This window comes from Ruditapes philippinarum, unplaced genomic scaffold (assembly GCF_026571515.1).
Source record: "Ruditapes philippinarum isolate M1 unplaced genomic scaffold, ASM2657151v2 ctg4293_1_1_1_1, whole genome shotgun sequence".
Lineage (NCBI taxonomy): Eukaryota > Metazoa > Mollusca > Bivalvia > Venerida > Veneridae > Ruditapes > Ruditapes philippinarum.
In genome coordinates this window covers 136,457-208,545 of record NW_026857863.1, presented here as the reverse complement: position 1 = coordinate 208,545, position 72,089 = coordinate 136,457, and the positions used below count along the sequence as shown (strand labels likewise).

The following is a 72,089-nucleotide window of genomic DNA, read 5'->3' as shown; positions in this document are numbered from 1 at the left end:
ACGATATACCGGTATACCGGTATATTGCAATACAGTCTCGGGTCGATACGTACCGCGGTGCAGCTGCCCTGTATTGCGGTTTTTTCTTTAATATTTATGCCGAAATAACATGAATGTAGAAACTTCAATTTTGAATCAGTAAGCAACGATTTAAGACATCAAAAACAAAACATCAATGAAACATAAAAAGATTGCCGACACTAGTCGATCCCTGTGATGTATAAAGAAACGCCGCCGCGAACTTTTCCTGACGAAGCTCTTTGATCTTACCGCGCGAGAAGCAGAATCGTGTGACGTCATTTTCAGAGTGCGGCTTTGATCACGCTTTATTAAATTACACACAGTTACGCAATTTAAGTTAGGACTGATGAAAATTGTCGATTAACTGAAATAAAAAAATGGAAAAAGAAGATTTTTAACTAATTGAAAATGAGAAATCTAAAAGTAAAATATGGGTGGAATTCAACTTAAAAAAAAAATCTACAGGAAAAATTGAGGACGGCATAGCCGTTTGTAAAAAATGTAAGATGGATATTTGCTACAGCGGAGGGACCACAAATCTAAATACACATTTGACTCGACACCACAAAATCAATCTGCAACAAGGTGCATGCAAGTCTGGTACTAGTTTGATCGTGGCAACAGCGTCAACCGTAAAGCAGCCGACAATTATGAGTTCTTTTGGGCAGACTTCCAAATACAAGCCTACAAGTCAGCGGTATAAGGACATTACGCAAGCCGTCGGAAAATTCATTGTTAATGATCTTCGACCGTTTAGTGTTGTCTCAAATGATGGATTTAAGGATATGATCGTGTTTTAGACCCTAGATACGACCTACCGTCACGTACGTACTTTTCTGAAACTGTTATACCGAACATGTACAATGAACGCGTGGGGTATGTTAAGTCATGCTTGTGTTCTAAAAGAATAATAAGAAGAGTTGAAATATAGCTTACGTTTTACTGTTTTCTTTAATTATTTTAGTATACACTGTACCACAATACGTATCGCAATACAGGCTGTCTATATTGCAATATATCGCAATACGGGTTTGGCTGTATCGTTGCATCCCTAGTAAATACGGGTCAATGGCATATAACATTTAAATAGAATTATACTATACAATTGCAAATTGTATACTAAATATTAGAAACTAGTTATCAAAAATAATCATAATGATGATTAAATAGCCATTTATATTTGCAAAATTTCTACACAAGTTCTTCCTTTTGCAAACATTGAAAAAAAATTACTTTCGTATTATTAAATGAATAGAACTGGGGTCTTAACCAGGAATATGTATACGGTTAATTCCGTCTTCTTTAGTGTATTATAATGTACAAGTTTTACTTCTGATACATAGCCCGGGAGCAAATTATCTAGGAGATTCTGATTTCACCCCACCCACTCTCCTAAAACTCACTGGCAATGAGGTTCCTGTGCCTTTCATCCAGAACTCCATCAAATGCTCGCATAACCAAAACTTTATAACTTTTATCTGGTATTTGAGAGCTCTCTCCAGCAACTGCCAACCCATCTAAAACTGCTTGAGACAGTTCCATTTTATTTTACAAATTTTCGCCCACTTTCACTTGATTACAAACGCTTCGTAACACAGATGAACTTTTAAAATACCACCAAGTAAATTAAATACAGCAAAGAAAGGAAACGCACAATGTATCCTAATGCATTGAAATTAATTTTGAAGATCTCGTGAATAGCAATAGCAAGTCACATTTAAAAACCTTGCTTATTTTGATTTTGTAAAGAAATAATTACAACATGCAAATAATAATTATAATGCTGCATTGCTGCGTCATTAGTCCCATAGAAATTTTGTTGAAGCATGAATTCTGGTTATTATTGAGAATCTAATCATATCTTTATTATTTTATTTTATGGCAGGGTCTTTCAAATTTCTATTTGAAAGACACTGTTTATGGGTACAATATTATAAGAATCTTACAACGGCTGCCGGTACAGACCGGAATATCTAGCTCGAGGGTAACTGTTTACAGCGGTAACGAGGCTCTGCCGAGTTTCCGCTAAACAGTTACCCGAGAGCTAGATATTCACGTCTGTACCAACAGTCGGTGTTTGATTCTTTTTCTTGCATATTACATGTCAATTATTTTCGGAACAGAAATTATCAAAACTGATATTTTCATTACGCACTTTTTTCTTATAGTAGCGTATGAACATACAACTTCATTCATAACGGACAAATGACGTCATCCTAAGAACGCAATTCATTCATTAAAGGCGCGCGTCAATGACGTCATTTAACGCACGCGACTTGTCTTACATGGGGGGTGTAAGACAGAGTTTTCTAGCACCGGTGTAAACTGTAGATAATCCTGTCTGAGATGCAAGAATATAAGAATCTTACACCGGCTGCCAGTGCAGACCGGAATATCTAGCTAGAGGGTGACTGTTTACGGCGGTAACGAGGCTCTGCCGAGTTTCCGCCGTCAACAGTCACCCGAGAGCTAGATATTCCTGTCTGTACCGACAGCCGGTGTTTGATTCTTTTTCTTGCATATAACATATCAATTATTTTCAAACAGAAATTACAAAAACGAATATTCTCATAACGCACTTTTTACTTATAGTAGCGTATGAACTGACAAGTTCATTCATAACGGTTAAGTGACGTCATCCTAAGAACGCAATTCATTCATAAAAGGCTCGCGTCAATGACGTCATTTAAAACACGCGACTTGTCTTACATGGGGGGTGTAAGATAGAGTTTTCTAGCACCGGTGTAAACGGTAGATAATCCTATCTGATATGCAAGAAAATAAAAAATTGTCACTCATTCTCCTGTTTTTGTGTATATTTTTATGTATATTTTTCTGTGTTCCGGTTGTTACATGTTCACAATTTTGTATTTTATGTCATATTGTTCTTATGTAAAGATGATTTTTTTTAATTAAGCACATTGATCGAATAAATAATGATCGGAGTGGAATAAATAAAATGAATATTGAAAAAAAAAAAAAAACGGTGAAAAGCAAAAAAAATAATTTTACAGTAGATAAATATCGAACATAAAAGCACAATCAATTAATAAGCCTTAATTAAAGCCTACCCAGGGACTGACAATAGAATTTTAAAATGTGTTTCACGGAACATGCAAACTTTCCTTAATGATGGACAAACTTCTATTGTACCGTCGGTAATTGACGCATTTATCAGAGCCCAACAACAATAATTTTTCATTTTAAAGGTGTCGAAAATTAAACTTAATGAAACAAAAACGGATTATCATCAAAATTTTGCAAACTATTTCAATTGATGAATTTGATGTTATTTAACTGCGCCCAAACGCTATTTTTTCTCAACGTCTTGAGATGACAAAGATCGATATTCGTACTTTTTTACTATAGTCAACAAGGCGATTAATCTCTAAAAAGTAAACATACGAAGACAATTACTGTTTCTTGATTAAAATCCTCGCTTAAAGTTATAAAATAACATATGCATTTTCGACTTCCATCTAATTTTGAAATTGCCGTACGGCTAGACAATACAGTGTGTCCTGGCTAGTCGTACGTGACTCACGTACGGCTAGAACTTTTGGCTAGCGTACGGGCCCGTACGGCTAGCAACTTCCTATTGGGAGGGCGGGAGGGGGGATTCTTAACATTTTAAGCAAAGTGCAATAGACCGAATTGTACAATATGGAATAATGGCAGAAGAAATGGACAAATAACGTGGATATACTAAGTGACGGTTTGTTTAAAATATTTGCTGATATTTGTGTTGAAAATAATATAGTGAATGCAGAGCAGAAAACATAGCTGTGTATAATGGCCCGAATAAAAAAATATATTAGTTTTGTATGATGGTCCAAAAAAGAGAAGAATATATTTCATAGTAAGGAGACAGTTATTGAGGTATTTCTTATCTCAAATGCCACATTACCTGACAAACTTATCAAGGGCATTATAAAACCACACATGCACAACATAAAAACAATGTTTGCACATCATGTGACATCATACATGTCTATGGCACCAATAAACAAAATGATGTCAAGATAATTACTTCTACGCTTAATGTAGTTCATCAATGCTCTTCTATTAGTATGTTAGAATATCAATATTTCTTGCATTAGTTATAGTATAATAATGCATGCTTTATCATTAAAATGCTTTGTAATTACATTCTTTCTTATTATATGCTAGTTTGCTTGAACTGGAATCGTGCTTATATTCTACAACAATGCATTTAAAATAAATATTTATTTCCTTAATATAATACATATGAAACTTTTAAGGTTTTCACAAAAAAATCAGAATATGATTATATTGTAATCAAATTTTCTTACAATACTAGGTATTGAAATAGATTTAACACTTTCTGTAAACGAAACTTGTTTCTAGCTTTGTTACATCATTTGACAACATTGTTGATGATTTTCTAAAGATGGCATAACTTATTTAGCATCAGACTCAGAGCAGAAATCTCGCTCAGTGGTTATAAGTTTGAATCTAACCCAGGGTAATTTTTTTCAGATGCATATATCTCTCTGTTTTAATTTAAATGTTTAGAAGAAATTTTTTATTTTCTTTATGTTCATGCTCTAATAATTATGATGTATATTGGTTGTCAGTACTTACTGTTTTAGTGATTTTTTTTCAAATTGTTAGTAGTCTATGAACACATATGTCATCTTTATTTTCGCAAATGAACTAAGGAGAGATTAACTCTTTCACTTTCCTGTAACAAACACAAGTTTCTTTCACCATAATTATAGAAATAGAGTTATCAACGTCCCCCGCCTCAGGGAAGTTTTATATAAAACATGCAATGGTGCTACTTAAAAAGATTGAGGTATGGATCTCAGGATTTTCAGTCCAAAATTATGATCAATGCTATTTCTGCAAACACAACAATAAATTTATTAACCCATTAACAGATATATACGCCTTTCTACGCCTATTCACCCTCTTTTTTGTTGTCTCAAATGGTGACCGCTTTTTCAGCGCCGCCCATATCCGAAAATACATCAGGAGGTTGCCGGAAGGGAGATGTGCCCCCGTCTGTTTGGGGCTTTGAAGGGGGCGGGAGCCCCCTTATCGCCAAGAAAATTTTGGACTTGTCAGAGGCTTAAAATGACCCCAGGTTGATCATAAGGTAACATGTAACCAACGCTGAAAAGCCTTTGACTCTATCTCAATCCATTGAGAAGTTGCAGCACCTTGAAATCAATTTCAACCAAAAATAGTGATTTTTGGCAATTTTGAGATGTCCCCTCAATGCCATGGTAACAGGAAATTTAAGACTAAGCATGTTGATACAAAGGCAATGGTACAGTTAACATTTGTGCCAAGTTTGTATTGAAGCAGTTTTTATAGTTTTATAGCAACTTGAACTTGTAACGGGATACTTTTCAATGAAAACAGACATTTTTCACAAAATGCTCATGTGGTAATGGGTTAAAGAAATAAAATGAAACACAGAATTTAAAAAATTATCATATTAATCTTTGACCCCCAAGTGTGACCTTGACCTTGGAGGTAGGTGACCGGTTGTGGGCATGACACATTGTCTCATTATTGCCAACAACTGTGGTAAGTATTTACAAAATCCCTTCTAAGTTTGTTTGCCAACAAATATTGGCTAGCTTCCTTAACCCATTACGTTATATACCCGCCTTTTAACGCCTTTTTCACCCCGCCCCCCCCCTTTTTGTTGTCTCAAATGGTGAAAAAATGCCTTATTTAGGCCCCAACACTTGTTTTTGTTTAAGAAATGTTGTTAAAAAAGTGACCTCTTTTTCGGCGCGGCCCCCAACCAAAAGATACATCAGGGGGTTGCCAGAAGGGGGATGTGCCACATTCTGTTTGGGGGGTTGAAGGGGGCGGCAGTCCCCCTCATCGCCAAGAAAATTTTGGACTTGTGAGAGGCTATAAATGACCCCAGATCGATCATAAGGTAACGTGTAACCAACGCTGAAAAGCATTTGACTCTATCTCAATCCATTGAGAAGTTGCAGGACTTTGAAATCAATTTTGATGGAAAAAAATCAACGCAAAATAGTGATTTTTGGCAATTTTGAGATGTCCCCTCGTTGTCATGGTAACAGAAAATTTATTATGCTTGAGCATGTTGTTGCAAGGGCAATGGTCCAGTCAACATTTGTGCCAAGTTTGATTAGTGTTGAAGCAGTTTTTATAGTATTATAGCAATTTGAACTTGTAACGGGAGACTTTTCAATGAAAACAGCCATTTTTCACAAAATGCTCATGAAGTAATGGGTTAAGGGTAACAGTGTTGAAAAAAATAAATCAAAGTTATTTTGGTCTCAAAATTGACTGGTTAATACTAGAAATTTGCCTACAGGACAGGAGATGCTTGACATTCTATTGTTTTTTTTTTCAGATAACAGACTGACTGTGTGACAGCAGGAAGAATGGACAAGGGCAATTTATATCCACTTTATAAGTTGGGCAATGTAACTGTGTATATAATCATAAATGATTTACTGAAGAATAGTCAAAGATATGAAGATATAAACATATGTTACTTATCCTTTTAGACATTGTAAAGAATTTTATCATGATTCATCTAACAACCTGTTCAAAGTTTAACGAAAATCACATGTTCAAGTTTCAACAGTTATATAGGAATGATTTGCTCACAAACCTTTTGCTGGTAAGGTAACAACGGTACTTCATCAATCATTCTACAGCAAGATCTCAGCTGACTGAACAGGGTATATCTGTGATAAGAAAATGTGAGTTTGAAAAAATGATTCATGCATTCCAAAAATTAATGTAATAAAAATCATTCATATAACAAACAATTATTCATATCTGAAGCATGTAATTTATTCATGATTATTTGTCATCGTTAATGCAGCACAAATGATGATGCTGCTACAGACAAAATATTATAAGCCTGTTTATAAAAATTGTTCTGAAAGCCTGTACAACATTATTTATTTCTGGCCCAAATCTCTGATGTGCATAATTGTTTTTAAACAGTCATGCTGACAGATCCATTATTTTCAATGATATTGATAATTCTGTTGTTGAAGACCTTCTTAAGATTTTGGTCGCGAAGTCAGCGACCAAAATACGACGTAACTCTGACATCCAAAAACCGATGTCTATAAGAGGTTTCTTTTTGACGTTGTAATAACATCAGGTTCTGGGGTTAGATTCTACAGTTTATACAAAAAACTAGGTTAATTCACATGCCTAATCTATAAATCATTAACATACGCGTACTTGCTATGTATACTTTTTAAATGAAAGACAAAACAAGAATGGCATTAAACAATCGCTCAAACCATGGCTGTTATTAAAGTCGTGTTATTAAACCAGTGTATGGAAACAAACGATGTCCGCGTTTTTGGAAACTGGAAAAGTGTTAAAAACATAACTTTCCTTCACTGTTGTGATTTTGAAATTTGTTTTATAAAAGTTTGACTCTAAATATAAATATTGTCTCCACTGTTCACAACTAGTATTGGCAAAATAATGTAGTAGGTAATCAAAATATCTCTACGCTTCTCCAATCTACCTATGGTCAGTTTTGCTTTAAATTTCACAAACAAAATATTCTTTCAGAAACATATTCTTTAACACACTAAATGCTTTAATTTTTGACAGTCAGAATCATTGCTGATTTTCCTTATATCATATTCATGTATGAAATATAAGTAACTTTTCGTACCCTCTCATAATCGTTTCAGTGAATAACGACCGTTGTGCTGTCCGTTGGTGTAACAAACAATGTCTCAACAACAGCGACAAAACTTACTAATTAAAATAGGATTTTGAAAAGGGATCAGATGTTATGAACAGAACAGAACGGAACAGAACAGAATTTTTATTAACGTATACAATACATGTATCTTGTTAATACAACACCAAATTAAATACAATGTAATGCACTGGTGAGCAAAAATGTTTTGATAGTTTTACATTATCATCATTGAAATAACTTCAGAGTTGGTGCTTAAAGAACCAGCACGTTATGGCAACCGTATGTGATAATTACATAGATTTAAATATGACATACATCTAACATATGGCAGAGCATAACTTAGTTACAAACATATCACGTAAGGAACAAAAGGTTAGAATCTTGATGCATATACGATTTGAAATAATACCGTCTATCTTATAGTCTAAGAAACGCTTTTATTTCAAACATTTATCAAATTTATCAATATATATGATCAGTATATGTGCTGGGATTGACAAATACATATTTTATTTGGATTTTAAACACCCCAAGTGTCTGTGGTTTGAAGCATGTGTCTTGTCTAAACCAAAACTGCATTTAGGTCCGACAATTGTATTGATTTTCTCAAAGCGTTAAATTTTGTGAAACAATCCCCAAACCTACCTTTAAATTTAGTTTTGACGCTGAAGAGGTGATTTTTCCATGATAATGAAATGCTTGACTCAATAAAGTGATCTAGTTATATAAAGGTAGCCAACCATTTTTTTTGCAATATGACTTCAAAGGCAATTACTCTTTTCATTGAAAATTTTCTGCCGATCGCTAGCTGACATAGTTTTTAAATGCAAATATGTAAGTGAAAATTATCTTTGGGACTTCTGAAAATCAAATATTTCATTTTCTCAAGAAACCAAAGAGGTGTTAGTTTCTAAATTAGTTTTCCTACCGAAACACACCTTTTAAAAAATCACTGTAAGATATCTTTTCAGCTGGCTTATGAAAGTACGATTCATATGTAATACTTAAATGCATATGTAATAAATTGAGATAGAAATCATATGTGAAAAATTGAGGTATATCTCATATGTGATAAATTGAGGTATGTCTCATATGTGATAAATTGAGGTAGAACGAATATGTGATAAATTGAGGTATAACTCATATGTGATAAATTGAGGTAGAACTCATATGTGATAAATTGAGGTAGAACGAATATGTGATAAATTGAGGTATGTCTCATATGTGATAAATTGAGGTAGAACGAATATGTGATAAATTGAGGTATAGCTCATATGTGATTAATTGAGGTAAAACTCACATATGATAAATTGAGATAGAACTCATATGTGATCAATTGAGTTAAAACTAATATGTGATTAATTATAGTATAACTCATATCTGATAAATTGAGGTAGAAATCATAGGTAATATACTTGAGGTAATATACTATTCATAGGTGATTGGTAACACAAAAGACATTGAACATATATATTGTATAATGTTATTAAATCAGTATGTCATATCAAAACTACAAGGAAAAAAACATTCATTAGAATCGCACTTTTTGGAGACAGTTACATTTCTCGACCTTGTCAAAACGAAACATAACACATACATGTATGTTGTCTTTGATATTTTAGGTAATTACTTAGAAATTATAAATATCCTGATCTTGTCGAAACGAAACACAAGATCAACATATAGACATAAGAGAAATATTCTTTAAATGCTCGAAATAAAATGTTCACTAAACAGAAAATTCAACAATATTATTGTTTGTTTGTTTGGGTTTTACGTCACATCGACACAGTATAGGTCATAATTATGTCGACGTTCCAGCTTTACTGGTGGAGGAAGACCTCAGGTGCCCTTCCGTGCATTATTTCAGGCACGAATGAGCACCTGAGTAGAACCACCAACGTTCCGTAAGTTATCTAGATAGTTTCCTCATACGAAAGAATCCAAAGAACCCTGTCGGGATTCGAACCCACAGCAGTGAGGGGCAAGTACTTTGACTTGGCAACGGACGCCCCATATTTTTCTGGAGTAAATAGATGTATGAATGTTACAACTTGACACTATATTGTTATCCGACAGAAGAGTCATTGAGTAATTTTAGAAATCTAGCGTTTATGTAACCATACATATACATACGCATGTCCATCCCTCGGATGCATTAAAACAATATTATTACATGAAAATTGTAGACGCGGTTTTTCTGAGTCTGTTTATGAGGGATTATGAAACAAGAGAGCCAAAATGGCCCTAGATCGCTCACCTGACCCATCAAACATCGAGCAATGACTTAGACAAGCATCCTGACCAAGTTTGATGACAATTGAGTCAAAACTGTAAACTCTAAAGTGTTCACAATGTGTTTCCATATTTTGGCAGTTTACATTTCCTTTAGTTTTTGACCTCAGGTGACCCATATTCTAACTTGACCTAGAAATAATAATAAAAAAAAACACTTACAGACCAATTTCCAGGATTTTTGGATAACAACAGTAGCCACTAGAGAGTTAACAAGATTTTTTCCATTTTTAGCTCCTGTGACCGAGTTTTTCATCCATAATGACAAATGTTCAAACCCCTCTGAACAATTAACTAGAAAAGTATCCTGAACTTGTACGGTGCATATCCATATCGGTACCCTCTTTGCGAAATCTGCTCAAACGGTACCCTCTTTGAACATGCACAGGTCATTCTCTGCTAAAAACAAACAAGCGATGGATAACAACTCAGTAAAATTTCATTGTAATAAGGAAAGGAGGCATGACACGTAGAAAAGATGTATACCACGGAACACTAGAATGTTTTATTTATGGGATGATTTGTCATGTGCCCGATTTTCATGTACTGCAACTTCAAAATAAGCTACAAAAAATTGACATGTCTTGCCTCGCCCATCACCTCGACATATTTTTCGGGCTGAAATGAACCTATGGCTTGATTACATATGCATCATACATATTTAATATGTTCATATACATATCATCTTAGGACAAATAGCAGTATATTGTCAAAAATAAATGTAAAATTCATAAAAACACCCTACTTTCTGTTTTGCAGTGGCACGGGCTACCTCTCTTCATTTGAATTTTTATATCACAGGTACCCTTTCATGTTTAACACATAAGTACCCTCAAAGCACGACATATGCTTTTATGTGCGTTAATCGCTAAGTATGTAATATTTACATAAAAGTAAGAAATATTACATACATACTTAACGATTAACGCATATTCCTTTGAATTTGATTTAGAATAAAATATATTGGTTTGTTTACTGTGTTTTTCGTTTTGGCAAAAGTGTTGCACAGATAGGCTTTACTTTTACGATAATTGCACATTCCTGCGTTACTGGATATGCACGGTGATATAAATAAAATATTATATAATTGGAAATAGATATCAGGTATGAAAACGATATACACGTAGATCTATATGAATTACCTTTATGACAATATTTTCTAGAATTGTTGGCAGTATTCGAAGTATGATGCCTTACCTCAGACCGTCAGTCGTCTGTTCAGAATTTACGTCACTTTTGTCACGTCATAATTTGTCTTTTTAACAAGACACATATGCCCTTCTTCGTCCAAAAATCGAAATTTCAAAAAAAGAAAAAACAAAGAAAAAACAACAACAACAACAACAACAAAAAACAACAAAAAAAAAACGGTTCTTGTTCAGTAACGCAACTGTATAAAATTTACAGAAAAGAACTGAATATAATTACATTGTATGTAGAGTTTTCATAGGTTATCAGATTGGCCATTGTAAAATTAGTGAAACAACATAAAGGATTTTTCTGACATGGTATACGCGTCTAATTTTTAATAGATACAATGGAGGTCTGGAAACGAACTATCTACATTCGTAAACTTTTTTAATAAGTTAAAATTCAGATACATAAGTTCTGTTTGTCCATGCCTTCTCCTACACATTAAAAGTTCTATATTACCATGCATCTTCCTACAAATTATTTTACGTTGCTTTAATGAGCTATAAATTTTGTTAAAGTTAACATTAACTAAACTTTCACTTTCAATTAAGTCCGCGATCCCGTTTACTTATGGGCATGAAAATGGCGAAAAGCACACAAATAAACGGACTTATCCGGTATTATCAGTTATTTATGTGAAATGGATAAAAAGTTGATAAGTGTTCATGTGTTTTACATATTATTGAGATATTTATGTAATTAGTTTGGTTTTACAACGTATTTGAACTTTCGGTTCTTTTTCCGGAATTTAGTTTTCATTTGTTATTTCCAAAGATATTGATTCGGGTATTACATATCAACAAAATGTTGTCTTTTTAAAGCATCCTATTAAAATTTTGATTTTGATTAAAGTTGAATTACTCAAATTTTTCTTTGAGATAAAACAACATTCACAATAATAGAAATAAAAGAATAACATAACAGTAAAAATGAACTAAGACGAAAAAAGTGAGTACGAAATAAATTGTTTTTGTTTCTAGTTCCTTTACAGAATGGCCAGTTCAATAGCTTGGATGTCCGTTTCCCTTTGCGACAATAAAGGCAACAAAGATTAGCTAGTGCAATAGCTTTCTTTCTTGTTATTTTTTGTCTAAGACATATTGCCGTGAGATGCTCGCATGACATTCGCATTAATCGGTTCGGCAGTTTGTAATCTCTGTATGACATTTTAAAAAACGCATCATTTTCCGGAGGCATGCGTTATATAATCATAGTCATATCTTATTGCAGGTTGGCAAGTGCATTAGCTTGGTGGCTCTTGTTTGCCAAAAAATATCAAATGACACCGGAGTGACATAGGCTCAAGGCTGTTCAGCGATCTCTTGTGCACATATATAAACTTTTAAGGAGGAGCATGCCAAAATTCCGGAGTCCGTTGTTGCTTACACATTCGTTCGATTTCGTTGTGGATTGTCCCATGCAATAGTTTGTATGTTTCAAACATTTTTGTGTAGAATATTTTAAATATTTTCAGTGGAAATAATGATTTGGCTTGTTTGATCTGTTTACTGTATGTTATAATGTTTTTCTTAGCCATAGTTAACAGGAAAAAATGCTTGAAATTCATGAGCATGACAAAACCTTATTGAACTGTAAACGAGGCGTTTTCTAATTAGAATGTTTGTGGTTGTGCATACGATGTATAGAGCGTTTATGCACGTACTTCTTCGAAGAGTGCATAAAATTACTTAATCCTTTTAAATCAAGTGGCTAATCTATCAACTTCAATACATATATTTACAGAAAGAAAACAGAAAATTTGTTTTCTTTTCGTTCTCTCATTTACTAGTATTCAAGAGCTAACATGATTTTACAATTCAATGTATGGCAATTTACTTAGAAATTTATTGATTTTATTGATATATTTAGTACTGTATACTCAAACGTTGAGATTTTAGGCAAGTCTGGATAAAATAACTTTAATTATATAATTATCTAAGTACAAATTTATTTAAATCAGCAAAGATATCAGGAAGGCCAACTGCTAGACAGGATAAATAACAAATTTACATTTTTTCATGCTTCTAGCTAACTACTGAGAGACACATTTAAACACAAGTCAATCGTTCTAAAGTACAAATTTATTTTAGTTCAATTTAATACGGAACATGTGTGTGTAGAAACTAGGCTAATGTTACACTCACAACAGTTTTTATAAACTGGTTCAAGGTGAAATGAAATTTATAAACATTTTCATTACTTTATAATTCTGATTTCAACAAGGCTTATATAGAGGAATTAACTAATTCTAAAAATAAAATACAAACTTAATGAATATAATTAACAATAATGTAAACAATAGGATACGCAAAAACAATTTTTAGAATTAACAAGAATTAACAATAACGTAGTCAACAGGTCAATATAGACACTAACCTGGATTAATCCCCTATGTTATACCACCTTCTATCTTTTTATACAGTTATTTACTATAAAAATTTTATAACGGAATAAGGCTATATTGTAGCGACCCGTGATATATTATCTGTTTTTCCGCCACATTAAAATTAACACAGTTCAACTTTTTACATTTTGTATTTTTCTACCTTTTAAACAGTTTTTTACAGTTTTATATTTTTAATTATCCAAAATTTTAACATTATTTTTCTTCTCTTTTATTCTTATTACTTTTTAGATGTTACTTCTACAAAAGTTTCTTTTTCACTCTAAAAAATCAAGGCAACGCCCAAAGTAAATATCTTTAGAGCCGTGTGCAAATTACAACAAAAAGCTACATCCAAAAATGGGGTTTAGATTTCCTAAATTTAAACCAAAAAATTCCTGGTAAAAAAAACTTTTTTTTCGGGAAATTTTAAAACAAAGTAAAAAACTAAAGTTTAAATAAAAAACTTTTAAAGTAAAATCCCTTAAAAAATTTTCTGGGAAATTACGACACCCCCCCCAAAGGAAAAAATTTAAAAATTTTACATTTAAGGGGCAAATTGAAAATTTTTCCAAATTTTTTTAAAAAATTAAAATTTAAAAATTTTTTTAAAATTTCGGTTTTTCAACTGTTTTTTAAGTTGAATAGAAAATGTAAGAAAGATCAGGTGAAAAACTTTTAAATTTTTAAATTTATAAAAGTTTAAAGGTCAAGGAAAATTTAATAAAATAAAATGAATAAAATTTTCAAAACATATTATCTTTTGTCATTTCAAACGTTCAAAAATTTTTTTTAAAACCATAATAGAACTCTAGAAAATGTCACTTGTAAAGAGGGGCGTAAGAAAAGTCCCAAAAATTTTCAAGAAACAAAACATCCAGTTTTTTTTAATAAAACCCCAAACCCTTTTAAATTTAAACATCCCAATCATGTAAAAAATTTTTTTAACATAAAAAGCACAAAAAAGGTTTTTATAAAGAAAGAATATAGAAATTTAAAAACATTTTACATTTTAAGAAAGTTTAATTTAAAAAATTTTTGTCACTTTTTTTTATTTTTTCATTATACAAAACCTTTTTATAAAAACTTTTTTTTAGCTTTAGTTTTTACTGCAATTTTTCTTTTTGGTACTTTTCTTTGCCCCTAATACTGCTTTCGCCCTATTTTTTGAATTTTTTACCTTTTTTTTCGTTTTTTCTCCCCCCAAAGGCCCCCCCAATTGTTTTTCCCCCTCGCAAATTTTCCCCTTTAGAGAACACTTTGGCCATTTTTAAAATTTAAACCCTTTTAAAAAGGGTGCCCTATTTCCAAAAGACCCCTTGGACTCTTTTTAAATTAAAAAACAACTTTTGGTGAAACATAGATTTTAGCAAATGAAGACTTAAAAACTTTGGGTTTCTTTCAGAACAAGCAAAACCCTTATGAAAAAATTTCCCAAAGAATTGATAAAATTTTTGCCCCTTTTTTCCATATTTTAACTTTCTTTGGCAAATTTTAATAAACAGAAAACTTTAAATCAACACAACTTCAAAACCCCTTTTTGGGATAATGAAAAAATTTCCCCAGGTTTTAAATTTAATTTGGTTAAATTTTTAAAAATCCCCGTCAAAAATAACAAGGGTTTAAATTTAAGCAACTTTTTTACTTTTTTATACCTTTTGTAAGAATATCGTCAAAAAATTGTTAATTTTTTCCAAAAGGGCCTTTTTACTATCCAACTAATCGTTCCCAAAAACCCCAAGACCAGGTGCCCCTTTTAAACTATTAAAGTCCCAATTTTTATTCCCACAATTTGATCATAATTGACTTCAACTTTTTTATTGGGTTTTCTGCCCAAAATTATTCTAGGTATTTTAGCCAATTTGAAACGACTTCATTGTCACTAATTATTTCCTTTTGGACCCTCTCGTGTGCAATAAATCGACGCAATCAAAAAAAAATCTTCTTCACAATCCATTAAACGATTTCAGATTACCGCACGTTAACAAGGGCAAAACAAACAAATCCAAACCTTTTATTTCCCCATTAGTTTTTTATCAATAAGTGGCCCTAAGTAATTCTAACCCAGTTCCCGGAAAAGCGTAGCCCTGTCACACGGTCCTTCGGCAAAGGCGACATTTTGCGGCATTTTAAAATGACCCCCTTTTTTTTGCGACTTAAATTTAACCTTTTGAAACCCCCAACAAAAGGGGCCCCGACCCTTGGAATCCAATACTTTTCTAAATTCACTTAACCTTTGAAATAACCACTGGAAGCTGCTTTTTTTTGGACCCCTAAAAATTATAAACGAAAAGACCCTTTTCTGGCAGTAATATTATATTTTTCGCTGTTTCACAAGGGTTTATTTTTCAAGTCGCCTAAACAAGAAAGGGCCCTTTTTACTATTAAAATCAAGCGTTGTTTTATTTAAACTAAAACCCTTTTGAATGATTAAAAAATACATTTTTAACCCCTTTTTTTTCTAAAGGGAAAATCCATTTTTTTCGCACACCCCAAATTTTCATCTTTTTTATTAAACCCATTTTAAAATTTTTCACTTTTTCTAAACCCTTTTGATGAATTTGTGCATATAAACACCCCCGAAATTTTTTTTAAGCTTTAAATTTTTAAATTTGTTTACCCAAAAAACGGTAAAAAACAATATCAATTTTTTTTTTGTTTGTGAATTCATCAAAGATCTTTTTTCTTATTGAATACTTTCTTTCTGTACAGTCAGGCCCAAAATAAATTTCACTTTGTTTTTTTCAAAAGGGGTTGGGTTGAAGCCATTTAGGCCCAGCCCCCAAATAATTGCAATTTTTCTAGCTTTTTTGCTAAATTTCCCTCTTTTTCCCAATTCAGCTGGATTTTTTTTCGTAATTTAGAAACCAAATAAAGTCTTGATTTTTAAATTTCTTTTACCGTTTTTAAAACACTTAATCCTTTTTTTTTTAATTTCCATTTTAACCCCACTTTTGGACCTAAAACAAAAACCTTTCCTTTAAATTTAATTTTAAAACCCCTTTTGGTAACGTATTCCACATTTTTCCCCAAACAAACAACCAAAAATTTTCCCAAAGCGGGGTTTTGGATACCCTTTTTGGTTTGCTAATCGAATTTTTGAAAGTTTTTTTATTTTCTTGACGGGAAATTTTGGCCGAAAGATAAGCTTCTTGATCTCGTAAAAAAACACAAATATTTTTTACTCCTTTGTTTTTTTTGTTTTGGAAAGACATTCTTATTTTCACTGACTCATTTTTCCCTAATTTTTTAAAAACCCCCCTTTTTCCCTTTTAAAATTTTTTTTTCCCTTTTAAAAATTTTTTTTTCCCAATCCCATCAAGTTTCTTTTCCCAATTTTTTGAAAAATATCTTTCCCTGATTGAAACCCGGTTAAAAAACCCTAAGGGGATCAAATATTAAAATTGAAAATTTCTTTAAATCCTTTGGGGGAAAATTTTTGTTTCTTGCTAAACACTTTGAAGTCCCTAACCCAAGTGTCTTTTTTCCTTTCCCCAAAATTTTCCCAATCCCTTGCAAATTTCTAAAATTACTATTTCCCGAACGAATAAGTTTTTACTTTTTCGTATTTTTTTGCCCAAATTCCCCTCAAATTCCATTAAAGTTTCATTGAACTTGTTTCAACTATTGACAAAAAAGGGCCTTTCCTCCCCCTTCTTGTTTTGATAAATATCAACGAAAAATATATTTTCAGTTTTGATGTTTTTCCCGTTTCATAAAAGCAAGATACATTCTTGTAGCCCCTAAAAAAAGGGAAATATAACCCAAAAGGACTCTGCAAAGCCGAATTCTCCAACATTGATAGTCACTTTTCCCTTTTAATATTTTTTAACCATAAGAATCTTGTGACCACTCTAATCTTTGATTGTAAAAATCCTACTTAGGAATAGGTGCTTTTTTCAAATATCTCAACTAACTACAGATTGTAATCGAATCCTCAAAATAAATTTGCCATAAACCATTTAAATAATAACTTGTTCCCACGGTAAAGGCGTCAATTCAAACTTTATTTGGGTTGATTTTTGTCTTTCCGATGCATCATAAAAGCCCCTCAAATTTGAAGTTTTTTGATCTTCGGGAGTAAAAGCAATGGTTTGGCAGATAATGTTTAATATGTTTCTGAATATTACAATTTTTCGATTACAACCTTTTGTAACTGTCTTTTATAACGTTATCATACTTTCCATCCAAAATCATGTCGTTTGTGTATCTTGATTTACTGTTGATTTTAAGCCCTCCCGAAATGCAAGTCACGGTTGGTAGGTAGATCATTGTAATTTCTTGTTTCTTTCCCATGGACAATTTCACCAATAATAACCGGGTCCACAGAAGGTAATTTTTACAAAAATTTTTACAAAAACTTTTCTAAATTTTGGAATTTTAAACAGTTTGATTCCAAGTGCCCAAAATACCCTTAAATTTTCTAATTTCATGTTTTGGCAAAGCTTCATCTAGCGGGTAAAAAATTTTATTCAGAGCTTCCAAAAAGGGTAGAATAAACATTTAAAATAAAGGGGTAAATTTACTTTTAAATCTTATCTACTTTTTTGAAATTAAAACCATCCTAAACATGAGAAAAATTAAAAGTTCCAACGCATTTCAATTTTTTTCTGTTTTTAAAAAGTCCAAAAAAAACCATTTCCAATTAACCAATCAATTTCTGTCATTTTCACTTTCAGCGGGAAAAAACTCCCATTGGAAGGGGTTTTTAAATAAAATTTTTCTTTAATTTTCTTGACGTAAATTTTATATTTTTTCTACTGTTTTTCCTGAAATTGGTACAATTTTTGCAGTAATTATACATATATTTGTTCCATTGTCTTTTTAAATTTAACATGGTGGGTTTTGTTTGAAAGTGCTTTTGGATTTTTAACTCCAAAAAATTACAACCTTTTTTTGTTCTCCGAGATTTTAAGGTTTAATCTAAGTTCCAAGTCTTCGAAACATAATGTCCTGGACTTTCCAGAATACTTAAAATAATTTGACGTTTTCATTTTTTCCATTTTTATTTCGTATTTGTGTTTGTTGTTTTGCATCAAAAACTGTTTCATTTGATGAAAAGAAGGACCTGGGCTTTCAATATTTTTGGTAAGCAGGTTTCGTTCCTTTTTTGCCTTTCGACCCATTTGGACGTTTCATAAGAATTGAAACGGGAAAAATTTTTGCCGAACATAAACTTGCGTGAATTTACATGATTATTGTTGCAGAATAGCATTTATTTCTTGTTTTGGGCTTCCCTTGCTTGATGACCCGCCCTCAAACTTGGAAGCTGAATTTTTTAATAATTTTTTTTAGGGGAAAGATATTTAAAAATTCTTTACCCAATGAAAAATTGGGGAAGTAGGGGCTTTTTCAGGGGTTTAAAATTGGGAATCAGTTTTTCCCTTTTTGCTTAGTGGCGAAACCCAAGAGGGTTTTTTTTAATGAGAAAAACTTTGATTTTGTTCTTTTGCTTGTTCATCTATTTTTAATTAAAGGGAACCTTAACAAAACCCCTCTGAATAAACGTACTTTTTAAGACATTTTCGTTTTTGATTTTTGACTTTTTCATAGCTCTTTTTTTGAAACCAATAAGTCATTAAGTTTTGGGGCTCAAAGTTAAAAGGCCTTTTTTATAACATTTCGGCATTTCCAAGGAACAAACATTTTCCCGGGGTTTTGACCTACGAAAACTAAAAATTTTTCTTGAAAATACTTTAAATCTAATACTTTTAAATTTTAAAAATTTTGGGTTCATTTTCTATGAAACCCAAATTGCTGATTTTTTTGGGTAAATTAAATTAACTTTTTAGGAATTTCAAATTTTTCTTCAAAAAATTTCAAATTTTTTTTAAAAAAATATAAAATACTTTTTGGGAATTTTGTCATTCGTAAAGGGGGCAAAACCCGATTTAAAAACTTTGCGCCCCCAATATAACTTTTTTTTCAAGAAAAGGTAAATTTTTAAACTTTCTAAAATTTTTTTTTTTTGGAAAAAAGATTTTGGAAAAAATAAAAAATTTCACCCCTTTTTTTTTTTATCCCGAAAAAAGATATCTATTTTTTTTTGGTAGTTTTACTCTGGAAAAATTTTCGTACTGCCCTTTTTGAAAGTTCTTGCTAAATTCATTTGTGAAGAATCAATTCTTGCATATTTTAGTTTAGTTGTATTAACATATGGGTGTCTGTATCTTCCTGTGGTTTTTTCTTCTATTTTTTCTTTGCCATGGATACAAGCTTACTCAAAGAAATATTTCAAATTCTACATATATTGTCCATTGCACGGAACACAAACTGCCAGTCATCAAAATCGACAATCGTATCGATTTCATCGCTATCCCCATTGATAAACTAGTTTTTCACTTTGCTTCTCTACCTTTTCTCGATATATATTTTAATTTTGTCCATGAATTTGACGAAGCACTGTCGTATTTTTTCCGTTCAAATCAATATTCCTCAGATTCTCCGGTTAACAGTTCTGATGCTTTTTCAAGATGCCTTCTTTCAGTTTTATTTCCTAAAACGTGGCCATACGCCTTTAACATACCGCAAATTTAAATGTGAAGTCAATTCACCACTAATAGGTTCTGTGCTGTCAATTTGTTTTTCTGCCATTTTTTTTATCTAGACCTTTCTTTTACGCTAACTTTTTTTGAACAACCCTTTCGTTAATGAAGAGGCTGATTGCCGAATATATTTTTACTTAGGGCCTTTTTTTAACTCTTTTTAATTTCATATAATTGCCTTTTTCTTTTTTTTCTTTTTTTTCACCTTTGGCTACTTTGACCAACCCCTAATTTTTTTTCTCTCTCTCTCTTTTTTTCTTGCTATCTCATAATAACACACAAAACGATCATTATTTCCTCCCACAATTTTCTGGTAATTAAGTTTAAATGGGAATTTATCACGGCTGGTTCCAGTTAATGACATTCAAATTTCAAACGCCCCAATTAACAACTGATCCTAACCCGTTGTTTCAACTCTCATGATAACACTGGAATTTCATTCATGAATTCTACACCACTTTTATTACTGTATCTTTGTAGAAATATGATCTTGGAAAATCCCCAGTCTTTTTCGCCTGTTTTTTTTTTATAACATGCTGTTTAATTTCTTTGTTTGTAGTTTTTTTCGTAGTAGTTATTGTTATTTTATTACACTTCATTGTTTCTGTTTCTTTGATTTTTTGAAAAAACTATTTATGACTGTTTATGACTATCACGAATAATCTTTCCAATTTATTCAATTATATGTTTTTTTTCAGTCGTACTATAATAATTTTTGCTTAAACCCTTTTTTATATAATCCGTTTATTTACATTTTACTTTTACAGTAATCCAGAACAATTTTTTCCCCCCCTCTATCCTCTATCCGGGTTTTGTTTTCGCGGGGACCAATTAATGTACGACCCGTGATATATTATCTGTTTTTTCCGCCACATTAAAATAAACACAGTTCAACTTTTTCACAGTTTTTATATTTCTACCTTTTAAACAGTTTTTAACAGTTCTTTATTTTTAAATTATCCAAAATTTTAACATTATTTTTCTTCTCTTTTATTCTTATTACTTTATAGATGTTACTTCTACACAAGTTTCTTTTTCACTCTCAAAAAAATTAAGGCAACGCCCAAAGTAAATATCTTTAGAGCCGTGTGCAAATTACACCAAAAAGCTACATCCAAAAATGGTGATGAGATTTCCTCAATTAACCAATGAAATGTCCTGGTAAAAATAACTATTTTTCTGGATATTAACAAAATGTAAACATCTAAAGCTTGATAATAAAACTATTAAATGTTAGGACAATGCCCTGTAAAGAATTTCTCTCGCGATTAGCGACAATATAATATTGTATATACCCTTGTTTTAGACGCCGGGGTCAAACCTAGAATATAGCCATATGATTAAAATAAGATAAAAAATAGAATACTTAATGACATAATTAATAGAATTAACAATATTATAAACAAAAGTATATACAGTAATATATTAAATAGAATTAACAAGAGAATAACAAAGCATCTTATAGAAACATATCGATGTAGATCGCCACTGTACATTTTTACAAAATTCATTATATAATTATATACTCTGTTAACAATGAAAAACATGTAATGAAACTTTCTGTCTTACAGTTTTGTTTCAATACAATACCGAACATTATAATAGACATGTATATAATAATATCTACATCGCTACTCAGAAAAAGTATGTAGATAAGCTGATTTATAATGAAATATTTAAAATAAATTAACATTGATTATGTTTGTTGTTACACTGCCTCATAGTTTAATTTGGTAAGTTAAAATGCTACGTAACTGAACATTTTCAGAGCAGGACATGTATCTTTGTTTATTTTCATAGCAAGTCAAAAGTCAATGCAGCCATATTAACAGAGAGAAACACAAACAGTAATAAATATTTTCTGTTTCTTATGTTCTAAGTAGTCTTAATGATGTTCTCAAAGTCATAATTTTATTGCGATATTTTTTTGACAAAATACTGTTTTGTTTACTAATATATGCACTGTTCGTTATCTTGTGAATATGGTTTTTATGTCATCACGGGCTTATAAGCATTATATGATATGAAGAAAAATGTCCTTCACTATAACTTTGTCTCTGTCTGACAAAAGGCTTATAAACAACCAGAGTTCTGGGAAAAAATCATACAAGCTTGATAATTTCTTTGAATTTCTTATCACAGTATCTTAATTCCAGTAAAACATCCTGTTAGATTTCCAGGAATTCTAAACGGCAAACTATATAAAAGTGAATGTCTAAGAAACCTGATAAACAGTCGATGGAATAATCTGAGATGGACTGGATTAAATTGTGTTTGCTTGTTGGCAGCATTTTCGCTTCTAGCGAAGGGTTTGTAATTTTTTCCTCGACTTTCGAAAAAAATGTAAATTTTTACTCCAATAGCATTGTTTCTTCATAAATATTGATTTATCCCAATACTGTGTTGATAAAATTTGATTCATTATTGCATTAATTCTTACAATTTGGTATAATTACTGGCTTTTTCTACATTGAAATGTAATAAACATTGTCGAATATATTCAATATCGATGAACATCGGGATCATTTTCGCTTTGTATAAACATATCAAAAAATATATCTGAGAAAGTACATAATTTGTGATGACAAAATATGCAAACAATCCGAATATATCTGTTCACGGTCTCTTGATATAAATTACATCTACACGTCTCCAGACAACTGGGTAAATGATTAGTATAAATGTTAAAGAAATATGATAAGACCTCGATTAAAGTGATTTTTTTAATTTCTTTTCAAATGTCAACCCCGTTACTTACTTACGGAGTAAGGTTTATTTCTTTGTATTGAAAATTGTACTTGTTGCTATAGAACATGTTGTTTTAATTCAATAATATTTTTGTATTTATAGAAATTGTAGCAACACTTTTTGACTCCTGTCAATAGTTAGTTTTTAAGACTCGCTTAAATCAATACATGTGTACACTTTACAAAAGTTCTACTTCTAATAACCAAACTTAACGTTCATTGATATATCTCTCTGTAGGAGTATTTATAATATAGAGCAATATTGACGAAATAAAAAGTATATTTTCATTTTCCGCATTTTCACTGTAAAAAATGAAATGTATCATTATAATAAGCAGAAAATTCAAGTTTTTTTCAATAAATACAGGATTTATTTTCAACTTGTTGTATGAAAGTTATCATATTTCGCTCGTGACTACCGCCACCCCTAAAATATTTATGTTAATACAACCCGATGGAAATAAATGTTGTATACATAGGAAAATCTTGAATATTTTTCTGTTTATTTGGTGCAACACCACCACCAACAAAAAGTTTTAAAAAATAATAAAGAAACACAAAGAAATAATAATAAAAAAATAATAATGAAAACAAATAAATGAAAAACACAATTACGTATTATTTTGAACGTTAAATATAGTATTTGCAATAAAGAACACATGTGATAATTTTATTTTATGATAAAAAACACTTGATAATAAAAATAATAATAATAATAATAATAATTATCACTATTATCATTATAATTATAATAAAATTGTTATGTATTATATCATTATAAATATCAGAGTGATCGTTCTATCATTATCCGCCAACAATTTGTAAAAGGTTTGATCATACTACATGCATACTTTTAAACATATACATTAAGACATGTAGACATATACAGTTTGATATAAATCATTATTTCAAAGTAAATGCACGTTTGCCTTTTCTAAAGAAGGAATAAATGAAAACGAACAACTCAAAAACATTTTAAAAACATTTCTCTTCATTTCACGAAAATAACTTAAAAATATCTTTAAATATAAAAAAAAATGTAAAAAAAAAGGGAACCTTCAATAACATATGTCGATGAAAATAATATATTCGTTACTTTAAAAATTTTTAAACCCCTTTTACCCAATGAGGTTTGAAAAAAAAACCGTTTTCATGAAAAAACCCCCTTTATCAATAATATTTTAAAATTGGCACAAAAAGTTGACAACCAAAGCCTAAAAAGTTGACTACACCAAACCCCCCGTAACAGCATGTTTTAATTTAATTTTTCCCGTACCCTGGGGAATGGGGGGGCGCTTCCCAAATTGCCAAAAAAAACACTATTATGCATTTTTTTTTATCCCCACTAAAACTGATTTCAAAGTGCTGCAACTTCTCAATGAATTAAGATAGATTAAAAGGCTTTTCAGCGTCGGTTACTAGTTACCCTAAGATCAACCCGAGGCCATTTTAGCATGTTACATGTCCAAAATTTTCTTGGCGATGAGGGGGACTCCGCCCCCCCCCTTCAAACCCCCAAACAGCAGGGGCACATCCCCCTTCTTACAACCACCTGATGTAACATTTGGATGGGGGACGGCGCCAAAAAATATGGTCACTTTTTAACAACATTTCTCAAACGAAAAACAGTGTTTGGGCATTTTTTCACTGTTTGAAGCCTCAAACGGGGGGGGGGGAGCCGTCGAAACACACTTATATGATGGAAAGGTTAAGGGCATTTAGGTAGACCAAGGAAGAATATACCTTAGCAGAAACAACACGAGCGATGCAACCCTTCACAAGAACAAAGTATGAAAAAAATCAAGGTAGAGCGGCGTTCAATGCCCACCAAATCCCACAACACAGGTCCACCGGCAAGTAGCCAATTAGGACACCAAACAAAATCAGATCAGGGCACAATGCAAAGCACAAACTTACATTCATAGGGGACTTTTTTTTTAGTTCGTTTTTTTATTTATTTATTTTTTGCATTTTTGAGGCATAGTGTACTCACTATTGATTATGCCCGTATATCTTATTTTGCAGTGCTAAAGATTACCATTTCGTGGTTGCTCCAAACGTAATAAGGTTTAATAATCCAGAGACAGTACTAGTCAATATATTTGGCAACAGTCAAAATGTACAGGTATCGGTAAGTACCTTTGTTATTATTCTCTACCTTGATTACCCCGTATGATTGGCATCCTTTTGGTGTTGTTGGTAATTAACCATCCGAATCACGGCAGTAGGTCACATTGATTTAACTAGAGGTTTTATACAAACTTGTCAAGATGGTATAACATTTTAATACTTCTGCATATGGCAAAAATATTTCCCGTGACGATTCGCCAACGACAGTTGATGGAATTGAATTTGTCATTAACCATTCAAAAAACAAATTTATTTGGTTATTTCTTGTTCGAAAAAAATAGTTTCCTCCAAGAACAATAACTAAGAATTCTTGAAACACTGATGGGCATACTTGTAAACCTATTATATCACAGGAACTTAATTGTTACATTGTTTCCAAAAAAGCAAATTCAACAAGGAAATGTATATTGTTGATTATGATTTTAATTTCAAAGAACGATTTTTTATTATCTATATTAATTTAATAAACAATTATCAAAAGATCACTTTTATGGTGATTATTGAATACTGATAACACATTAAAGGTGATATATAACGAGATGTAAGTGATATTGTTTTGTTGAATATCTTCTTTTTATTAAACGCATGTTTCAAAGTTTGACTCGAATTTCTAAAAAGAACTATCACAGTTTAGGTAAACCCTGTCCTAGAAAAAGCAGTTAAACCCAAGTTGTATAAAGAACTTTCATTGGCTATACACCAATTCTAGATAAAAATTTCCTTGGTTAAACCCCTTTGTAGAAAAAAAACCAACAACTTTTCTTGGCTAAATCACATTAGTAGAAAATGGTTCCCTTCGTGGATAGAACTTCCTTTGCTAAACCACAATCGTAAGCAGTACTTGCCCTGGCTAATCCGCCATTGTAGAAGGAACTTTCTTTTGATTTATTTTGTTTAAATATTCTCCGAGTTCCCATTTATTTTTTACGCTTGTTTCAAGGTTTGGCTTGAGTACAGGGGGAATCCCTTTTCTAAGTCAACTGTCACCGTTCCAGATCAGGGTAAGTTAATAGTTTATATTAAACATTGATATTAAATTATTTACTTTATTTACAAACTGTTTTTTTGGGGGGGAATATAGATAAAAAAGAACTTATTGGATTAATTGTTGTATGTCTCATAGCTTATCAAACTTTCTTATCAAATATGTAAAATAATTTCTATTACAACTTTTCTATCCATCTAATGTCCATGGATTTTATAGACAAATGTCTCGGTGTGTTTTCAGACTATTTCCGTCTCTGTAAAATGTTGCAATAAGATACGATAAAACTCTATATCGACATAATTAAAACAATGATATGATACAGGTGAATTAACAGTATCGGCATTAACACCCGGCCCAATGGACCTATACGTCAACTTGAATTAACAAATATCACAGTATCATATGCAGAGTCATCATAAATAATAAAGCGTATTACAGATACTTTACAGTATTACTGGAAAAATGGAATGATAGTTATAATATGAAATTAGGCAAAGCCTATGAACGGGGAAGTCGTTAAAAAATCCTTTCATTCTTTCCGTTTTAAAGGTGTCATTTGGTATTACATGCACCGCTTCCGTTTTCACTCGGAACACTCGACGATTATTATTTATCCGAAAAGTTGAGATTTGTTCCGTTATCGGAATACCCCGCCTATTATCATTGAGTAACATTGTAAATGGCGGCGCCCGAATGGAACAAACACTGAAAATTTCATTGATAGGTATAGAATTCTATATACTTTTTAATTGTTTTTTATTTGATTTTCTTTTAAATATACACGTGTAGTCTATAGCTATAAATAACTACATGTATATCAAGATATTATCTCGTGGCCACGACTTTTTATCTCGTGGCCACGACTTATTATCTTGTGGCCTCAAGATATTATCTCGTGGCCACGACTTTTTATCTCGTGGCCACGACTTATTATCTTGTGGCCTCAAGATGTTATCTCGTGGCCACGACTTATTATCTCGTGGCCTCAAGATATTATCTCGTGGCCACGAGTTATTATCTTGTGGCCACGACTTAATATGAAATTAGGCAAAGCCTATGAACGGGGAAGTCGTTAAAAAATTCCTTTCATTCTTTCCGTTTTAAAATTGTCATTCGGTATTACATGCACCGCTTCCGTTTTCACTCGGAACACTCGACGTTTATTATTTATCCGAAAAGTTGAGATTTGTTCCGTTATCGGAATACCACGCCTTTTATCATTGAGTTACATTGTAAATGGCAGCGCCCGAGTAGAACTGACACTGAAAATTTCATTGATAGGTATAGAATTCTATATATTTTTGAAATGTTTTTTATTTGATTTTCTTTTAAATATACACGTGTAGTCTATAGCCGGGCAAGCCTAAGCCCGGACCCGCTTCGCGGGCCCGGTCTTTGACTTCCCCGTATTATATTGAGGCCACGACTTATTTTCTCGTGGCCACGAGTTATTATCTTGTGGCCACGACTTATTTAGCCAATAAAAATGGTCGTTTCATCTTGAACAAAATTTAATATCACACTGGCAATAGCAGTCAAAGGAGGGGTGTGTCAATCACCACCAAATATTTACTTAAGTTCACGCATTTTCCCAGAGACGTGCTGAATTTCAGTAAGGCTTATCAGCTAGTATATCACTATAAACTGTATTGACCACATTAACACGTCCACTGAGTAGAGTCTTGTCATCACTAACTGGCCTTCTGTATTCTTATCTTATGGTCCTAACGTTTAAGGATCAAGCTTCTATTGATGCAGTTTTTCATAAAATACACTCACTTTTATAAGTGGTCATCACCAATAGGAAGTTTGCAGTAGCATTGAGCAGTAGCAGTTACAAAATTATAAAACATGAAGTTGGCAGTAGTAGTAACACAGAAGTAGCAGTGACAAAATTTATAAAACGTGAAATTGGCAGTAGCAATAGCACAGCATAAGCAGTACCAATCAAAGAGGAGATCTTAAAAGAATTGACATATGTCTTTGAAACTTGTATACTAGTATGTCAGTTTTTATAAAAAAAAAAGAAAGAAAAAGATTCAGATAACCCGTCAAAGTTAGTCGTTTATCATTGTGACATTGTAGTATATCTTCAATAATAACTATTTAGATACAAGTCTTTAATGGGATTCGAATCCACAGGGGCAAGTTATTTCCATGAACGACCTTAAAAGTATTCATCAACCGCATATATTTCTTAATTAAATCTCAATTAAATTAGATATACCGTGCTCATCCTTGAAAATTAAAATCACAGATTTTTTTTTAAATCTATGGTATTCTAACTTAATAAATAAATCAATAAACTATGTACAGGAAGCTGCGTTCCCTATAACAGGTCAGGTAACCTTTACTTAAAAAAACTGACAATATATATATTCATGGTGAACACCTATACTGTGTAGAATTTTAAACATAACATGTCTACTATCTTTGAAGTCATTTGTTCATTTAATGTTTACATGTACAAAGGGACAATGTAACAATTTTCAATATTTTCTAATATTAAATTTAAGCAAAGTATATATTTAAAGAAGAATGAAAGAAACACCTGACCATACAAAAAAAGAATAATAATAATAATAATAATAAAACGCCCCATTTCTTCACGACCCGCCGCTCTTGTGAAAGCTGTGGCCAGTGTGATATTAGGTCTTATTGATATTAACTTTTGTTCAAGATGAAACGACCATTTTCATTGGCTGAAATAAGTCGTGGCCACAAGAAAATAACTCGTGGCCTCAATATGATAAGTCGTGGCCCCAAGATAATAACTCGTGGACACGAGATAATATCCTGAGGCCACAAGATAATAACTCGTGGCCACAAGATAATTAGTCGTGGCCACGAGATAATAAGTCGTGGCCACGAAATAATATCTTGAGGCCTCAAGATAATAACTCGTGGCCACAAGATAATAACTCGTGGCCACAAGATAATAACTCGTGGCCACGAGATAATATCTTGAGGCCACAAGATAATACGTCGTTGTCACGAGATAATAAGTCGTGGCCACGAGATAATATCTTGAGGCCTCAAGATAATAAGTCGTGGCCACGAGATAAAATAAAACTGCAAATGCCACCTCTATGCCACCGTATTATCCCACTAAAATACCGTCTACATATCTCGCAAAACCTACTCCTGAATATCGTGCTTAACAAAACAATGAGAAACCTTCCAAAAGTTTTAATGCCCAAGCGCAAATTACAACTTCTACAGACATTAGGACTCTTGATGATTTCAAATTAGTTAGAATATAATTTGACCGAAACAACAATATCGAAGAAATGTATTACAATAACACACTGATATTTAACAATTACCTATCCTGGCATTAATCAATCACATTTGTATGTGTATGATGTATTTATGTGTTTTTACCGGTTCAAAGTCAAACAATGTTTGTCCTAGCTTCATTCTATGCAAATTGTTTTCATTTGTAAATGTTTCTTTCAATATTATTCAATTGATTTCAGCATCCCCAGTTTACACAACAGTAAACGTGACAGAGTCGGATATTTTCAACACTGTTATAAACGACAAACCAAGAATTATCAATCTTTGCTCACAACGCGGAAACGAGAACAAAATATGCAATGCCGTAGTACTCAGCTACAAGACGGGGTATCTGATCGTACAGACGGATAAACCTATATATACTCCACTACAGGACGGTTTGTCTTATTATTTCATATTATTTCGTTTAAAGATCCTGTATGTTGTAATTGAGGTTGTTACCACACTTAATTAAACTTTTATTTATGTATATAATTATGCTTATAAAACAATTTTCAATGTTAAATTCGGAAATATCTGTAAAAATTATGCTTTTTGGAACTTACAATATTGATAAATCTTAAATTTAGCATCATATTTATGATATAAAACCATAAAAATTGTGTTACAGGATCTTAAAAAATTGTCCATAATATTGTGTAGATTCCCAAACATTTGACTTATTTTTTTGTCTATAAAATGGCGGCAAATATTAATCGAAACGTTAAAAAGACGATAACATGGAAAACACGACCAAATATGGAAAAATTATAGGAAACTGTATGAATCAGTTCAGTTGTGATGATAAGCGACTGTCTGGAGGTAGAAAGTTTCATGATGGAAAGCCCTTTGACTCTGGTACGCGGTTAGAATACCCCGATTCCGATTAATATTTGGTATAACAATAAGGTTTTATTCAAATTAAATGCATAAAATTTGTTGTAGTGCAAAAGCTGTCCTTGATTGAATCCCATTGCAGGAAAACATAAACCATGTTCCAGAAAAACAAACACTTTCTTTATCTAAACCCCAATCGTAAAAACACTTTAAATGCTATTATGTCAATCGTAGTAGGTTAAACCCTGTAGTAAAAAAAACTTCTCTTTGCTAAACACACCATCTTTTTTTTAATCCCTTCGTAGATGGAACATTCCTTTGCTAAACCACAATCGTAGTGATGACTTTCCTTAGCTTTACATACGTCGTAGCAGGAACTTTCTTTTGATGTTTAAATAATCTCTGATTTCCCATTATGTTTGTGCAAATTTTCATAGACTAAATTTGTTGAGAATATTTTGTAGAAAAGGAGAAAAAAAACTAATGAAGTAGGTTTAAAAGATTAAAGCTGATGAAAGATCTCCCAATGGAAGGGTCTGTGCACGTAGTCCTAAAAAGTTGACTCTTAAATAATGTTTCTCAAATCACTCACAATGATGTTTGCTGCTTGACAGATATAACTATTTTCAGTTTCAACCTATATTTCGTTTCGTACCTATGCTCCCATCTATGGAAACGTGTATGGAATGAGTTGTTACGTATAATGTCACACGCACACGCACACTCACACACACACCATAACACACGCACCAACACACACGCACACTCACACACACACAGACACACACACGCAAACTTACACGCACATGCACACGTACACACACACGCACACAAACACACTGCCAGGTCACTCAATGCGTTAACGGGAAAATTGTACCTTATTTAATTATGCGCTATTGTTTTACTTTTAGTGAAGATAAGAGTTTTAGCCCTTGATGAGTCATTGAAGAGGGTGTCGGGTGATCAATGGCAAATACATCTGGACATCGTCGTAAGTTGATGCATGAAGAAAAGAATAATTTTTAGGACATCGTTATATCAGAATAAAATGTGATGAATATCCGGAACTAGGCAAATGTCTTGTTTACCCCCACATAACCTCCTTGTATAAACACTTTTACCGTTGTAGTTTTACGGTGCACTACATCTCACAATATATTTGTCCATTTGTGGCGCTTATTTGTGTAAATCTCGGGAAAGTTTTTTTTTATTCCGGAGTAAATCTATTACAAAAAGAATTGCAATGGAAAAGCATTAAGAAAAAATAATGGTATACTGATAAAATGTTTAGCTAAACAATGTTCATAACGTACATGTATGTTTGTTTAATCAGAATGGGTCGAAATGGTAGACATAATGTTTTTTTGATGGGATATACCGTGGGAATATAACCTTATAACTAAGGAAATTATACACTCAGCGTTTTGGACAAAGATAATCATATTAATTGACAATCAAAATATTGTGCTTTTATGTTCCGTTAGTCTAACTGTAATTACGTAATTTTATACATTTCACATTTATTAGATTTCAAAATTTCAAAAATTGTAAAATGCAAATGAAATATATCCGAGTATTTGCATATTTGTAAAATACATATTTCATTATTTACAGAGTCCCTCAAACCTGACTCTTGGGAGAAGAGTTTTTACGAGCACAAGTTCAAGTGGGTTTTACCAAAATGCATTTTCCTTACCGCCTTACCCGGAAATTGGAACATGGACAGCTCGTGCCTTCTATGGCGGCCATGTATGTTTGTTTTAAATCAATTAATTAATTAAATGCAATATTGTTTATTATGTTTAATCTTTTCAAGACACAGTGTCCAACTGTAACTTTATCAGAGAGATAAAAAATATTGTTATCAACTGACCGTCAATTTACATTCGAATTGTACATATTAAAAACATACCTCAAGTATATGTTTGAAACCCTTTGTTTTGATTGACTTTCATTGTAGATGACTGCTATTGTCCTACAATATTGACCTGGCACTTCATTAACTTTCGTAAAGGTCATTTGAATAGACAATGACCAGTATCTATAGAATATATCCATATATTTGCTAACTTCTCTCGTCAGTGACGTGTTGTGTATTGGTAAAGATGTTGTACGACCGATCTGAACATCTAGTTCGATTCCTTACCAACACCACGTTATGATTTGTTTTAAATTGTCTTGCAAGAATTAATATGAAATAGTTTTACTAAACCTGGTTTTTTAATACCTTTAAATTGTGTGTTATACACATTTATATTTTGTATCTCATTAAAGTATCTTTCAACGGTTTTCTTTATGACATTATGCAATCATAGATGTTTAGCGCATACACGCTATAAAGGCAGTTATTTAAAATACTACATAAAGATAGTACACACAACCAAAAGGTTTGCAAAAGTTTTAAGAAAAGGGCAATTTTAAAACTAAAAGAAAACAGTAAGAAAATATCTGAAAATCTAAAAAAGGATTCGAACCTACCAGTTTATGTCTACATTTTCAAGTTAAAACCCTTACCAACTGTGCTTAGTGGGATTTTTTAATAAACACCATATTAGTAATTGGATATTTACATTCATAATGATTAACAAGTATATCATAAAGTTTACGTAATATTCCGACTACAGGGTCAAACGCAAGAGTGCCAGGTCAATGGTGTTGGACAATACTATTGAATTGTTATTGCATTGTTTGGAATATTGACCTGGACCTGATTTTCATTTCGGGAGACTTTCAGGTAGTTTTCGTATTTTTTACGAGTTACGCATTGTTTTTCATGAAAGTATTAGTCTCGTTACTTAAATACTAGTAACACAATTACGACATGATGTCCTTGTGGCAAGCAAGTACAACGGAAATGTGATTGCGTCGATATAATTCGATGTGACATCGAACCATATTTAGGATTTCTTTCATTATTATTTTTTCTTGGCAGTTTTGATTTTATGCAGCAAGAGTAGATAAAGGCATAAGTTTAACTGATAATAATTTCATTTCATTTGTTTCATAAATATGTAGCTTATCAATTTCAATTAGGGATACACAAAACATTGAGGTCAAGTTTTATATAAATTAAAAAACAATATAATAATTTTTCATCATGTATGAAACATACAACCTTCAAATGCAATTTGAAACTGAAAGCCTAATATCTTGTCCCTGAGGCTTTGAAATGCGTATAATTTACTTCGGAATCCAACAATTACCTACAACTCCTATGATTCAATTCGCAATCTGATAATAACCTACACTCTGTCTGATTTACTTCTAAATACGATAAATACCTACAAAACGTCATTGAATTTTCAAATGTCTCAGGTCAATATTGCAGAACAATATAACCATTTTGTTACAGATGTTTCAAATCTATTTCATTTGGTACATGTATTGTTCTATTGAGAGATAACTAGCTACCGTAATGCAAAATAACTGGTATCGTTTTATGACTAATCTACATGTAAAAATAACGTTAGCATTGGTTTGTGTTTTAATGAAATGCTACATGTGTATTTTTTACGTTTTTTTTTTCTTTTAAGTATGAAACGGTAGCAAGATCCCAATTTCAAATTGAGGAATATGGTAATGTATTTATTTGATTCTATTATGTAAATATGATAATCTTTCTGTTTCAATTTTAAGGCAAATGCGGAAATCTTTCTTTATACATTGTTTCTGCTATCGTATAATGCTGCCGTTGAAATTATAAAATCGTACTGACTTCCTATAAAGATTGGCAAAGTTTTAAATTAAACTAAGTGTTGCCAGCTCCGCTCAAAATTCCGCGACCGATAGTTCTTGAATAGGAATAAACCTTTACAAAACGTATTTCTTTTGTATTTATTCATTGCTAATATTCTAAAAAGTTACCAAACATTTGATTTTTGGCAAAGAGTTGTTCATATGTTAACTTAAACATCGTAAACATAGTGTTGGTTCTAGATTTTAGACACATGCACGTCAATATGGAACAAAAAATATCTACAAAGTACGTTTTCTTGGAAAACTCTTATCTATTAACCTATTTTATGAAAGAATCTGCGAACAATTCAGCTGCGATCTAACATTTTCCCACGAGTAGAATTTATCTCGTGATATTACGTTCCGACCTCTTGCCAACAACACTTTTGATTTAAATTAACTTAGTGAATTATCATGAATTAAATTTGCCAATTATTCTATTATTTTCATGCATCTATTTCTACAGGTTAAATGGGTTTATTTTCCACAGTTTAGAAACCATAAAAAAATTCACACATGCGTGTTAACAAGACGACTGATAAAAAATAATATTTTACGCACGTTTCAGCATAACTTGAGCTATTGCATTTTGTTGTTCTGAGACTCGGATTACCTTTTTATACAAAGAATACGCTTGAAAGTTTACTTTTCATGTTAAGAGTAGATATATTGTAACGAACTTTTGCCGCAGTGTCAGGATAGCTGTTTCAAAAATACGCCACAATTTCTACTGTATAAACATAATTATATGCTAACTTAGCATCAGTAATATACAGCACCTGGTTTCAATGTTATATTAGTAGACTCTTTTCTTTAGGATTTCCGGAAAAATAATACAAGATAGATAAATACAGAATCCCTAAAGAAAGCCCAACACGGCAAAATTGAAAATGTTGCAGGCTCGGTTTGATTGAGCCTGTTCATGGCCTGTTCATGAGCCTGTTCATGAACTCTTTCATCAAGTTTCAATTCTTTGGTTTAATAGTGTATACATCAGTTGTGTATACATAAACTGCTTTTGTATACTAACATTTAATATATCCTATCATCAATATACAGAAATAGGTTTCAGCATCATTTCATAAGGCGCTATTTTAAGTGATTTGATGATTTCATAATATATATATAAGTCAACAACGCTTTTATCAAGTTTGGATTCTTTGGTCTAATATTCGTTTAATTTAGGATTAAAAGTTATAACATGAAGTACGTCAGCTCTCATTCAGGTAAAGTTGCTTAATAAAAGTTTAATACGTATTCCAATTTGATTTAGGAGTCTTTCCTAAATAGAAACTTACTAAAATTCAGTTTTGATGTTTTCTGCTCAGTTTGGAATTATCGCGCCTAAGCAACTTTAGTGGGCGTTGTTGTTCCAAAATGAGGACTGTCGCTCTATTTATAACTTTTGAGCCGTTTAGGAATTTAGGAAAGGATTCCCGACCAATCAGATTGCACTTAGGATTTATCTAAGCCAATCACAATCGGTTAGGAATTCCCATCCTAAAATGAGTAAACATCTCAACAGATCATAATTACAAATTCAAAGTAAACATATAAAGGTGTAAGTAATCATTATGTTGAGAAATAACACTTATGCTATTAAATACATTTCAGTAAAATACTTATGGTAATTTAGCAGGATTATTACAATTTAAACAGAATTAGGGTGCTTCCAAAACCCAACTTTACTACATGAATGACCGAACAAATAGTGGGGTCTTGTTTTACACAAATAAATTATTACAATAAATCTCTTAAACAATTTGAGAAGCAAACATTATAATCACATAATACAAAATACATGTTACACAATAAAGTCAAATATGCTTCATTTCTAAACAAACTACAGATCTTGGTACTCGTGTATCTAAAACAAAGATGGCAGCCTCCATGAACATTTTGGGAAAGTTTTAGGAATTATTATTTTGACAAAAATAAATTGATTAGAACATGTTTCATGAACAATTACTGATTATAACATCAAAACATAATTGATACTACAAAAATGTGAAGTAACAGACATGTTAATCCAGGAATAAAGGAATGATCGTGTTTCCTAAAATGTCAACAATCTAACATGAAATTCGGAGATAGGTAACATTCAATTTTAGGAACGTTTACACATTGTGAATTATAAGAATGCTGAAAACAATATAATTACTTTACTGTCCTTGTTTGAATAGGAATATTGCGTATACATTACTTATGTGCTAAAAATGACAAAAAGTAATTATTTAATAAATAAATAATGATTCTAAAAATAGAATATTTCAGTAACAATAACAAGCTTACATGTCTTACAATATTACTTAATTATGCTTCCGAAAATGAATCTTCAATTACAGAATAGTACATTAAACGAGGTACACAAAAGTTCTTTTCTAATAATACAATAAAGTAAAATATGTTTATGGCTCAATTGCTTTATAAGAAAAGCTTTAAACCAGCTTTCGAAAAAATGGCCATTTTAAGCACCATAAGGTTTAAACATGTAATACTCTTGTTATAGGCTATTTTATTTTTCTGAACAATATGTATAATTAGTACAATTTTTCAGTCCTGCCAACATTCGGTGTCACCATTGACGTGTCACAGCAATACATTTTGATGAATCATCCCAATGATTCTAAGATTGACTTCACTGTCATAGCAAAGTATGTACAAATTCATGTTATGAAAGATATAATCAATATCAGTCATCAATTCATGTTACACAAACTTTCAATATTTACATCATTAACTCCAACCTTCCTTGTTGATTTTTGTTTCATGTTAGATGATAATTTGTGTAGCTTCCGATCCCATGCCTTAATGGATGTCTACCGCCACTTGCATCAATAATATGCATTAAGAGGAACAACATGAACTATTCTTATAAAAAGCACTTATGTGCAAAACATGTGCTATCATTGCAAGAACATCGTATGTAAACGGATTGGGGTTCTTATGTAAGAAAATAATAAATTATTTATATGAACAATATGAGGCATTGTTGCAAGTTGAACCTATGAGAACAAAATGTAATAGCATTTCAATTAGAATTTATGTGAACAACACGTACTGTAAATGCAAGAAGAACGTATGTGAACAGCGTGCTGTTTACAAGTTACACTTTTGTGAACACTATGTGCTATTATTGCAAGTAGAAGTTGTGTAAACAAAATTAGCTATTATTTCAAGTAGAGGTTGTGTAAACAGAGTGAGGCATCATTGCAAGTAGCGGTTATATAGACAACATGGGGTTCTATTGCAATTGGGGGTTCTTAAGAAAACATGAACTTCTATTGGTTGTTTAAACAAGATGAGCTTCTATAGTAATTTAAGGTTGTGTTCTCGCCAAAAGTTTTATTTATAAATATGTTTTATTAAATAAGATATGTGTACGGAAAGCCGGTAGCAGGAAAAGCAAGATTGTCTTTCAATGTAACATATGCGAATGGGCAAAGTGAATATCTCTTCAGCATGGACCGAAAAGAAGTAAGTGAATTTTTTACTAGTTTTTTAAAGTCCTTGTCACGTCGTAAGTTTGTGGTAAACTTCGTGTTTATACTTAGTTTGTAATTTTTGCATTTATTTTTGTATTTGTTGGTGGCGAAGAGGTGAGAGCTTTGGCAACAAAAATGGTATTGTTTACTGTTAAACACATACTGGTTAATATATACACATTCGTATGTAAAAGATGTCATATTCATATTGCTGGACAAAAAGAATCTAACTAATTAAAGAAAATATCTTACGAATATTTCATGAAGATAATCAACATAAGACCTCAAATGAACATTCACAGTATAAAATGCAATTTGTTACATATCGATGAGCGGCCTTCCTGTTCAGTTCTTAGAGACAAACAATCACTCGCACCTCACCGTATATTTTTGTTTGTTTTAGCTTGAGCGGGGTATGGCTGAATTCAGTGTAAACATTGTTGGGTCTGAGGAGCTTAGGAAGTTACAATATCCGGATGGAGGTCGACTTGTAGCTATTGCTACAGTGTTTGAAAGTGCGACAGGGAAAGAGGAAAACATGTATAACGACGAAACAGTTTTCGCTAGAGAACCATTCATTTTCAAATTTACTAGATCAAAGCGATTTTTTAGACCAGGAATGGGATACTATTTAAAGGTACTTAGAAACATTTTTTTTCTGTGATTTATTTATTTTGATTAATATTGGTAAAATAGTTGGATATGTATCTATCTATATGGTTTAAAGCTTATTTAAACTTCTCTCGAATTCACTCCCTGGACGTGTTATGGCAAAGGAGAAAAATGAAAATGACCATAGCAGTATTCAAACCCAAATTCTTTGGTTAAGAGGAAAACTGATTATTGATCTCTTATGAGTATTATTTGTACACGTTGGTAACAGGTTGATTTGAACATGCCAAACGGTGTCCCTGCTAAAGGTCAGAAAATAACAGTGGAGCAAATTAATGACAATGGTGGGGTTGTTGAAACTGAAGAAGCATTGACAGATAGCGACGGACAAGCACTTGCTATTTTTGAGAATACAGCACAGAGTAACCGTCTTAGATTCAAGGTAAGTTTGATGAAAATACGTTTATGTAACATTACTGAGAAAGAAATTGAAAAACGCATCATAAAATTAAAAGACATTGCTTCCAAGAATATTTTTTCCAGAAAAAGGCTAATAATCATGTCTGTATATTATTTGTGAAAACATATTTTTTGTTGTTTTTTTTTTTTGGAATTTCTTGTACATGTATAATATTGTTGCTAATTTACATCCAATCTGTTGTTACGAATTGCGAAATCACGAAGATACGATAGCAAACGACATTTTGTTATAAAAATAGAAGCGCATATCTTACCTAAGAATATTTAAAAAATATATATATATCCTTACTATCATGGTTGAAACATTATGTTATCGCATAACAAAATACAGTGATAATTACAATAAAATTATTTATTTAACAGGTCATTGGATCACGCGATGCACAAAGACAAGAAAGCGATATATTTGAAGTTATAGGGTATGATGATAAAAACCAAATTCTAGTGGAGCGCGTTACCACCGTGAGTTTTTCTTTAAGGAGAACAAGTATTGTATCAGACAAAAATGTGTCGTAAATGGTAATAATCTAACAAGACTTAAAATAGGCTTTCAGAATGAACATTTCAAAACGATTATAATGTGTTTAGATATTTTGCTTGCTGAATTATCATGTAAAAGTTTATTTAGGAAATAACCTTCTAGATATGCTCTTTAACAACGTTATCTAAACCTTATTATATATTCGTGTATTTTATGTCGTATCGTTATGTGATTGTCTTGAAATATAAGATAACAAAAATCAAGATAAATGTATTAAAAACATATACATGTATCATGGCCTTGACGGTTATCTGTTTGAAATATTGTAAATATTTTACTACTTGTATTTGCCGAAACTACAAAGCATCAGACTAGTATATAGTGTACGTTTAATTTTCTACTGTTTACTACTCCTTTTTTACAGCAAAGTGTTACACAAGTGATTAATTATTAAACACGCAATACAATTGTGACAAGGGCTAATTTAGGAAGTGGCTAGCCGTACGGGCCCGTACGGCTAGCCAAAAGTTCTAGCCGTACGTGAGTCACGTTTTCAATTTAAAAATTAAAGTTAATGTAACAAAAAAGGATTGTTATCAAAATTTTGTAAACTATTTCAATTGATGTTATTTAACTGCAACCATGGCAAACGCTATTTTTTTCTCGACGTCTTCAGATGACAATTAAAGTACGTACATTCTTTACTGAAGCCAACACGTCGATTGATCTCTAAAAAGTAAAAATTCTTGACTAAAATCCTCGCTTAAAGTCATAATTAACATATGTACTTTCGCCTTCCATATATTTTTGAAAAGTGCCGTACGGCTAGCCAATACAGTTTGTCCTGGCTAGTCGTACGTGACTCACGTACGGCTAGAACTTTTGGCTAGCCGTACGGGCCCGTACGGCTAGCCACTTCCTAAATTAGCCCTTGTCACAATTGTATTGCGTGTTTAATAATTAATCACTTGTGTAACACTTTGCTGTAAAAAAGGAGTAGTAAACAGTCCACTTCCAATTTTTTTATTGCCTTAGTAAATGTAAATGTACCAGAATTCATTGTCGTGGAATCATAACTTTTATTTACTTTTCAACATTTATTATATTTTCAGGACGACAACATTATGTTAATGAATGCTTTCTCAAATGTACAGCTCGGAAATGCCGTGTCGAGTTACACTGGAATGTTGTTTGTGGTGGGTTATTTTCCAGTAATTCTGCATACTCATTTCTCGGTGAATCCTAAACATAGCTGTGTGTAACAAACGTATTTATCACATAAACCGCGACACAGGAGTGTGAAAAGCCAATTAATAAAAACAATATTATACTAGACGATATTACACTATAGTGTATAGTGTAATAACACTTTAACGTCACGTCATTTACGCTATAAACATAGCGTTATTAAAGCGCGCTAATGTTTGCGTTACACTATAGGCGCGTCAAAGAAAATTGACTCTTGATAACAGTTTACCGTTCTTATTTTATATATGTGATAAATAGAATAATATAATCGTGTAGATTCAATACTAAATTTATTGAACTCGTTGAATAAAACAAAAGTATGCTCGCCAGAGGCTCGCATAATATGATTTTATTCAACTCGTTCAATAAATTTAGTATTAAACCTACACTCATTCAATATCCTCTATTTAAAATCCATTTCAACATTACAGATTGTTTTATAAACCTTCATTCAGTTCTAATGTGTTACCGGTTTGCAGTACTTTCTCTACTTGAATTCTCATAGGCTGTTGAAAAAAAACGTTAAGATTATATTTAAAAACTTGCGGCTGCTAGCTGACGTAATTACCCGTGATAATTATATACAATGCCGAAAAAAATGTTTCGGTACTTTGATTGTTTAAGTCTTTTCCGGGATGACTGTATTTTATTGACCTGGTTTTAGGTTGTAACAAGAGGTAAAATTGTCCACGCGGTTTTCAAGCAAGCTAGCAACAAAGCAGTCGAACAAATTGATGATTTTTTGCAAGAATTAATCAATCCCACAGCAAGGCTGTTGGTGTTTTACGTAGACGAAAACTCGAACAAGGTTGTCGCAGACTCTATCAAAATTGACGTTGATGCAAAATGTAGAGGAAGAGGGGTATGTATTTCTTACGATAAAAAAAACATGCAATTATATATGAAACATATATGCTTTGTTTCTAAGATAAAGAATGAAATATTATAAAAAGTTATAAATCATGCCTCAGATGTTTTTATGATGAATCTCTGCGAACATCTGTACATTTGAATTCTGCCGATGCCTTTGGATTATTTCATATTAAATGAAACTTTGCTATCCAAATAGGTATTGCATTTTCTTCTGCCAAATCCAACGCTTAAGGGCTTCCGTTCAAGTGGCATGTACCTCTACGCTTTGCTTTAGAGTTCTATCTGAATCTATTTTTCATTTATGAAAGCTAACTAGCTCTAGCCTACTGCAGATCGTTGGTTCTACGAAATAACAATGAGTTTTTAACATATTTCCACTTAAATGACAGTTATTACTTTTATAATTGTAGTTATCTTTAAAACCTGATAGTGTTGCGCCGTTACCTGGAACAAGAGATCAGCTGACTATAACTGGAACACCTTTTTCTTGGGTTGGCCTCAATGTCATTGATAAGGCCTTGTTGCTTCTGAATGATAAAAACATTTTGGTGAAAAATAAGGTAAGAAAAATCTTCTTTGAAACGTGCACTATGATATTTAACTTTTTCAATTTTACTATGTTCTGTCTTTGATTCAATAAATACTTTCTTTATTTTCTTTTTAATGTAAGGTATTTGTGAATATTTGAAAACTAAAACTGTTCCGAGAAGTCTACAAATCGTCTTGCTGTATCGACTTCTCAGTTTTCATATGCCCAGGGAAGGCTCTAGTGAGGCGAACTGTTTTCGTGACAATTAATCATATGTGTTTCTCAACGCTGATCAAATATGCATGTGGGGTTAGTAGTCGATCAATTATGAAGAAATTGGTTATTATTGGTAAGAAATTCAGGAAAGTCGGTTAGATAGATCAACAACTGATATATAACCAAAAACTGTAAGAGTTGGCATATACTCGAGTGGCCCATAGCAATAATACATTTTAGTGTCAGAATAGAGTGTCTGCGATGCCTATTAAGTAAATTGATTTGGAAAACATCAAATAATTCTTACTCATAATGTGACAAAAATCATTCCGTAAAAAATAACTTAAAAATTTAATATTTTTAAATTCGAAAAACTGCTATGTTAGATTTATTTGTTTTAAAAGGCTAACACTTCCTTTTTACGAGCCAGAATAAAACTATGCATAACAAATACTTCATTTGCAATTCATCAATCGGGCTTATCAAAAACTTTTGTAAATACTTAAAAGAACTTTGATAAAGGAACAAAACAATAAATGCTATTTACATTTTAGATGTTCGATGTTTTAAGGTCACATGACCTTGGATGCGGTGAAGGTAGTGGTAAAAATAATGGAGATGTTTTTAAGGTAAGTATGTCAATAATTGTGTCTATTATAGTAGTGGCTTGAAATGATTAAAACAACAGCGCCGCTTAAGCCACCAGCAAAACGCGTAATTTCGACAATAATAATAGTCACTATTGTTCACGTTTGTCCCTTAGTATGATATCAACATATTATTTCCACCGCTATGATTAAAGTTTTCTCTAATCATGGTATGTAACATTATTTACGTATAAAGATTCTCGATTTGTAATACTGTATATCTGTTCATTTTACCTGAGTGCCAAAATTCTTACAACGAATTTTTATGCAGCAAACTTCGAAGTGAAAAATAAATTTATCCATAAATTAAGACCAGCCATATATATAGTTTATGTAAACGCCACGATTGACGGTACAACCATACAGTATTATAATGGACCACATCTGTATTTTTTATGTTTATTTCTAAAATATGATAAACAAGATCAACAAGGAAAGGTGGCGTTCAATGAACGCAACCCCCAAACCTCTCTAAGCATTACTTACTTTATGTTATCACAGTATCACCGCTATGCTTCAGGTATGTATTTTTGTTGCTATAAATGTCATCTTTAGTGTAATTGAAATATATGTTTGCCAGAAGAAATGAAAACGAAAAAAAATACAAAATTATTTGAAATGATCCGACTTCGTTTATGTCAATAACTGTGATCAGGGTATTTATAAAGTGAAAATTAATCTGATGTTGCTACAATAAATTAATCGTGCAAATTAACAAAAAAAGCGTAAAATGAAACAAACAAACAAAAAATTGAATAAACTCGTTAATATAAATAGGGTATGGTTAGTTTGACATCAAGTCATTACGTCATGCATTATATGCATATCGCTGTATCACTAAGATGTTCAGCTATTGACAATGCATATTTCTAAAACCCCTTTTACAGAACGCAGGATTTTCTATTTTGACCAATGCTGATGTTGATCGTGTTATGTACCGTGTACAAGAAGGATGTGATTCAAACGCTCGTAAAAGACGTTCTGCTGATGGTATTTTCTTATTGTCATTAGAATCAGAATTGTGGAATTTAAGTGTTTGTTTCATAATATTTATTTTTGCATATTAAACCTTATTTCATTTTTATGTACATGTAATATCATATCTCAACTCAAATTTAAACAAGGCAATGTGTATTCAGACATCTTCTTTTCGGAGACTTGATGTTTGGAATTGTAATTTCTATAAGACAAAGTTTCAATTTTGAGCGCAGAGGCTTTAGGATTTATCAAATATCATGGGCTATATGCTTATTTTCTTGCTTCTGCACTTGTTCATGCACGACAAATGTGCTTCCCCCCCCTTTTGACTACTGACATGGTATGCATTATTTGTTAACATTTATTATTTCTAATTTTCTATTATAGATTGCAATGGTGCTGATGAGCGATGTTGTGTATATGGTAAATGGTATGCTGAGACAGTTATTAACGAAACTGCAAAGGAAGAAAGGGCAAAATTAGATCCGTACACTTTGTGCTACTCTGCTGCAAAGAAAGCATTTAAAACTAACCACTATGAAATCAGATGCATACAGTCTATCTTGCACTCATGTATAGATATGATGGTGTCATTGATTTCCGGTAAGTAGACTGAGTCATTCACATTGCAAATATTACTTTTTTGGTTGTATTTCAATTTTTAATTCATACTTATTAGCACTACAACGGTGATATTTAAATGATCAAGATGGTCTTTATTAGCTCCACTTGTCTAAGACAAATGTGGAGCAACTGTCATGACTCTTTCGTTGTTGACCAACTCCTTTTTTCTGAATTCTATTTTCTCAGAAAATATCAACGCTGTCAACTTCAAACTTGATATATAATTTATTTTATCATCAAAGGATGCGACATCAAAATGCAGATAATCATAAAATTCCTTTTTTTTGCAAAGTTTTCTATGTTGATTTATTTAACTATCCATCACCGGGAAAGTTGAGTGCGTTGTTCGTGGACAGGTCGTGTTATATTTCACATTACATTATCTTATAATTTGCGGCATTATCAAGTAACTATACTATTGATTAACCTATCTACCCTAATATGGGTTTGAAATAGTTGGACTTAACAAAATTACCCTGATATTGTCTAGCATACAATTTTAAAATTACATGTCTATGAAAAACAGAAACTTAAATATCAATCATTTGAAAACAGAATGTATGCAAATTTGCGTTTTGTGTTATTGAAATTCAAATATTGCTTTAAAATTGGTCAATAGATATTTTGATGAAATCATATTTCACTAATATATAAAACACCGCTGCTTGTAAACGTATCAAAGCCCAAAGTGCAAACATGTATTTATAATTGTTATATTTGATCTATCACATCTCGGTAAACATTAAATTTATAACGCCAATTATGAAATATCAATGTCAATTCTTTTTTTATAATTCATACCATTTTATTGTTTATGCTGTAATATTAAGAGGATATTTTTTCGTTTCTCGTGAAATATGGAATATATTTTCACGAAACATGATAAAATGCCACATATTTTCACGAGCCGGGACGGCGAGTGAAAATATGTGGCATTTTATCATGTTGAGTGAAAATATATACCATATTTCACGAGAAACGAAAAAAAAACCTTTTTATTTAATTTCATTATCAAGGAAATTGGTTATGAACCCGATTGATTGCTACGCAACTGCAACTGTACAGTCTTGTTTTTGTACGCGATATATGGCGCTACATTGTGACGTCACGTAAACAACTCTTTAAACGTCTGTACAGCGTTTATAACTGAATTAAAGATATTGGTGTTCGGATTTATTTTCTAAGTTAGACCATTTTATATCATTCTAGATTGTTTTCAAAACAAAATTCAACAAAAGTTGTTTTGCATTTCTCAGATTTTTCAAACAAAATGGCGAAAGAAGTCCCTTAAAATAAATATAAGTTTCGACTCCGCCCACTTTCATATTTATATTTCATATTTTTTTTTATTTTTTAAAAATATGAAATATATTTGACTGATATAGCACCATATTTCATGGGTAAATTAAATAAATATTATTATTTACTGTTTAACTAACTGAACATTTCTTTCTGAAGAAAATACTGTCCTGAAATTAATGGTATAAAACGTTTGTAATAAATTCTTATTATAATGATTATTATCATTATTATTATTATTATTATTATTATTATTATAATTATTTTTTTATTATTATTATTATTATTACCGATATTATTGTTATTATTAATTGTATTGCCTTTAATATATTTAATTATGTAATAATAGTTATAAAGCGTACATAATAAATATATATAAAACATTTACAATACCTTGCATTAGCAAACAAGTTTTGATTTTCTTTTGTTAATTACAATTATGCATAGGGTAAAATAATCACTATATATTTTAGAGGTTACTCAACTTTCGTCCAGGTCATTAGAAGACGCCGTCAGTCATTATGCACAAGATTTGGAGTTCCTCGCAAACGAGAAAGTCAGACCTCATAAACGAACTGATTTCAGGGAGTCCTTCATGTTTGAAGAAGTACAGTTAGATCTGTTAGTAGATAGTATTTTACCGTTACAGTTTATTTACTTTCAAAATCTTAAAAATAATAAGTTAAACATGTATTGTTAACATAATTGCTATTCAAGCTATTACTATTATCATCACTGAAACAGATGATTTTGTTTTAATTGTAATACAGGGATAATGCACTTTTTTCACCTGGAAAGACATCTGCAGAAAAATGAAGACACATTTCGTGCCAAAAATCGCAAGTCGGGGGTTTATAAAAATATGCACTGCTGTTATTCTAGTAACATTTTGTAACAATACACGTCAATTATTGTAATTCACATTTGGTTTACAGGTCTATTAGATTTTCATCTCGTTTATCTATTTGACTTTTGTATCAAGCAACCGGTTATTGTTATTCTTTATACGTGCTTGTAGGAGGATTATGTTTTAAAAATGAATTACAATAAGATATATTTTACATGGTGAGGAATCGCATAGTAAAATAAAACCGTGCAACAGCTATGCGTGTGGATAAATAACCAGGAATAATAAAAGAGATCGACATCTATAAGTATGCGAGTTCTGAATCAGGGGCGGAAGGCAAATGACCATAAGATTCTAAAATCAATGTCCGAAATCCTTTTCACGAAGAAATGTCGTCTTGCCCGATGATCGAGCCAGCAAACTAGATTATTTTACCGATTCTGATGTTTTCCATGCCGGGAGGGGGGCGGACAACGAAAACATTCATTAAATGATAATCCTGTACGGTATATTTAGAGAAAAACATTTGCTGAACAGTTTCATTGTCAAGTTCAACATCTCTCTATTACTACAGTATAAGTTTTATATTCGATTTCTAGAAAATGAAATTTGGTGTGTTTATTGATCTGTGGTTTACATACCACACACATTCTGATTACGCTCAAAAGGTTCAAAGAGTTTGGTTACTTTTTGTAAATAGTTTTACACTTTGATAACCGTAAAACTCACTTTCAATTTTAGAAAAGGAAAAGAAAGTAAAGCATATAGTTACCCGGATTCAATAACAGAATGGATGATACAAGCTATTGGTTTGTAATTTAAAACTTTCATTGCTTGAGTTCCTTAATATTTTCTCCTTTCAAAAAATTTTAACAATGTACTTTTTATTTTAAGTGTTGCTTATCAGTGAAATTATGCTACTCTTACGTTTAAGTCAGCGTAACCATCCTGAAGATACACTCAAGTTACGTCAGTCCTATTTCTTTGAGAATTGAAATAAAACTTTGGAATTTACCTTGCCCTTCTTTCATTTTCGATGGTTAAGCAAAGCATTGCCCTGTATTTAGAAATAACTTTGTAAATATTTTCTATTGTCATTTATCATGTTATATTTTGGTGTTAAATATACATATATTTATTGCAATGTATCATATTTTGATCTTTATCTAACCTGTTTGCTCTGGTCAAAATAAACTGGGATACTGAACCGAATTTGCCGTGTCTTGGTTTAAGGACCGTAACAGGTGTCATTGAATTATCTGTGCATGATCATTTTACAAATGTTGTTGTATGATTATCTATTTCTCGACATAATAAAAGTTAGTTCAGGCAACTGAGTTGGCTAACTTTGTTTTTTTTTCCTATTAAGGAATAACTGAAAACATTGGGATGTGTATTGCTGATCCAGTAGATGTAAGAGTCTTTAGGAAATTTTTCATCCAACTAGACCTTCCATACAAAGCAACAAGATTTGAATTATTTGACGTTAAGGCTACACTGTTTAATTACGGACAGGAAAATGATCCACCTAAATCAGTAAGGAAAATACATATATCATCACTATGTCAGCTTATCAAGGTGGCGAACCAAAGTGACTTTATATTAAGGATGTTGCACTTACTCATTATTCCTCATAAACATACTCAATCAAACCGAGTCTGCAATGTTCATGTAATTTTGTTGTGATTAATGCCTCCGAGGGATCATTTTGTTTCCAGACTTTTATATTATCTTTTTCAATTCTTAAAAGTTTCTTTAAATACTATTACCGACTCTATTTGATTTCCGTAAATCATTTCTGCCTGTAAATTATGTGATGCACAAATATATAGTGAATTCAATCAATGTAAAAACTAAAAAAGCAAATGAAATAAGAAAGATTTTACAGATAGAAGGGGACAAAAGAAGAAAATATTTCTATGTAAGGGTTTAAGCTATTCTATCAAAAGAAAGTCAGTTTCATGTTTTTTAAAGGCTTGTTATTTTTCTTTTTCCCCCAAAAGTCATATCGGTTTGTCATCTTGTAATGCGCCGTTACTGTTTAATAAAGCACCGTCAAAACTGTTAAGGGGTCTGTTTCAATTATCATTTAAATAATCACTTGAGGAAATTCACAAAAGATATATATATAAATTTTAAAATCTGATCAAGTACTAATATTTATATGCTTCTGAACGAAAGTTGTAATTCATTATAAAGTTTCTTCGGAGACCTTTTCTCTGCAAACATGTCAATGTGGTTAAATTATTTGATATTGAAGTTAGATCTATTTAAAGGTGAACTTCAATTAACATTCTCCTGTGTGCTAAATTCAAGGCAAACATGTACTTGGAGGCAGTGGATGGTTTATGTTATGGTACAGCACCGGGTAAGCCCTCGCCAAGAAAAATAATTGAAGTGGGTCCAAACAGTGCCACAACTGTCCGATTTCCTTTGATACCATTGAAAGCGGGAAAATTTTCGGTGAAAATTACAGCCATCGTCACTGAAGCGGGAATGCCAATGGTTGACATTATCGAAAAAAATCTCTATGTTGTGGTATGTTATATTAAAGCTTTCATTCATTTCTATAGAACTCTCATATGAGTAGCAATAATATTTGTTCTTTTGTGGCAGTATTGTTTTCCAATTATCCTGGTATGATGGTATGACAGTAAACCGTCAGCACTGTTGTCTTTCGACAAAATAACACTCTCTTGATTAAATTAAGCAATATTAAATTACTCTAAAATTTACTATTTCACCTTATTTCATGCAATATCCCAATTATTACAGTTTTTACAACTAGTGAAATCAAGTGACATGCCTAAGAGCATTCAAGCAGATAATAACAACATAACAAATTTAAGATCGGGTAGTTGTTGTATTTTAATGTCAGTTGTCTCAATAGTGGGTTCATTTAAAGAATAAAACAAAGAATTGGGACTGAACCTGGTTGTCTTAAAAGTGAATAAGTGAGGAGATCTTTACTCTAGACCATGTAACCATTGACATTAAGAACAGAAAATCCCGTCACTTTAAAAAAGTGGTCTTAATAGCGAGTGATCTTAATTTTGGACTTGTCTTAAGTAGGGATTCTACTGTGTATGCATATTGTTGATTGCATACCTTTATATTCATTTCACACAAACAGAGAAGAAGTCTTAGAGAAGATGTCATAATACACACACATTTTATTTACAGAACGAGGGTATTCAGGAAATTATAACAATTCAAGCTTGTCTAGATCCAAACAAGCAACGTGAAGACTGTGAAGATAGCGACAGAGTAAATACAAGTATGAATAAGTAACATTATTTGCAGAAAAGTAAGGTTCCCTTCAGGGCAGCAAGTAAAATATTAACTATTGACCTGCAATACTTTTAAAAATGTCTTGTGCCACTGTTATAATTTTAGAATACAAAATATCATGATATAATCTTTATTTTTGTAGATCTTTTGAAAGCCAGCATAAATTCATATTATTCGTGTTGTCTGACGACGCTCTTTACCTACTCATTTTGGAATAAAAGCATTAATTGATTGTTTAAAGTTAATGAAAAACAAATCAATAACAAGAATACTGCAAGTTTAGGCTTTCTGATTAAACCTATTTTACAAGACAAACCGTTTTAAGGATGTTTTATTTCGCAGATGTTAAATATTCCAACACTGGACATGCACAGCAAGTATCTATAGTCGACCTTTCATTACCAAATATAGCAATCCAAGGTACCGGATCGGCTATAGCATATTTACAAGGTATGTTGTTTATAATGACGAATTGTGACAATAAACCATGGCATACAAAATTTATAGAAACCCGCATATGGAGATGGAATCATGCACTTTTATGATTGCATTTAAAAGTACTTTTAGAAATAAACTTAAGAGAATATGCGTATATAGTAATTTAAAATGCAATTATTGGGTAAACGTTAGTTGAACGTTGCATTTTGTTGTTGATTATAATATAGTGTAGAAACTGTAAATAATAAATACAAATAGTTCTGTGCCTGGGGGTGCTGAGCAATGATAATAAGACAAGCACGAAATTATTAGTCTGTCTAAAAATATTGCTATTTAAATATTTATTCGGGATACCAAATTTATTCAAAATACATTAACATGTCTTTCTTAATATAGAAAGCATACACTTCTTGACTCAGTCCTAGTTTCTACAACTTTATGTTTGTTTATATTACAGAACATATATTTGAAAATGTTCTATTGAGTTGTATAACCAAATTTGTTTTCATCTGTAAATGAGATAAGTGTCCAATAATTAAAGAAATTCCGATATGATATAATTTATGATTATCTCGCAGTTGTCTTGTATATGCATGCTTTACATTAAGCTAAACCCGCGTTAATTTATTATATAATTCATTAAAGCAAATGTCATGGATAACGTAGTGCAAACTATACTTAGCGGCGTTGATAGCTTATTCCGATGTCCACATGGTTGTGGAGAGCAGACGATTGCCACAACCGCCCCAAATGTCTACGCCATGATGTATCTGAAGCAAACCAATCAGGTCACGGCAGATCATGAGGTCACCGGCAATACTCATATTCGAGATGGTAGGAATACATTCTTTAAATGCATGCAAGGTTAAGTCATGTTATCTCCTGGCTCTTGTTGTTTTAACATTATTTGGTTTACTTAGTAATAATTCATTTACATGACAAATTAGTAATAGCAATTTGAAAGGATTGAGAAAGAAGCTTAAGAAACTATCTTTTCATACTCGTATGAAAGACTGTTTGCCATACAGATAGACGTCATTACCTGCACATTTATGTACATTTATTTTTAGTACCTTGTTATTCTGTAGCGACCACAAAGTTGTTTACATCTATTTCAGTTATTCTGTAATGTTTATCTTTTTGTTTACTAAACGGGGTGGACGGACGCAAGCCTTAACAAAAGTTTCGCCTTTTAATAAAATCAAACAAGCAATAGTTTGTTTTGCATCCTATCGTCGTACAACACTGTTCTTCATCAACGCGAATCTATCTTTGTAGGTGTAAATAGAGAGAAGAGCATGTTCCGACATTCAGATGGCTCCTACTCCTGTTGTAATAATGACAAACATACTGGCATTTACAGAGCAACAAGTGTTTGGTACGTTAAATAACATGATATATATGAAATAAATAAATATTCTCTAAGATCAATTGTTAATGAGGATGTCATATGATCAGTTCATAGCGGGACTTTGTTTCCAGATTTTTTACATAACTTTTTTTAGATATAAATATTTTAAGCGTGTTTGTCATACATCTTACCGACAAAGCTTAACTAACGAATGACCATTGGCTCAAAAATAAGCAAAAGGCCATCGCATTTCTTTAAATATCACAATGTATGAAATAAGTTCTTTTGGTGCAATCTGTTAGTTATATTTACATGCATTGCGGTAAGAAATCCATCGTAAACATTATCATCTAGGGTATTGGTATAATGGAATAGGGTCATTGATAATAATCTTCCTAAAATTTGAAGAAACTTTAATGCTGCATAAGTTATTGCCGTGATGATCAGAAGAATTTTGCTAAACCTAGTGATTCAAATATATCTTGAACACGTTTTAAAGATGTGATGCTTATTAAAAATATACATGTTTATAATGTATTGTTTTTTAAGCAGCATGCCTCCAATACTGATATTTCGACCCATCCATCATGTAGTAAATCAGTCACATATGAGACTAAATTTTGGACACCATAGCTTTTAACAACAATACTATCCAACTAAATTTAGCACAGAAAATAATACTTACGCCCTTGAACTTTTTTCATTTGTATAATCACTATAAAATAATCATGATAACAACTTGGATGTTTTCCGGAGCATAGTACTTCCTGAAGTCTTCCACTCAGAAATGAAATCCTGCAAAGATGCAAAACTCAACAACATTTAAAGTACACCGAAATGTCACAATTGAAAATGTTAGCAGTCTCAAAAGGGATGACCAGAGATGGATCACTTCAGATTTTATATAATTATTTTCCAAACTACAGCGGGCTGAGTCTATTTCCGTACCGAGGTGACAGAAGAAGATAACAGAAAATCTTCCGTCTTACTAATATTTCAAAATCTTTCTTCAAAAACAATGAAATTGAAATGACACTTTAAAATGTTCTTATTTTAACACTTTGATCGCTTTTCCGCCGACAGGGTATACTTTTTTAATCATACATTTAAGTTATTTCTGATACCACGTGATATTACAGGACAATATCGCGACCTGTGATCCAGGACGTATAGAATCCGGGTTTGTATCAAGCATAAAGTGGAAGAATAAACTGATTTGTAGTAATTATAATGACAAGTATATCGAGTTAAGCATTAACTTGAAATATGATTAGGGCCTACTTATTAACGAATATTGATCGGGCGTACCCGTATTCCGGAATTTTTGCGAATCACTCTTGTGACACGTGACCATAGTGAATAAATTGTATTTCCTATTTATAATGGCTGCAGCGCTAGAAACGCTACACAGTAAAGTTTGCATTGAAACACAATATATTGACGCTTTTGTCAACAATCTTTCTGGAATACAGATGCCAATAAATTAGTACTGGATTTATATATTAAACCTAATTAAACTAGTATTTATCGTTTACTTGGAATTTTATTTCATTTATTTTTTCATTCTACCATCTGGGGGCGAGTGGCTTTCAGATTTTCTTTCTTACGTTTTGAATAAGTGAGAATCTATTATTCAAATTATTGCATTTTTATATGAATGATAAGATGCTATGATGATATGTACAACAAAGGTAGCACTGAATTGATCGGCTTTGTTTTGACATTTTACTTTGATTTAAAAGATTTTTACAAGTTTACTTTTTATATGTGTTTAAGTAAAGAAATGATACAAATTCATGTTTATCTGCTTAGGAGATTAGACCAAGATGCAAACTATGAACTTTTGATTTAAACAAAAAAAAAAACAAAAACAAAAAAACTTATAAATCTAATTTTGAAATTTAAGTTATAACTACACTATACACTGATATATTTATTATTGCGAGACATTTGGTAAAAACTGATATGGGTATATATCAGTCAAACAGAATTCATTTCAGCCATTTTATCGCAATCACCGAAAAAAATTACGACATTGCTTCTTTGGGAAATGTAAGCAATTATTGATAATGTTTCATTCTTTCATTTCGTTTGGTTATTGCTTCTACAGTACTGTTTGATACATAAAGAATTGGTTTGTAAATTTGTTATGTCTACATGGTTAACAGACATTGATTTTCTGACGTGTATGATATGCCATTTATTATATTTATAATGTTTAATTCATGAAGGTTGACAGCGTTTGTAGCCAAAGTATTCTGTCATGCTAACACTGTTGTCGATGATCTTCTAGACGAGAAAAATGATCTTCATCCAACCATAACCTTTTTGAAAAATCACATGAACGCGAAAGGGGAATTTAAGGAGATACAAGACACAAGGTTCGGTTCATGGTTAAAGGTAATCAATTTTAAACTAGCTTCCAGAAAAGAAATTTAAAGCTATTAATTTACGTGATTGGCACTTTTGATAAAACATGATAAACCGTATTTGCAATGTCCACTAGTAAGTTTTCACCTTCCCTGAAACAGTTTTTACTTTGCTTTGTACAATTAAAATCAATAATTTTAAAGATCAGAACATTGATGATCATTTTGGAAACCTTTTGGTAGTTATAAACGCGTATTGCCCTATGACAAAATGTTCTATGATGCAAAATATGAAACTGAGATATTATAATACTATTACTAAAAGTATAAGAGTATGTTTCATTAAATTTATTTTCTTTTTGACTGATATTTAATCCAAACTTTTCTTTTATTTATAGGGAGCTACAGAAGCAGGACATACTCCTTCACTCACTGCCTTTGTTTTAATAAGTCTGTTGGAGTGTAATGTAATGCAGTCGGTATGAAAAACATTTAGTTTCATTATCATCATCATTATCATCATCATCATCATCTCTAGCACCACAACCGCCACCATGACCATTATCATCGTCGTCGTTATAATCACAATGCATATTTCTATATCATTTAAATTTAATTGTGTACAAATTTAATATAGGTGATTCATAAATAACTGGTGCAAAAGATCAGAATTGGCATTGCAAATTTTGTGTAAAATAGACCGACTTATCATTGAAGCCTCCGGAGCGACTGGTAATTATACGCATACCTTAATCATCACCTTTTTATCGGTTAGTCATATCCTTCTGGTTAGTTACTCTAGATTTCAAACTATGTTATGTTTATAACCTTCATTTTTGCTCGTGTGAAATTGTCAATTAAGTTAAGGTTCTTTATACTTTTTTAAGCTCGTCAATGATGAATTTGAACCATTATCCAGTTTGTTTCCTGGGAAAAACAATTATTGATGCTATATAAAGAAGACCTGGTCCTTCAAGGACAAAAACCATTGATCACTGTATTGATAGCCATTAGACCACCTTTCTCCTTTTGTAACGCTGATCACTCGCGTCTGTTAGATTGGCTATACATTTTACGGCAAATTTTGATGAATGGCCATTTATGTCAGTTTTAACACGTTCACTGAACTGCTTTCTACGTATCTATTGAATCCATTTCTTTCAGAGCTTAAATCATACTATTGATCTTGCAACAAAGTACCTAGAAACTTTGGACACAACTTGGCTGAAAAACAGACCGTTTGATCTTGCAATAACCACATACGCTCTTGCTTTGGCTAAAAGTGAACACATGATGACATTTAAGAACATGTTAGTGTCGATTGAAAAGTCAAATGGGAGTAAGTACAATAATTGTGTTGCCATGTGTCAAAATTTAATTTATCAAGTGTAACTATATAACCACATCTGAATATTTTAAGATTAATTCGAGAAATCATGAAAAGGAAAAACCATAGAATAATTATTTTGTTGATTATAGCATTTACTTTTTATGATTGTCAAAGCGTTAACAATGCATTTACCTACTGTAAGTAGTTTCTGATCAGATATTCTTTTTATTTTCTGTTGGTCCAGACTAATATTACTCGGTACCTTAATTATTTGCCTATTTAAACTGGTCCTTTGGTTAAATAAATTTGTGCTGAGCAATCGACCTACAATAAAATTGTGTTAACTAGTTTTGTTACCTACACACAACTTATCCCTCAACAAGTATTTCATCTAAACTTTACACTCAGGTATCATCAGTACCAAGTCTAATAGAACAGGTTTATGATTTTAAACAAAGATACGACCCTTTAATACTTTAATAAATAAATTTGTCCGGACTACTTCTATTATACATGTACTATTTATGCATTTTGAATGAAATTTTACATGATTGAATAGATTTTCAAGTTCTTGCGCATATGCAACGTTTTTTTTCGGCCGAAGGCCGTCTGATTTCACCTTGACTTTTGCTAAAATTAACAGTTAAGAAATGAATATGGGCAGAATTTTCATTGGTCATTTTAACACTAATAGCCTGTTCGATTAGAAGAGCTCGTTATAGGTAGAGGTATGTTCGATTGCGTGATGGAAAAAGATATAAGTCAGAATAAATATAAAACAAAATAATGATATTTTCTAGATGTTTCTTTTCAATAAATATATGAAATTAGATATGACAGATGGCCTCTTTGATACTTTTGCGTTCGATTGGGTTTCACTTATAAGCTGTTCTAGTCATTATATTCTCTTCTCGAACCGGGCATTAGACGATTGAAACGAACTTTCGACTAATTTACAGATGCAAAATTCTCCGTGGAATTAGTGTACAGTATCTGTTAAATCTTTGCTTATCATAAATTCCTATTCAAATCAAATTCCATTGTGATTAAAATAAAATAATGTAAGTAATAATGTTAAAATCTAAGATGCCAATTAATAGGGAAACACATTGCGGGTAAAAATGAACTAAAATAAAACTATTGAGGACGAATACAATGTTCTGTTTGCGGTTAACATGGTTAGTAGTAGCTTATCATATGCAAGTTAACAAGTTTGACTTCGGCCGGGTATCTTTTTAAGGATACTTTTGTTTCTCTTTGGCTTAGATAGAAAGGGTTTTGCTCGTTAATGAATTTTGGATCGCCTGCTACACAGCAGTAGTAGTACACCTTCATTAACATTTAATAGACTGAGTTGATAATTACAAATTCTAGTTTTGGCCCGTTAATGTTTTCGGTTATTCTAACATTATCCATATTACAGAAAGCACTCAAATATCAAATCCGCCCAATCACACCAAAATAATTAATTATGCGTGATTATCACGCGATACATGTGATCACTGTTCGATTTTGTTTCACAAAAAGGAGATAAGTAATGCTTTAGCTCTGTTGCATCCTTGCATGTATGTGTCTTGAACAGATGAACAACTTTAATCTTGTATATTAAATTATAAATATCTAAATGTTTTCTTTTAATGAACCATTAAATTGATCATAAACAAAATTAGTATGTAGTATCTTTAACTGATAATTTTTATTTTGGTTAAAATAAAAGAATAATATATTTATTTTCCCTTTAAACTATTTATTTTCCTATTTATTAAACTTTAACAAGGTTATATTTCATTTTCCTTTACTCATGAATCAATGCATGGATCAACTTCCAACTTGAATTAATGCATATTTCTTTTACGTTTTGTATTTAGGCTCTGCGTTTTCATTAATTTGGAGAAAAAGATGCTACGCGTATTCTTTTGCCCGATTTTTTATGTGTACAAAATCAATTATATTAAACGAACTGTGCCTCGTTAGCCAATGAATGGGTATTTCTAATGGTTGTTGTTAAATGTTGTTGTTGTATCTATTAACCTTTAAGGTAGACATAGTTACTGTGCCACCTTGAACCTCACTAGACAGATGCATCCTCTTTCCTATAGAAACGTTTGATTGAACTCGCTTTAAAAGTCAAACAAAATTGTAATAGAAGGTCATTAGTGATATAAAATAAGAAATTAAAAAAGAAGGGTAACTTTACAATTTAAAACATTGTGCTGGGTCATTCTTTTATATGCTATTCATTTTCAATTGCAGAAAATATTTACTGGGCAAAACCTGGCAATAGTGCGACAGATGCTTATGCTGTTGAAACAACGGCTTACGCTCTTTTGGCAATGTTGAAGTTTGATGACATGGCGAAGGCTGCTCACATTGTACGATGGCTGACATCGCAACAAAATGCACAAGGCGTTTTTAAAAGCACACAGGTACTTACAATTTTTAAACGGAAAGACATTTGGAACGTGGAAAGTTATGTAAAGTCGAAGAAATAGATGTAAAAGACGCAAAAATAATAGGTTTTATACTGAAAATATAAAGTTTAAGGAAATTGTGATTAGATTTAATTTCATTGAATAAAACAAATGTGCACTCCAGTCTGATCAGGACTTGAATCCGATACATTCCTATTTTTCACAGATCTCTATCTATTGAAATACCTGACTGCTTAAACATTTCTTAGAGTTAGTGAACACTTTACATTGTTCTAAATATTCTATAACATAATAAATATATTGCGTATTAATGTTTTTTTTATTTATGATAAGAAGATATTATAGTTTTAGTAAGCAATGTAGAACACTTTTTATGCCCCCACAATGTGGGTGCATATAGCGTTGCACTTGTCCGTCCGTCCGTCCGTCAGTCCGTCCGTCCGTCCGTCAGTCCGTACGTCCCGAAATCTTGTGAACGCAACTCCTCTTAAACCGTATGGCAGATTTTGCTTAAACTTACAGGGATGAACAACCTTAATGTGTAGATGGTAGTAAATGAAGGAATTTTTGCTGCAACCAAATTTAACAGAATTATGTGCCTTTGTTGATTTTTTCACTATATACTATGTAGAAATTTTGTGAACGCAACTCCTCTTAAACGGGATGGCAGATTTTGCTTAAACTTCCAGGGATGAACAACCTTAATGTGTAGATGGCAGTAAAGGAAGGAATTTTTGCTGCAACCAAATTTAACAGAATTATGGCCCTTTGTTGATTTTTTCATTATATACTATGTAGAAATTTTGTGAACGCAACTCCTCTTAAACCGGATGGCAGATTTTGCTTAAACTTCCAGGGATTAACAACCTTAATGTGTAGATGGTAGTAAAGGAAGGAATTTTTGCTGCGACCAAATTTAACAGAATTATGGCCCTTTGTTGATTTTTAGTTTTCAACTTGTGGCACATGTAGTTAAAAAAATATTTGACCTAGAGTCATAAGATTGACAGAACAGTGACGTGTGGGGGCATCCGTGTCCTATGGACACATTTCTAGTCATTTAAGACTTACATTTGTTTTCACTATTTTAATTTGATAGGACACTGTGGTTGGTCTGCAAGCACTTTCCCAGTACAACATCAGGACGTTCTCGCCGTCTGTAAACCTTAAAGCGACATTTACCGCAAATGATTGGAAAGGACAACAATTATCACTGAAAAATGAAAAGTTTAAACTACAAAAAATTTCTGACAAGGTATGATGGAAACAACTTATTTGTATTGCGGTATTATAAAGAAAAAAAACGAATGAAATATTCAGCTTCCGCTACATAATTTATGTACATAACGATGATTACCAAATACAAATATCTTGTATCTATTAATATATTTATTTATTTGGTTGGTTTAGGTTTAATGTTGCACCAACACATTGAATGAACTATGGCGAGCTTCCATCTTTATTGGTGAAGGCGAACGGGTACGTCAGTAGAACCAACAAGGTTCTGTAAGCTAACTGGATAACAGTCCCAGACTGGATTCGTGTCCATAGTAAAGCGGCCATGGACGCCTCTTTGAATACATATAAAATAATATTTGCTTAATAATGCAAAAGACGAACATTCAAGAATCGTTTATATGACTTTCATTAAATGCGTTCACTGCATCTATGGTCATTGCTTACTCATGTACACAGATACTAAATGAATTAAAGGTGACCATAGTATGTTGCTGAAGAACGGTACTTGCGTATGTTAAGACATAAGTGACGTTTTGCTAGTTTTGTCTCTAGATATCATTTTTTTTTCGAAAGTGAAAGCTTTGTAGCTGTTAATTGTAAAAATTGACAAATATCTAATTTGTCTTTCTCTGCTTGTTTTTTCTTCTTATTGGCATTTTTATGATTAAAACACTGTTTAAATTTTTATTAAAGTTGCCAGTTGAAAAGGGTGACAGTAAATTGAACGTGTTGGTGACTGGTTCATCTGGAAGTGGAAGAATGAGGATTGAACTACGTTATAATCGACCTGCTAAGAGCAACGAAACTTGCCCGTTTAATATATCAAACATTGATGTGGGCGACGTATACAAACCCCTGAGTGATCGAAATATATCCAAACTTGGGTAAAGCTTCACTATTTAGTAACATGACTTGTAATTTATTGGCAATTTTAAGCATCATTTTGCAAGAAAATGTTTTGCGTTCTCAAAGTATGGCCGGTAACTTTAGACCCTATTTCTATTTGTTATTTCTACTTCTTTTCTTCTTTAAACTTCTTAAAATAGCTTACTCGTTTCTAAATAAACCGTCAAATATTTATATATTAATTCAATATTAATATTATAGAATTATAGTTAAAGCAGCTTGTTTAGACAAGCACCGTATTGACACGGAAATGCTATTTTAGGGTTGATGAGCATTTGCTCCTTTAATTTTTGGAATGAAATAAAATGTCTTGAGTCAATTTGAAACAATAATCAGTAAGCTTGTAAATATAAATCATTCCTCATCGCTGAGTCTTTTGTAAGTATTTTGTCGGCATCAATCCATATGCAGATCTTGAATTTATATCCCAAACTAAAGTTTGTCGCAATTAAGCATTTGTAAGTATATTCAAGTTTCATTTGTATCACTCCTGTATGTCTTACTCAATGCAACATGGTAATGCTTTTCTAAAATATGAAATGCACTGGACATAATGATCATTTAAGAGGCTATCCCGTTTTATACAAGGCAGAAACGTTTGACTGATTATATATTAAATTACAATACTGGACGCACAAAATTAAGCTGTTCAATATGTAAAATATTGCATTTTATTCGGGTTAATTTCCTCACACAGTTCAAAGAATTATATATTAAACGAATTTATCATTATTTCATCGTTGATATCATTTATCTGACACTCCGTGTGAAGTACATTTTTAATTCGTTTATATTTAGTGGTGTTCTGATACATGCATACAAGTAATGCTTATCCTTGTTGCTCTCTGTATACGGTCTTTACATTCTAAATGGCTTTTATGTTTATGTTTTGATATACGGAATCGTCCTCTGTATTATTGTGAACAAAACTTTCGTCTGTGATCATTTTCCTACACCTCACCAACTTCTCTCCATTTGTGGTCCTTCTCTTGTCCCTCACACCGTGATATCTTCCATCTTTGATCAAATATACCCTGTTTAATTATCCCCCGTATGTTAACCGTTCTCTAATAACCTCTCCAATACCCTATTGTCTGTGATCCATTCTCTAATACACATCCTCACTCACCTCCGTCTGTGGTTTCTTAATTTATACACTAACTCTCGTCACCTCTTCTGTAATCCACACCTCCCTGACGCTGCGACGTCTGCAAACGTTCTTTTTTTATTAAAGGAAATGTGACGTGTGCGGCACATGTTATGCTAATCCTACAGTACCGAACTATAATTCGCTCACAACAAAGGCTCCTGTTATTGTAAATATACCGAAATTTGGGAGGAAAAAAAGGCAAGCTCAAGCCAATCTTGAAGATAACATGAAGTGTATTCGATTCAGTGTAAGGTGAGTTCTTTTTATAAATCAGGAAATAGGTTTGAATTGAGTTCATTGTCGTAAAATATTGCAAGAATCAGAACCGACAAGACATATTGATTCGACCATGTATACCACTATATGAACTTATCTGCCGATGTTCATTGATGATTTCGAATGATACCATTGTCCAGCTTAATTGAATTAGTTAAATAATGCTTGAATTGTGCTTGTTGTTGTTTAGACGTTAACTGCATATATCGCTACCGTTTATGAAGAGGCCCGTTTATGAAGAGGCTTAATCAAATTGAGCTTGGAATAATATTCAATTTTAGGTCTGTTGTGGTACATTCAGGTTTCCCTCTTTAACTTTACTGAGTATTTCTTTTAAATATGCAAGTGTTAGGATGGTTTCTTACGGTAAACATTATTTATTGTAAATTCTATTTCTATTCTGATATGCAAAATGAAAATAACTATTGAAATTTGTTGAACTAAATTCAATGGACAAGAAATGTACTTGTTGTCATTGTTATAATTGTCGTCTATCCTGACATTTGGCGACGCGTGAATGCACATTCTATTAATATTTGTATAAATAACGTTCTCTAAGCAATGTCTTTTAATACAGAAACAGTGGAAATAACTTAAGTATATTTTCTGAAAGAGGTATCAAAAACAGCATGAAACATTCATGTAACAAGTTTTATGTGCGCTTGCGAATAGTAATACGTGAGTTATGTAGTATACAGATTGAACTGCATTATGTTTCGATAACTGAGACGCTTTACTTTTATCATATAATTATTATAATATTTTATGATATGCAAAGTAGTTTCGTAAATGGCTAGTATAGTTTGTGTTTTAATTGCTTTTGTATAGTCATTTCAAAATCAAACGAACCTAATTAAACTCAGCATTTTAATTCTTTAGAATATAAATAAAGTAATGATTAAGCTTTATAGCTTATGTAAACTGATATTAAGTTTATTTTGTATAAATTTTCTTTAAAGTGCACTTCCGGGCAACAAGCATGGGATGTCTATGATATACTTCAACTTGGAAACTGACGTCACAGTTCTAAAAGAAGATATGGAAAAAGTAAAACAATTTTTGATGTTCGGAAAAATCTTTATATTTAAGTATTTTTTTATATAATTGCGTAAACGGTGATACTCCTATTATAAAACCCAACAATTAATTCATCATAGAATCATTTTTGTCTCATTTGGCAAATTGTGTTAATACTTTCTCACCTGCTTGCCGTATTTTTTGTAATTGTATCACTGACTATCACTGACTATAGCTATTATCTTAACAAAATTTTCTTACTTACTGTTGTTATTGTTTTACTTTGGGCTTTACCTCTATATACAAATTAACCACTTGTAAAACTGAATTATTTTACTGGGCATTGCTTCAGATCATCAGAGACAACGACAATATGGATGACTTTGAGATGCCAACTAATGGTAACGGATTGGTTGTGTTTTATCTAAACACGGTGATTATTGATATTTAATTACATACAATTGTATTTTTCAAACGTTTGATATATCATTTTGTAAAATATCTGGGTTTTATTTAATGTCATGTGCTCTCAATAATGAGATAAAGAAAAAGAAGAAAAAAACATACAAAAATACATGTCGCGGGCTGGCTGCGTCTGAAGGTTGTGTGAACCTGAGGCAAAGGTGTTGATTAGCCATCGCCTTATAAGACTCACTCCTTTATTAATTGATATATTAAATAGTTGATTAATTAATTAATCAATTAATTAAAGGAAAATGGTGAAATTAGAAATTGCAAACATCCACAGATGTGTTCATATAGCGGTTATCATGGAACCTCAATTTGACACTAAGTTCGATTCTATGAAAAGCGGCATGTGGTCCCTAAACGAGAAAACAATGGGCAGACTTAACAAAATAGAATTGTGAATTTTGAAAGGGGATCAGACATATCCGACAAGTCTGACAAAATAGAACTTTGCTGTTTTGTTTGTTTGTTTTATTTGTGTTTGTAAATGAGACTTATTGGCATGGAGTAAAATGCCGACTTTTATAAACTTTGTAGACAGCTATTATGATTTCATTTACTTTCTGTTGTTTAGACATAAAAAACAAATCACATTAATGTTACTTTAAATAACATAACATATTTTACACCTCACTCTCTACAAACAATTTATATAGGATATTTATTTCACAGCTGACGTCAAAGAGAAACGACTTTGTGTTCCGGCTCGTGGATGATTTTGAAGGTGACAAACTGTCACGTCAACCTGTCTCTGTAGATGTGTTCGATTACTATGATCCAGGTATAATTTTTTGATTTCTTTGTACTGAGCGGTTACCGTCGGGTTTTCCATTTCATTTTTATTTGTTTGGGTGGTCAGGGTCTTTGATTCTTTATAAATATACATGCTTATAGTAAGCTCCAGGATTATTTACATCTGTGTTAAACAACAGTTAAAGTCGTTACAAGCCCTAATTTAGAATAATATGGCTTTCTTCAGGCCGTTCACATATAAATTCACTATGGCTGAAGGGTTTTCGCGCTCGCTTAGGAAGCGAGAGGTCTGGTGTTCAAATCCCAGTAAAGGCAACTCATTTTTTTTTTCAAATTGTTTAAGTCAAATAAACATTGGATTGAATATCAGTGTTGCAATTAGTCTAATAGCCAATTTACTTCAATTAAAATGCTGGAAAGCATTGGTGGCACTATACATATAATCTCACAACCTGTACCTTTCTTACATTCTGAGACCCGAACAAATTCAGCGCCTTCTGTGCTTTGATTTTGTTCTTTGTCAGTTTTGGTTTGAATAGCGCCAGAAACTTTAGCACTTCATGATTCCATTTGTTCCTTCGTTTTGTCAAATCTCCACACAAGTCAAAGGATCCTTGGAGTACAAAAACATCATTCTCAAATTTTTACTAGTAGTAAGTATTAGGATAGAGAAATTAATTATAAGGCAAATTATTGTGACAACATGTCCTGTAAATAATAACTTTACAGCATGTAAGTGCAAAGCAGTATTAACTTCATAAACACATCTGGAAAAGATGGAAATACTTGTTTATTTTTCTTTTACTTTGGAAGGTGTTTTTTAAAAGTGAAACTGATGATATGAAACATATATATTCCATTTGGGTGTATATAATCGCTGGTTCTTGTACGTGTCTTCCATACTAGTTCAAGTTTCCCACTCATCTTGGCAACAGTTCAAATATAGTTTCAAATAATAAAGACATACTTGTCATTTCTGTTCTCCTGTTTCGTTAACGAGGTAATAATTTTTTGTATTTTGATATCTTAGAACACTGTGTGTTCTTAAACTTGTTTTATATTTAAACACGATTTATTCTTAATGTTTGAGCTTACTTCATTGTTAGAGGGTATTAGCTTTGTATTTAAAACCATCGAGTTGTTCATACATTGTAATCAAAGAGTAATTATGGCTCATATTATTTATATTTCTCAAAAACTATTTATTTTTATTCATTTGGTAACTTGTTTAAGGTCCAACTGATTACTGCTTGTAATATACATTTAGTTGAACAATGTTTAGCTTCTTTTCACAATTGGCAGTTGGTATAACTATTAAAGTTAATAAATTCTAAAGAAGTGAAAATACTACCTTATTTACATATTGCTACCTTTATGACACATGAACACTGTTTTGCATGAAATTTTTAAGTTTATGCACTATAACTGTCTTTGAAAATGGACAGTTTTTGGTATTGTTCTTATTTAATACATAATACATTGGTTGATGAATGGATTTGGAAATTTAGTTACTTACATTGAACGCGTCGTTGTTTTGCAGTCTTTGTTGTCGTTTAAGTTTGTATTACTAGTCCATGAATGAAATGAACAATTCGAATAATTATCGCTGGACTTTTGATAGATTTTAAGTGATATTTTGATATGAGTTGGCAATTGTATGTGTTTTTTTCCCTGATGTAAGGAAAGATTACTCTAAAGGTGTATGCCTCGGTATAAGACAAAATAGTTCAAGAAAATCAAACTTGACAAAATTGTTCTAAGATTTATAGGAAAGTAAAACTATTCAAGTGATAATTGTAACAAAATGTTACAAGGGGAAATAATTCACATAACCAGTGATGTATATTAAAGATTCATGTTTATTTATGTTTGGGAATAATGGCCTTGTCTCACATAACTTGGTACGGCCGTCATTAGCTGTAACGAAATACTGTCTTTAGCCGAACCGCAAATACTATAAAAAATATTCCTCATATAACCTGTTCTATAACAATATTATGTGCGAATGATTTTTTATTTTTTATTGTAAGTGTTGTTTACAATGTGTACATACACTGTATATCACTTTCTTTGATCTAATTTCAATACTTACTATAAAATACATTTTCAAAAGAAATTTTCTTCAAAATTAGCGCATGAATCAGGAGGCATGCTGCTCTTAGAGGAACTCTATATATTTCATCACTTACAAAAAAAAACTTCAATTCAGCTAATGATTTAATTGATTGATCTCTTGCAGATAAATATTGTCGCAAGATATATGGAACAGGTCCTAACAAAGGTGCAGCTGTGGACTACAAATGTGATTCTAAAAACAAACAATGTAAATGTCTGCAAAGTAAGTAAACTATTGTAGTAGTTTAGTTATATTTCATTGTTGTTGTTGCTGCTGCTGTTATTTTTCTTTTTTCACCAAGTTTTTTTTACCAAATTTTGCCACGAAAAACTCTGCTTACAAGATTTTCATAGATCGGATTGGCTTAAACAGCGGGACATACTCACTTTCTCCTATACAACATTTTGGCTACGTTTTCCATGGCAATTTAACACATTTCAATGTCTAGTGTTTGTGCCTTGACCACTTTTTACTAAAACGCTATTTTGAAAACTTATATATTTTAGCTAAAACAAACCACGAGATAAGTATGTATATATGTTGTTAATAAAATGTGTATGATATATTATCCAATACGGCATAGTTTTAAATAGCAGATAATAAAAATATTGTTATAGAAAAAGATATTATTTGTCTTAGACTATAAAAATCTGAGAAAATGTTAACATCCAAATGTTACATTTCTATTTTCTTTTTTATATAATTTCTGAAATATTCATGGGAAATGTGCTTATTGTTGATCAATGCTCTTGAGGGTATCAGTTCCACGCCGAAGGGATATTTCATATAATTTTATTTTATATTACAGGTTCTTGTGCAGTCTCAGTTGATAAAGAGATTTTGAACTTGCTTAAGAACGGACGAAAACCAGCCATCAAGTTGCTTCAATACACATGTAACGTGGATAAAGCAAACTATGGTTTGTCTATGAATTACAGTACCATTAAGTTCGCATTAATTAAAGAAGAGTGACGTTTACACGTGTAAAAGTACGATGTTAAAGGGACACCATTGAGGGTTTTAGATATGACGTACTGTACTAGAAATATCTATTTCTCTATTTCGAGATGAACGGTTTTTTTCTATTTTTTGTATTGTTTTTGTATAGGTCTTAACCAATAATTTGTGTCGAACAATTGCGATATTTCGCTCTTTTCGTAAGTAGCAGAATGATAGTGTAATTGTTATAATTGCATATGCAGCTTTAGTTATCCACACGAGACGATATAATTTTGTACCAAAATCAATAAAGATAAGCTTTCTTCCTTCACCAAAAACAAAAAACCAAACATAATATTGACATCTTTTATCGAAGAAGTCCATATAATATCTTGCTAAAAGATATGTAGAGAAAAAAAATTCTTTGCAGCTGTATGATAAGTAGAATTTCTGGATTAACGTGCCTTGAAAAATCACAAATCATAATTGCAAATTGAGAGTTTGAGTTCAATATTACTGATATTTTTACCTTTAAATTTAAAAACAAAACTCTATTAAATATGTTTTATACCTGAGAATAGATGATAATGGAACAACTTAGATGATATTCTTTTTAAAACCAACATTTCCCTCTTGATGATTTAATCAGAAAGAAAACCTTCCGAAATTATTATATTACATCGTATCTTTCAACAATATAACAAACATTTCTTTTAGAAATATCGTTTCAAGGAGTTGAATACAATAAAGTTTGTTTTGCACAATATAAAGATACAGACTCAAAAGTGAGTTTTCCTATCAAAGTCAAGCAGAATCTTTAAGCTAGCAATACACTTAAATAAGACTTCTTACGTTAGGTGTAGTTTTCAAAAATACAGCCATTCGGGCCCTTTGTATTATAGTTCCTGTAACTAATACCTGTGTAAATAAAAGGTAGAATGAATTAAGATGAAAGCAAACATTTATTCATTCGCCAAAGAAAATTATATAAATAGTGTTTTTTTATCACTCTCATTTAAAGTAGACAGAAATTCGCTAAAACGAACAAGAAATTGATATTATGATGTTATTATACATTGTTGAGTCCAATAATTAATTCTACTGGACAGGTACACAACTGTCAAACCTATATCGTGAACGGCGTAATGTATAATGACCTTATTTCACACCATTTTCTCTGACAATTTGATAAAACTTTGTTGCTTCAAGTACAATAAAGATATGATATTATTTTTGGACTGGAGTACGATATGTTTCTCATATACATGTTGACAGTATGTACTCAGGAAAAAATAACAAAGCTTTATGGGGTATACAATATGTATTTGGTATTTGAGACGATAAATTGATATCATTGGTACAGTGCTTTTATAAATGATATTCAATTGAAGAAACGTTCACATGTTGTATGATCAATCTACCGGTCATTGAGGCAAAGAAACGTTTATCGTACATTTATCAAATAACGTGTATAACGTTATAAAATTATTGAAATTATTACGATATATAATCTGAACAATTTTTGGGGGTTTTTTTGTTGTTGTTGTTGTTGGTTTTTTTTTTTTTTTTTTTTTTTTTTTTTTTTTTGTATGAAACAGAAATTATTGATATATTTGCAATCAAGGACAACAGTAGCTTAAAGTACAATATAAACTGTGTTTTTATGTATAAGACAATAATTATTATTTATACGTTATTGTATGTTAATGTAATAAAGTGTTAGATATGTAAAAAATCAAATGATCAATTCCAAGATAACACTGATTATATTTTCTTTGTTTACAGCCGATATAATCAAAGTTACAAGTATATGGTGGAAGAACGATACTGATTCTAAAATACCAAGGGCATTAACTGAAGTCAACTACTTACTATACCCCAGGTAAGTAAGCAATCATTTTTTTTGTGAACTTTCGAAGGATTCTTATGCTTGTGTTTAAAGTATACTATGTCAAAAAATACAAGTTTGATCTTTCACTTTTAGGCAATAATATGTAAAGTCATGTAATAAATTATGTTTTTGTACTATGCTAAATATTACAAATATTTTATAATAAAGGTGCCAAACAACATGCAAAAGGCGACGAATTGACACTGTTCTGGAAATCAAGTTGTCATTTTCCAAACCTACAGAAAGGTAAACAATACCTCATCATCGGAAAAGACGGCTATAGAGGAAAAGATGTAGATGGAAACGACAAGTAAGTTGAAATTTGGTTACGCAATAGCTAGCATAGTAGGGGATAAATCCCGTTTAAACTTGCATGTAATATAAGTCTAAGTTTGTATACATCATGTGTTCGTGGAGGCTACTTTTCGACAATTAGTTACTATGCTTTATTTATAGCTTATAAAGACCAAATTAGCGAAATAAATTCATTTCAATTTTTACAGACTTTAGCATTGAACAGTTAATTGTTTTCTAGGTACATTTTAGATAGCTCGCAAAAGCATTCGTTCTCAAGTTGTATTGGTTAAAGCAACTTACAACCGAACGGTTATAGTAAATGAATACAATAAAGGAGTACAACACTAGAAACCCTAAGACTGGATTCAGTTGTAAATAGGTGCTCAGAACTAAATAATATTAAAAATACATGTTCAAGCTCTACAAACTATCATATGAATGTCTTATAATTTAGCAATTCTAAAACATGTTTGTTTTTATTTCTTCAATCAGGTAAGTTACATAAAATGCCTGTTTTTCTGATTGACAAAATTTTCTTTTTTGTATTGTAGATAATGTACCCGCTATGGGTTTTCCACTTTTGATCGAAAATGAAAGGAAATTGAGAAATGTTGTAATTGCTTACAAAAAATTTATCGGGAGGAAAGGTTTGTTTTGTTGAATAATAAATCTGAACTTTAGTGAATGAACTGCCTGAAGGGGGCTTCATATTCTTTTTTCCGGTTTCAATATGTCCACCAAGAGAAATGGGAAGGTGATTTATATTGTGAGGTTATATGCGTTTAAAAGTCTGATTGTGAAAACTTCTATAATCTACTACACGCTAAAATCTGATGTGAAATTATTACAAATAAATTATTTTAAACAATTGGTTTGTTTTGAATTAGAATAAAGTTAGTGCATGTGTTTTCACTATTGAGATAACTCGGAAACAAAAAACAAACAAGTATATTGAAGTTCCCCTGGAAAATGGCACTGTAAAAATTCCAAAAATTGGATAAAGCATCATTCGTGTGTAACGTAAATTATCTGCCCATTCAAACTTTTTTTACATTCTTGATTTTAGTGCTCTCTGATTGAAACAGTATTGTAGATATGACCATGTACCTTGGCAAACATATTCTCAATAAATAGTATTGAGAAAAATGTCCGACTTATTTTTTTATTTCTCGTTTATTTTGTTAGCCCAACATTATACATATTTCCGAGGTTTTAAGTTGGAAGGCTGAAATTATTACCAGTCTACTGGGGCATTTAAGGACAACAATGCCTTTCCAGATGAACAAAATATATTTAAGAAAAATTAACTCCATTGATAAAAGCTGTGCTTAAAATAAAGAGAACTAGAACGCTTCATAATGTTTATTTACAAAAAATGGGCCCAGATGTTTTCATAAAAGGAGGACCGTCTCTTATAACAAGTCATTACTAGTAAAAAGAAAAATCATTAATTTCATTATTAATAAAAAACAAAATGCATAAAAATGTTACCTTATAAAAGTCTGCTGGAATGTGTTTCGGCAAAGTTTGTTACAAGACTTTCGATTGGTTTAGAGGAAACTATCTTCTTTGTCCTAATTGGCGAAAGGTGTTAATTTCATTTCTTAATATTTATATGTACAGCTTAATCGTGGTAGAACTAATGTTTGCATATAAACAAACACACATTTCACAGAGACATAGCTATGTCGAAAATTCGTCAGTGATCTCGAAAAGTATGTTTCTTGTTTATCTTGTGCAGATGTTCTACTCCGCGCGTCACTTGATATATGTGAAAACATCAAATAATATGATTTTAGCCTCAGTGGAGTATTGTCTGCGTTTGGGCCTCAGGGGAGTTCCTTTAATACGATTAAGTCAATAATATATACAATGTATTTGACACTGGGTAGGGCTTAATCTTATGTTGAAAGAACTTGTTGCCTAACCCATATGTATTTTGATATATACTCATTGTTTGTGTAATATGTTAGTAAACAAGTATTTAATGCGATAAACTATGTTTAAACTAATGTATATGACACAAGAAAACAATTCTTTGTATTAAAAAATGATAGGTGTGAATAAACATTAACTGTTTCAATTTATCAAGTAATTTTTTCTTTGCTTTTGTTTTTTTGCCTTTTGTATGTGAGTACATGTTCTACACAGTGGGCATGTAACATACGATATATAAGTGTATTGGTTGACTAAGAAATAAGAAAAAAAAACTAGATTTGTTGTATGAAATTCTTGATGTTTCAATCTACTCGTATTGTTAAGAGCATACACGCACCTTTATATGCGCGTTCGTGTGTGCGTGTGCGTGTGTGTGTGTTACGTGCATGCATCTATGCAAACGAATATACAAGTAGAGTATATCTAAAACATTTTTCGGAAATTCTTTTTTATCTAAAGACTAGAAATTTAATTAGCTTCATCATCCTGAGAAGACATGGACACCAAAAGTAGGAGCTTATAAAGGCAATCTTTAAATGTTTATATTCGTATATATTTTTTTCGGAAATTGATGTCGTAAGAGAAATAAGTTAAGGGCATTTTCATAGGAACACAAAACTGTCTCAGTTTGGTTTCAGACTTGGCGCTTTCTTGGGTGTTTTAAAAACACAATTCAGATTTCTCTTATTTGATGGATAATAGTTGTCTCTACCAATTATCAATAATTATTAAATGAAAGGTTATGGTTGTTTCATGCGCTGGTATACCCTATACCGTTCATGAAAGTAATGTGTTGAATAGTTGCATTGAGGTCAGGAGCCAACAACAAATTATTAAACGTGTAAACACATCTGTGACATTGAAATCACGTAGTGTTTCATAAAGGCTAGGGGAATATTTCTCCACTTCTAAATAAGGCTTGCTCGAGTTCAAGCAACTCCTTCTGCCTCCCAAGTCACCAGATCTAACACTTGTGGGATGACTTGAATACGCGTGTGAGAGAAAGCGACCCGTTGCCCCTCGCAATTTGATTGAACTTGAACAAGCCCTTGTTCATTAACGGATAAATGTGTGATAAGAGGTGTTTACGCGTTATTATAGCCACGGGAGGGCACAAAAATTTTCAAACTGGTTGAAATACAAAATAATTCGGATTCACAGATTGTTCATTTTTCAGTATTTTTACAGCCATTTTTTTTATTTTTTTTTATTTTATAGTAGCCTATTTGTTTGGTTATTTTATCCATTTTCTGTCAATGAATTGTAAATAAAATTCTATGTAAGTATAACATATATTGAACTTAGTATGGTCCAAATCTGAACAAAATCCGTCCACAAATAAACAATTTATTATAAAAAAAATGTTAGTGTCGGGTTATAAGTGCTTCTGAGAGTATGCATGGGTTTCACAGATTGTGGGAGAAGGTGAACATCATATTACAAAAGAGTGGGGTACACAATTTCTGTCTTTGAAACAATTCACAGAAAATGTGTGTGTACCGTATCTTTTGAAATAACAGTGTGTTCCGTACCATTTCAACATAACTTTATGAAAATATGCTAAAACATCACTGCATTCACTCGATACATTGGACATAGTAAATATATCAGATTTAACATGTATTTTTCTATGAAACAGTGTCAAAAAACATATGACTTGCTAGAAATTGCTTGTTATGACAAATGAGTGTGTACCGTTCCCCTCGGCCCAGG

General features: G+C 31.7%; 2 protein-coding genes across 2 annotated transcripts in view; one reads left to right on the top strand and one right to left on the bottom strand.

Annotated features, from left to right (window-relative positions):
* The window catches only part of LOC132751275 (COMM domain-containing protein 3-like), a 24,002-nt gene extending 22,380 nt beyond the window's left edge, over positions 1–1,622 (bottom strand). The window contains exon 1 of the mRNA XM_060741432.1: positions 1,425–1,622. Coding sequence (XP_060597415.1) covers positions 1,425–1,563 — 139 coding nt within the window. The 5' untranslated portion in view covers positions 1,564–1,622. The remainder of the gene's footprint in view (positions 1–1,424) is intronic.
* A 20,668-nt stretch (positions 1,623–22,290) lies between these two features.
* Positions 22,291–68,993, top strand: LOC132751272 (complement C3-like). The gene is made up of 41 exons (XM_060741428.1): positions 22,291–22,449; positions 24,913–25,018; positions 25,958–26,018; positions 29,485–29,682; positions 31,033–31,112; positions 31,736–31,870; positions 33,655–33,697; positions 36,414–36,510; positions 37,231–37,333; positions 37,745–37,978; positions 38,225–38,395; positions 38,797–38,895; positions 40,027–40,110; positions 40,827–41,024; positions 41,446–41,595; positions 42,335–42,409; positions 43,315–43,417; positions 43,793–44,008; positions 45,802–45,949; positions 46,917–46,984; positions 47,545–47,711; positions 48,492–48,713; positions 49,359–49,452; positions 49,809–49,916; positions 50,550–50,738; positions 51,183–51,282; positions 53,487–53,655; positions 54,023–54,103; positions 54,789–54,963; positions 57,208–57,380; positions 58,486–58,641; positions 59,319–59,509; positions 60,766–60,933; positions 61,917–62,004; positions 62,327–62,407; positions 63,115–63,223; positions 65,435–65,533; positions 66,120–66,230; positions 68,036–68,132; positions 68,310–68,387; positions 68,990–68,993. Exons 1-41 carry the CDS (start codon positions 22,394–22,396, stop codon positions 68,991–68,993), a joined length of 5,085 nt encoding a protein of 1,694 aa, XP_060597411.1. The 5' UTR covers positions 22,291–22,393.
* Positions 68,994–72,089: the final 3,096 nt, after the last annotated feature.

Coding starts and splice junctions, on each gene's coding strand:
- LOC132751272 (XM_060741428.1), top strand. CDS start 22,394: ATGGACTGGATTAAATTGTGTTTGCTTGTTGGCAGCATTTTCGCTTCT. Junction 49,453..49,808: donor TAGCGACAGAGTAAATACAA/GTATGAATAAGT, acceptor TTTATTTCGCAG/ATGTTAAATATTCCAACACT. Junction 68,133..68,309: donor AACTACTTACTATACCCCAG/GTAAGTAAGCAA, acceptor TTTATAATAAAG/GTGCCAAACAACATGCAAAA.